Here is a 72,089-nt window from a genome sequence, read left to right on the forward strand (position 1 = left end):
AAGTATAGATGGTATTTTGTTATGTTTAGAGGCAATTTAGAATAAGTTGCCATATGCATTTGACACGTAAAGGCAAGATCAACTTTTCATGTACTGACCTTGTTCATAGGTCAATGTCATATTCAGAGTTATTCGTCACATACTGTGACAGCTCTTGTGGGTTTTTTTAAAAACCTGTTTTGATAATGTTAAAAAGCCGATAAATTAAGGTAGTAATTTCGTACTCGAGACATTTCTACCATCCACTTTTTGGAATTGTAATTATATTGCCCAATGCTATTTAGATGGCACTTAGATGTTTTTGTTATACAAAACTTCTGACAGCGATCTTTATCCGATCATCATTCCTTCAATATGCAATAAATAGCGGATCATTTGATACGAGATTCGCCATCTGATAGTATCCCGTTGTAACTGGAAAGTGATACAGGGTATCGTGTTTTAGCCAAAGGTCAAGGTCGTGTGACCGTAAGCTTAAAATACAGTTTCCTATAAACGCCTTGGCCTAGAGACTTCGAACATGGTAGACGTTTGAAGCCAGTTATGCTGAGATCAAGGGTGACCTCGAGCTGAAAATCTGATTTCTTTCAATAACTGAAGAATGCTTGTGTCCAGGTACCTCAGACTTGGTATGCTAGTATGATGTATCTGCTTCCTTTTACTCAAGTTTCAACAAAATTCCCTTTGCATCAAAATAAGTATTGTTTTAATAGGAATGTATCATATAATATTACGGCCACTAGAAAGGTATTAGGAGGAATATTGAATCTCAAAGTAATATTACAAATATAATATAGTGACTTTATTGTTCAATTTTAAGTAATTCGCGGAAGTTTTACATTTTTCAGAGATTTGGAATAATGATTACCACTAGTTATAAGACACTATATTACAATGATAATTGAGGAAATCTTATTCAGAGAGCGGAGCTCTTTGAATCAATTAAACGTTCTGCGTTTCAGGCTAAATTATCAGTATGAAAATGAACGCCCGAGTGTTTGTTCCATTGCGCTAAAAATACCGTAGTACTCCCTTTTCCAGTAACGTTCCCCAGCAAAATACTGGAAAACTAAGTAAACGTACCTGCACGATTGACCGCATAAATATAGACTTGATCATATTATTGATCACAGAACTTCTTAAAAGAAATGCTTGGTATTTGCTTAGATTTCTTATTTCGACTATATTTTGCGATTGCATTAATTCATCTAATTTGTACATACTTGGGTTTCTAACATAGATTGTTATTATGAACTTCCTTCTGACATTGATACACACAGGGCATAGTATGACAAAGTGGTATTCGTCTTCTATATCGTTAGAGTTAAAAAAATAATACAATTACGATCAGCCCTTTCAATTCTATTACGGCCATATCATCCTGTTTCAATATGTAATGTATGTGACGACAATCTTAACTTAGACAAAGCCATTCTTAATTTATTTGGTAAAACATCTAGATAAAATTCAATTCCAAAGTGTTCCTTAAGGTATTTATAAGTACATAGGGTATTACTGTTGTATTACTGTTGTTAGCATTTTCAAACCATGATTGTTTAAATACACCGAGCACTCTATTTTTAAACACAACATGAAAACTTCAAATGAACAGAGTTTGGGTTTAACAAAACAGAAGTTTATTTCGACCTATGCAACAAAGCATCTCGTCAAACAAATATATACAATTAAACAAAATATTCATGCGTGTGATCATCGTTACAAGGTAGCCAATACCAATAACAATTCAAGATAGCTCAAGAAATATGGAGAATGTTAACGTATAACAATATTGATAATAATAGGTATAAGAAGCTGTTTATCTAGTTATTTAGATACATTATGGAAATGCAGATGATTAGTGGTCACGACAGTGATTGTACGGTTACAACTTAAACAATATCATTGATAAATAAACAATATCATTGTATAGCTTGTTAAATCAAAAATGAGAACCGCTCAGTATGTCATTATTTTTACATATAAAGCATTTTTACAACGATTTTGCCTCGCTGCACTCTAAATCAAACCAAGTCTGAAAATTTATGAGCGGCTGAATAATCATTTCTGGAATTGAACCTTAAAATCAAACTTCAAACTTATGATCCGTTTTGTAAATCCTATAATCGTAGCACTTTGGAGACTCATTTACGGTACTATTCCAAGATTGCTTGTATTGATGATTTAGCAAATTTTCACAAGTTAACCAATATACCTTTGTACCGTAAAAGTACTGGTTTTGCCAGTCCACATTCATCAAAAATATTCTTAACATTGTCTATCCACAGATAATGCCTATTATTTCTTATTGACTCATTATATAGGGTTGTTAATGTTTCAAGTTTCAAAGTTTATTGGCAGATCGGCATAAAATAGCCGATTTGGCCATTAACAACATAAATACTGCAAAATCATAAATCACCTATAAAGAGTAAAGATTAATACACATTATGTATACAACAATAAACAATTATATTTGTTAAGTACACCAGCACTGTTATACTAATTTGAACCTACCGAATGAAAAGGAGCGACGTCAAACAAATAATCCAACCGAAAGATGTCTTCAACCCTAGCACCTGGGTATGCGAACACTGAGAACTCACTTTTACTAAGGTAGTCACTAAGATACTTAGTCTGAGAGTGTCCTACCAAAAGAGGCATTTTTACGTAGGTAATATAACACAGGTAAATGGTACAAAAGAATAATAGCTATATTGATATGGTTTGATTGAATTATAGATAGAATATGTATGCCACGAGTGGTGGTGTTAGTAGTTTATACTCCGGGTCTCGGCGTGAGCACATTGAAGGGTCCCACAGTGGCAGTTCAACCACCGCACACATATCCTGGGCGGTGAACCAGTACTAGGTGCCTTCACTTCTGCAAGGAACTGACAACTTTTGTACATGCCAGGGGCAGTGGTACAGTGCGAATGGTCGTAGAAAGGATTTCATAACCAATCACAACAGAAGTGACCTGGTTCGCCCGGGAATCGAACCCGGGTTGTCCGATTAAGAGTCCAACGCTCTACCGACTTAGCTAACCGGGCGGACTATATGCCACGAAGAAAAATAAGTGTCTTTTATATAGCAAAACGTGGCTTCATAACGTGCGGTTTGTGTACTTGTCAATTTGACACAATTAACAACGGCAAGACAGGCTTTAGGTGTGTCATCTTTTTGGCAAATAAACAGGTACATTTCAGTGACATATAGGGGACACTGCGACCTGACGATTCTAGGTGGAGCGCAGGTGTCACGTTGATAATTTCAATAAAAAATTAAGTAATTAACCAAAGGGCCATTTTCTTCGCACCTATGTTTGTAGCGGTAAAGTGCAATTCAGCGATGGATTTGCATTGAATTTATCGTGTTAAGAAAATACAAAACACTTGTAGATACATTGGAATTATAACATAGGGCCATATTCGTCATACCTGTTTCACTTCACAGTACATAGCGCGCTATTCAGGATGAATTTAAGAAATTTTATCCTTACTTATCACTCTAGGAAATTAATTATAAAAACATTTTCTACAAGCTGGTTCTTTATACCTTTCAACTATACCAAAAAAATATTAACATTTATAACATACTAAATTATTTAAAACCTAGGACCGTGTTATTCATACCAGCGCCTCTGTGGGAAATTACGCGATTTCAGACCATGACTTTACATGATATTAGTATAACTTTATACGCACACGATTACAATTCAAAAACATTTTCTGAAAGGTGGTTGTTTCTCTTTTACAATAATACCAAAATTTATTTAATTGATAAAGAATTAAATTATCTAAATCATAGGGCCGTGTTTTTCATACCTGTGCCACTGTGCGAAATTACGCGATTTTCAATGACGACCTTTAGACCATTTTAGCATAATTTACCACGTTAGAAATTAAAAACCAAAAACATTTTCTGAAAGGTGGTTGTTTCTTCTTTACAACGATGCCAAGTTTTATTAAATGAATTAAGAATTAAAAAAAAATAGACCCTAGGGCCGTGTTTTCCATACCTGAGCTCCTGTGCGATATTACGCGATTTTCAACGATGACTTTTAGATGACATTAGCATGCGTTTTTACGCTTATAATTAAAAACCAAAAAAACATCTTCTGAAAGGTGGTTGTTTCTTCTTTACAACGATATCAAATTTCATGAAATTAATTAAGAATTAAAAAAGTTAGACCCTAGGGCCGTGTTTTTCATACATTCGCCACTGTGCGATATAACGCGATTTTCAACGACAAATTTAAGACAATATTCGCATAACTTACCACGTAAGAAATTAAAAACCATAACATTTTCTGAAAGCTGGTTGTTTCTTCTTTCCAACAATACCAAACTTTATGAAATTGGTAAAGAATTAAAAAAGTTAGACCCTAGGGCCGTGTTTTTCTTACCTATACCTTTGTAGAGACCTTATAGGGCCGGATTTTATACTCTTCCCATGAATTGGTCAAAACGGGCTTAACTCTGTATTAAGCGTGTCCGAGTACTTATTTATTTACATGAACGATAAGCCTGTCCGCTTACAATACAATGTGCAATAACTCAAAATACACTGCACCAGAGTTATGGTGTCTGTTCACAGCACTTCTCTTTAATGAGTGGCCCTTTATATACACGTTAAAACCGGTATTCTTGTCGAGAGAAACAGTATACGACGAAAATGCTTCAAAATGCGAATTATCACAAGCGCTAGCCAGACATTGGCTCATAGATGCAGTGGCCCTTTATATACACGTTAAAACCGGTATTCTTGTCGAGAGAAACAGTATACGACGAAAATGCTTCAAAATGCGAATTATCACAAGCGCTAGCCAGACATTGTTCTGTCAAAATGCCGTGGTACCCAGCTCCCCTTCATCGATTAGCGAAAGCGGCCGAAGGGCGGGAACCACCGGAACACTCGACGCTTTTCCGATGGTTCCCTTCCTTCGGCCGCTTTCGCTTATCGATTAAGGCGAACCGGGTACTACGTCACATTCAAGAAATAATGCTTCATTCTTCTTAGAACTATTTAAAAAGACCGATTTGACTATAACATTAACTGGATCACTGCGCGTATATCCATGACAACCACGTGCTATCACATATCTATACGCAATTATTTTCACTAAGCAAAAAGGAGTTCCAGCAAAAAATACATTTTTACTTAATTTTGTTTAACTGAGAAAAAGCATCTACCATAGCCGCTCGTATAAGATAGGTTCATCCCGACCCTCGCGCAGGGTGTTTTGCGAAAACGAGGTAAACCTCGTTTCCGCAAAACACCCTACGCGGGTAGGAATGAACCCCTCTTACACTCTCGGCCATGGAAGATACTTATATGTCATAAAAACAAACTGCTACTGCATAACCAGAAATAATTCGATGCAACGGTTTAGAAATATATGCAACGGTGGTATTCATATTGAGTGCCTTATGCAACGGTGTTGGAAAATACGCAACGGTTGACGAATACTGTTCAACAGAATGCGAGCAACATGTAAAGAGTGGACGAATATTGTGTCTGCTGAAGTTTCCAAATATTATTTGGTTAAAATTAGTACATTATATGGTTCAATTCATAATTAAAAGATACAAAAGGGATCAACAAATATTAAAGTACATGCTTTCTCCGTAAAAGTTATTATCCTCATCATCAATTGCCATGCTCGTTATTTTTTGTTAAACATGTTTGTTAAAGATAAATAAAATCAAAAATGATAACAATGTTGTTGGCAGCGACAAACACAATTATGTATATTAATTCTTTTACAGCTTGACATCATATTAAAGACGCATTCAAATGGCGCAAATGTCTCCCTGGTCCCCCAGCAATTTTATTACTTTCCTAAGCATCTTTTGGGTCGAATGACATTTTTAGAATAAAACAACTTTTTATCAGGAACGGAGAGCCGTGTTCCGTTATAACACTTTTGTTCATAACACAATGCTAACTACGGAGGGATTGGCCTGATTGCTAAGAACTTTGATAAAGCTAACAACGTTGCTAGTGTAATCGTTGTTAATTTGCAACGGTAAGTTCCATCTGGTACACCCACTTGCCATATCTTTCTGGTGGTTTACGGACTCGGGTGGAAACTGTTTGAAAGTCAATTGTCATGACAAACGAAGATGGAATGAAATAACCGCATATTTGTTTTTCAAAAGCCAATTTTATTCGCGCGACAAAACAGCCAAAAACCTCAAAAAAAAAATAAAGGCTATGATTATTGTTACTGCAAAAGTTCAAATCTCCAAATATCCGAAATGAAACTAGATATGTAAATTGGAAGAAACAAAATTAAAGTAGATCTCGTTAAGTATAAAAAATATCTGATATTAAAAATATGCAAATTTTGTCTAGCCCGTCATAGGTAAAGTTTGCCAAGCCTGCAGCGCACATTTTTTGTCGAAATAGTCCTCACATACTTGAACATTCGAGCGGTTTCTGTTGTTTCTGCTGCGCTTAGCCCTCTTTGGTGCAAATAAGTTGTAATTACGTAATGGAACGCAGCTCTGGTGGTCAGTCTACCTCGGGATCTCGACCATATCTCTGGCCCGGTACTTGTTTAGCAAATATGTTTCTAAGAACGCCCATTCTTCTAACGACATGAACTCATTAATACGACGAATACGTTCTTATATCGATAATTCAGTGCATATTTGGTTTAAACAATAGTAATTCAAAATCACAGTTTTAGCACAAACATTAGTTTTGTGCATGGGTAACATAAACGTGAAAAAGAAACGTGATATATGCAAAAAACAATATACAGAATAGAGAAGAAAGCTTTAAAGCTTTTGACTATTTCTCGTTTCTGTTATTTCGTAAACTGCTTATATTCCTTTGTCGAATATGGTGATATACTTCTTGGAGCATCGTCCTTTTTGTTTGAAGAATGGCTTCCTTTGATCCAAACCTTATTATTCAAAGAGACAATGGCCTGCTATTTGGTAACTTGTCAAATTAATGAATTTTGTAAGCATGATATAGTGGATTGGTGAAAAAGAAAAAAATGTATCCTCAATTTACCCACATTAACAATGAGAACTGATGTTCGATGAAATTATTACGGTGCATATGCAGTCTTGCGTGAGCAACACTAGATTTGCGATCGCCGTCATATTAAAATTCGTGTAGTGTAGTTCTATTCTTGTTGAGGTTATGCGTGGAAGAAGACAACGATGAGAAGAACGAACATCTTCTGATAGAGCAGTCCTAGAAGATATAGTAGATGGCAAGGTCGATAGTAAATATAACCAGCATGCAATATTCCGAAGTTTAGTAAAGTGTTAGATTGTGCGAGTTTGTACCTCAAGCTCGGGAAGGAATAAGTGTTGAAAGATACGTAGGTGTAAGAGAATGAACCACCTTGTTGAATAACGTTAGTTTGTTTCCGCCTTCTTTCTTTAAGAGGTTCAAGTCCCGTTTCTGTGTATAAGTTTGGTTAGGAACAAGTCGTGTTGCTCCGGAGATAATTCGTGCCGTCTCTTGTTGTGCTGTCTCTAGGTCGCCTTCGTAAATTTAAGTAAGGTTATCCTAGACAACGTCTGCATTAAGGTAAAAAAATATTGTGTAAAGTACTTTTAGAGATTTACGATCTACAACGTCTTTAAAGGATCGCATTAATTAGATACTCTGGATGGCTTTCTTTTGACGGTTTGGAAATAATCATAAAATGAGCAGCTTACTAGAAAGTGTGACACCCATATACTTGTGAGTTTGAACTTCTGCCTTTTGAATGTTAGTCATGAAACTAAGTGGATACAACGGTTTATTTGTTTTTACGAAAAAAATAAATGACTCAGTTGTGGCTGGGTTAAATTAAAAAGCCAATTTTAAGCACACATGTGGAATCTTTCCATTTAAGCATTAAGCTTAACAATCTTTAACATTATATCAAGTGTTATCCGCAAAATCACAAATGGGTAATTAGAATCGGAATCCGATTTAAGTAAAAGTGGCTTGTTACGTACCAAACCTTTCCGACTGACGTACATCATAAGGATGTTTTCAATTCTTCTTCTATTTGTTTAATATATGCAGGCGACAGTGGGAAATATATAATTGAGGAATTATTTTAGTGACAATGAACAATAAAATTCGGTTGCATGACTCATTTAATCATTTTGCAATATTATTTTACACACGTGCAATACATACATAAATAATAAACATTCTCCAAAAACTATACACTCACAATGTTTCATGACGTATAAGATAATACATTCCAAAATGTTCTACCAGTAAAACAAGTATTTATCTGTAAACTAAATAGAATCGAATATCAATGTCTTCTTTCTGCTCTCCCTCGGAATACCCTTAAGCCTTTTCATGCATGCACGGCCATTTCTCATCAGTCGCGAAATCTTTTTCACACGTGTCACAACCTCTTTGATGTGGCTGGACCTAATATAAACCTTTAAAACATAATTGTTGCTTCACGCTTTTTAAAGCTAAAGCATTTGGCTAAAGATACATTTTTTTCCAATTAGAATCAGTACTTTTATTTTTTCCTTTACAGAATGTACACCAGTTCTAGCCAATCTGTTATATTGGGAATATTTTGCCCGGTGGGTTTAAACAAAGTAGTCACACTTCTTTGTCAACTCTGCCGCTGTTCTTGAGTGCTGTGATTCCTCATTGTAGGCGTCATTTATCTTGATCCACAAATTCTTCATTGTTTCGGTTATTCCTGAAAAAAATTAAATTATAATTATGTACTTGCATGTACATGACGTTTAATGTTGGTAGTGCTACATGTACACAAATGTTTCATTAGTGTTAACCTGAATTTCATAAACCATGTTATTTAATCTTAAGCCAATCTTAAGCCAATGCTGCATGTACAAGTGTACACAAAGCACGTGTACATTTTATAGATAAACACGTGCATTCTCAATATAGCTAAATAACAAAGGTTTTCTTACTTGAAGTGTACTTATGTATCTGCAACTGGTGGTTGGTTTTGAATGGGTCGAAAGCTGACACTTCCCCAAAACTCTTGTTAATAAAACGCAATCTCGCTGCGTAAAATTAGAACTGCGTGGTTTGGAATCTGCCATGGTGTTTTAGCTATGCTGTCTACAACGTTCACGCCCTTGACTTCCGATACTATATTAAGAACTTGGAAACTACCGAACGTTCAATAAATAGATATATTCAGCCAGCCGTGCTTGATAACCGATATTAGGGCAACCTTACAATTAATCATAATAAATCTTGAGAATAAGTTATTCTTACGAAAGGTTAAGTTAAGGATCTAATCAAATATTGAAGTTAAATGGAATAAATTCGAATAAGTCATTTAAGAAGGCCTTTTTCATATTATGGTTATATTTTTTCAATCTTTGAAAAACTTATTTAGCAAATGCGCACATACACATACGCCTGAAAAGAACACACGATTATTACCTTGACAACTCATCGACATTGTTCATTTGCGTTATGAACATTGTATATTGGCGTTCAATTTTTTAATAATGTTTTATTCGAAAAACCAAATTTTCAAATTCGCGCAAACGACTGAAGTGTGCACAAAATAATGACCTTGACCAAGCAATCGACATTGTGCATGAATGAATATGTATTATAATCGGTCGTGTGTAGCCGCTCTACTTTTATTTAATGCTCAATTATGCCATGGATAATAAATCACTAGTAAAACTAACAGTCAACCTATTTTGTTTCCACTATAAAGGTTTATACTTTGATTCCCAATTTATTTTACTGAGGTATAATATTTATTTGATTTGTTCGCAATACGTTTCTCATTATTGAATTTGTGGCATAAATTATATTTTGATTACCTGTTTGTTAGTCACAGTGACTGTAAATAAACAACACTTGTATAAGTCAAAAATGATGTTAAACCTGCTTGAAGAGGTATTTTGTTGAACTCCTTGTTTTCTATTTATTTTGTTTTATCGAAGTTTGAAAATGGAAGTATTATGTGTCAATAATTTGAAATACAAAGTAATTTCAATACTGCCGTTACATAATGGTAAGTCTACGAACACTTAGAGTTTAAATTGTTGCATTGATCACTTCGAGCTCTTTCCTGCACTCATACCTAATACAATGTATACGTTTAAGCTACTGATATACAAAATGTGATGGTGTAACACAAACGTCTAATTGAATACTGAATGTTAGATTTACTAGTCCGAAGGCACGATGTACTAGTCAAAACGCAAGATTTACAAGTCAGATTGCAAGATGTACAAGTCAGAATGCAGGATGTACAAATCAGAACGTAGATGTTCAAGTCAGAACACAAGATGTACAAGTCAGAATGCAAGATCTGAAGTCAGAACGCAGAAAGCTTTATTAAATATATTTAGAAATAGAAATTATTACAGTAAGAGTCAGCAGATAGAGCTATTTGACTGACATTATACCTTATAAGAAAAAAACAACAACACGAAATTACGAGCATGTGAGTATAATTGTAATTCATTTTAGCATGTTTTTTCTGAATATTTTCTTTCGTCGATGTTTAAGCTTAATCCAAGCTCCATCAATATGTTATCTTTTTTAAATTAAAGATGTATTATAAGATATAGAACAATAAAATAGAGCTCAAATGGTATATTTCAGGGTAGCATCAAGAAAGGTATGCGGTAGGTCCTTTATATTGCAATATTAGAAGCTTCAAGTTTTTTTTTCATACTACTGTGTTAGATTATTAGTTAAAAATATTAACATTTTTCAATTACTTAAAAAACCTTTCCAGTGATGACATCAGTATAAATATATGACTTTCAATTTTTCTAAAACATAATATTTTGAAGTCAGCTGAAATCAGTCAGCGTTAAATCATTGTTGTTTAATTTAAAATGTGTCAAACTGCTGAAAGCTTTCAATACATTTAATGTCACCGGATCTTCTTTGTCAAAAACGGGCATGCAATAATGGTATCACAATACGATCGAGTTGGTTGATAAGCCAATATAAATGGAACAAAATACCATGGGCCGAATATTTAAGTGAACGTGAGCGGGTATACATATAATACTAGATCCGTTTTCGTGCCTATAATGACCTGGTTATGTTAAATAAATATTTGGCGTTTTGCAATCGCATTGCCATGTGTTCATGTTATTGTAACAACGATGAAAGGTAAATGTTCAAGTTAACAATAAATGTTCTGTTATGTTCTTTTATCTTCTACTATTAGACAGTTAAAATAAAACCCCGCAGCTATTTGTATAAAACTTGGATAAGTTTTTCAAAGGTAGTATTTACGGAATTTGGCACAAATACATCATTTGATTAGTTAACAGTGATTATAGTATAAATACTGACCAATCAATAAACATTTCGGCCGACTTTGACCAGTTTGCAACAATTGGTGCTCAAACACTCAAGTCTGTTGAAAAGACTGTGTGTTATCGGTCATTTTTCACGAAGTATTTTGTCTACCCAGGTATTTCCGAAGTAAGTACATCTCATGTCAAACAATTCAGAATTATGTGTACCCATGATTTGGATAAACCTATATATCGCTATTTTATTGCCCTCAATATAAAGTCATATACACATACAACTATTCTGCTACTTTACAAACTAAGTCTGATAATTGGCCTTTATATTTCTTTCATTTAATATGTAAACTTTTAAGTGTTTTATATACTCTTGTAAAATATAGCTTCTGCGTTTTAACCTTAAGTCATAAATCTATGCCTCACGTTAGGCAAGTTACGCGAGTTTTCATTTCAAATTTGCATTTTAATGTGAACAGCATCCTGTATAAGTTTTTACCTCGACTATTCGAACAATAAGGAGAGCTATACTACTCACCCTAGCGTCGGCGTCACCCCTTGGTTAAGGTTTTCCATGTAAGTAACTTTGTCATTATCTTAGCAAGTACATCATTTATTGCATTGAAACTTTGGATTGGTATTCTCAACTCTCTAACCTACTAAATTAATGAAGTTAGATAACACTTATTTGAATATAATGCAAAAATATATGTAAATTCTCCAAAACCCATTGGGACCAAAGGGAGAAATTAATTACGGTAAAGTAATAGCGCACGGTAAACATTTTTTTACGTATGAACATTTGAATTCCAAAATTAATTCACAAAATTCACAGCACCCCAGAACAGCGGCAGAACTAACAAAGAAGTGGGACAACCTTGTTCAAACCCACCCGGCAAAGTATTCCAAATATAAGAGAGAATTGGGTAGAACTGGTATATATTCTTTAAATAAAAATATAACAGTTTACTGATTTTAATTGGTATGAAATGTTTATTTAGCCAAATGCTTTTGCTTTAAAAAAACGTAAAGCAACAATTATTTTTTCAAAGTTTATAACCGAAATAATTACACACATATGTAGGTGCAGCGAACACTTCTGTGAATATTCAAAATTAGATTAATCTTTTGGTACAAGCGATTATTATGTAAATATAGTTACAAGCTAAATAATTGCATATAATCAGTTTAATGGAGTTGTTACACCATTATTATTCAGGTTCTGGAACAAATCCTGTGAAACTGTCTGAGGTGAAAGAACGAGTTATGGCAGTTGTTGGGAAAAATTCACCCAACATTGTAGGCTTAGGCAGTGGGCTGGACAGTACTATACTTCAAATGCAAAGGTATTTCACTTCCTACATGTAAACCAATTCTTTTATCTACAGACTGTTGAATTAAAATTGTAAAATTGAATTGAATGAATTGTATTTAAAACACTTGTATCACATTTAAATTGCTTTCAGTTCGAATTGCAGTGCAGTGGAGACACCTTCCCAGCCTTCGTATACCATTGAGTAAGAAAAATAATTGTATACATAATTATGACATATGAATTTCATTAAATACCTTCTTTAATTACAAACATAAGTCAAACATTATTACACCAAAGGCTTTCTCTGAGTGTAAATATGTTCTTATTTCTTAATGTCAGACTGTACGAGGAGCCACTACAGCCGGTACAGGATATTTCCACAAGTGACATTGTCAACTGTTCTGAAAGTAGTAGCAGCAACAACACTAACAACAACGGCTACAGTCACTCCAGCACCTGCATGGAAATCATGGCACTGAAAAAGAGGAAACTCCAGCTTGAAGTCCAGCTTTTGGAAAAAGACTTAAAACTGATCATTGATGTTAATCAAAATATGTTATTTTAATGAAGCTACATAGTGGCATTTATTGGTGAAATTGTGTTTAATTTTGTTTAAATTTTCATAAATTGGCATTTGTTGGTGATATTTGTATAATTTTGTTAAAGTTTTCATAATAAAATATTTTGATGTCAATATGTGTGTTAAATAGTCCTCCTTTAGTACTACTAATTGTCTAAGTAAACTTTTAATTTGGCCTTAAATTTTTTGAACAAGTTTTGACCATTTCTGATTTACAGAATGGCTTCATAATGGTTCAACTTTCCTAAATTAAGCTTACTGGATTTAATTGAAATATATGCATTATACTTTGGCCAATACTTCTTGTAGTTTAAACATAGATTGGATATAAACAGATGAGAAACTGATCATGATTGTTTGCTAAAATATTAGTCATTAAATAATGTAGTATACATTTAAATATTTAAAAGATTAAATTCATATATATGCAGGGTTCGCACAGGACTTGAAAAGTTCTTGAATTTGATTTCTTCCTTGAAAAGTACTTGAATTTAATGTTTCCTTGAAAAACACCCCAAAAGGTACTTGAATTTAGCGTTTTGTCCTGGAATTCTGCAAATCTATCCTTGAAAATACAAAAACATTGTAAAATGTATAAATAATACATTTTTTGAAAATGTTATTGACAATATTTAACTTTTTTCCGTACAATCGCGATTGTCGGCAGGCCTCCACACCCCGAGATAAATTTATTGACCGGACACTGGTATCCGACTATTAAACTTTTAGTGACGTCACCAACAATGGCTGCGCCCATATGGAATCCATATTATTTGTGATCATGCTTTAAAATGGGTAAGAAATGCTCGTTTCAGCAATGTTGGCTTAGAAAGTACAATTGGATAAAATCGACAAGGGACCCACACAAAGCTTTGTGCCGTGTTTGTATGAAAGAAATCGATTTAACATCGATGGGGGAAAGTGCATTGACCTCGCACGCCAAAAGTAAAAAAACCCATCTCAAATCTGTGGCAGTTGCGTCCTCGCTACAAATGCATGGTTTTGCATTCGTGAAACAGGATGGTCCTATAACCCCTCGCATTGATGTGAAGACGGAAAATTGTGAATGTGACTAACAATAATGTGTTGAAGATTCCTCCACCACCCACTCTGTCATCCCAGTCCAACTCTACGTCCATTGATAAGTACATGAGTGGGAAAGAGACAAAAAAGCAGAAATATACTGGACGATGCACACCATTTGTAATCACCAATCTTACAACTCAAACACAGGCATTGAAAAGGTGTTTAGGGTTATGTTCCCAGACAGTGACATTGCAAAAATATTCACATGAGGAGAGAGAAAGACTGCATACCTCTCTGTGTTTGGAATTGCCCCATATTTTCAGCAGGATTTAATATCAAGTATCAGTGGTCCTTATTCAGTGATGTTCGACGAAAGTTTGAACCGGAAAGACCAATCAAAGCAAATGGATGTTCTTGTACGATACTGATGTGATCAGGAAGTTGTTACTCGTTACCTCACGTCGGAATTTCTTGGTAAGAATATAATACAAACACATACAATAAATTTTGACCTGTTAATGTTAAAAAAATTAAACTTATTTTTTTGCTATGCATATTAAATAGCTTTAAAGCTAGTGTTGTCTGTTAACTATATGCGACGTTAAATAAAGCCTCTATATCAAGTATGTCATAATAAAGTTTAATTAAGTTAAGATGGTTTAATATTTGTTTTTGAATTTCCTAGGGCATGCAACAGCTGTAGACATGTTGGAGCATTTCTCGCATGCTGTGCTGAGCAGTGGTTTGAAGCCTGCTGACATGGTTCAGATATCAATGGATGGTCCAGCCGTAAACTGGAAGTTTTATGATCTGATCAAGGAGAAGCTGTCTAACGATTATGACACTAAGGTTCTGAATGTTGGATCCTGTGGTCTTCATACAGTCCACAACAGCTTAAAGAGTGGAGCAGGGGCATCTGGTATGTATAACTTTAAAAGTTAAAAATTAACAAGTAAAATGGATTATGAATTTGTTTTTTATTGAAAGTCCTTTTTTATAATTAATAATGGTTTTAGTATTTTTTAATGCTGGTATTATAATTAAAAGATTGAAATCTTGAAATTTGTATCTTACCATACTTTGATTCAGTTAAAAATAATTTCAGGATGGGGAGTAGATGATGAACCCAGTAGCCTGTACTACCTCTTCAAGCATACACCTGCCCGACGACAAGATTACATGCAGGTGTGATAGTCCTAATTCATTTTTAATGAAGAATGAGCTATGCATCACAGGCCTTGAATGAAATTTGTTTTTGTGATAATGAATTTTAGTATGATGCTTGAAAGCCTGGTTCAAAAAGGTACCAATTAAGTTTCCGGATTGTGACACAAATCATTCAACTTAATAAAAATGTGACTAACCAATTTTTAAACAATGGTATTTTAACAATAAATGAATAAATAAACAAGAGCTGTCACAGTATGTGACGAATGCCCCCGAATGTGACATTGACCTACGAACAAGGTCAGTACATGAAAAGTTGATCTTGCCTTTAACGTCTCAAGTTATGGCAAGTTATTTAAATTGCCTCTGAACATAACAAAAAATACCACCCATACTTGACAACCTACACTGTTATGTCCTTATATTCAGAATTCCCTTATGAATAAAAACTTAGTGTATCTTTCACCTTAAAGGTAGGGACATGGGTCTTGCACACGACACGTCAACTTCGTATGTGGAACACATTTAGCAAGTTATTTTAAAATCTGTCCATACAAGAGAAAGTTACAGCCCGGACACGACAACCTATACCCTATGTCCTTGTATGCAGCACTCCATTGTGAATAAACACTAAGTGTGACCTTGACCTTTGAGGTAGGGACACGGGTCTTGCGCGCGACACGTTGTCATGGTATGTGGAACACATTTGGCAAGTTATTTTAAAATCTGTCCATACAAGGGAAAGTTACAGCCCGGACACGACAACCTATACTCTATGTCCTTATATGCAGCACTCCATTGTGAAGAAACACTAAGCGTGACCTTGACCTTTGAGGTAGGGACACGGGTCTTGCACGCGACACGTTGTCATGGTATGTGGAACACATTTGGCAAGTTATTTTAAAATCTGTCCATACAAGGGAAAGTTACAGCCCGGACACGACAGCCTATACTCTATGTCCTTATATGCAGCACTCCATTGTGAATAAACACTAAGCGTGACCTTGACCTTTAAGGTAGGGACACGGGTCTTGCAGGCGACACGTCGTCTTGGTATGTGGAACACATGTAGCAAGTTATTTTAAAATCTGTCCATACAAGGGAAAGTTACAGCCCGGACACGACAACCTATACTCTATGTCCTTATATGCAGCACTCCATTGTGAATAAACACTAAGTGTGACCTTGACCTTTGGGGTAGGGATACGGGTCTTGCACGTGACACGTCGTCTTGGTATGTGGTACACATGTGGCAAGTTGTTTTAAAATATGTCCATACAAGAGAAAGTTACAGCCCGCCCGGACACGACAAGCTATACTCTATGTCCTTATATGCAGCACTCCATTGTGAATAAACACTAAGTGTGACCTTGACCTTTGAGGTAGAGACACGAGTCTTGCACGCCACACGTCATCTTGGTATGTGGAACACATGTGGCAAGTTATTGTAAAGTCTGTCCATACAAGAGAAAGTTACAGAGCCGGCCGGCCGGACCGACGGACGGTGCGATTTTAATATGCCCACCTTCGGGGGCATAAAAACAATTAAGGTAATTTTTAATAAAACATCTTTATTACAGATAGCTGCATAATATTTAACACAACCATTGTGCAGTCCAATATTATTTTCAGATCCACTTCTTTAAGACAATTGCTAAGCAACTTGAACCATTCCTTGAAGAATTCCAGTCATCATCACCAATGGTGTGCTTCATGGCTTCATCCCTAGAGAAAACCTTTGTCAGCTTGTTCAGGAGGTTTATCAAGCCAGAGGCACTAGAAGGTCTTGTGGATTCAAGTGTGTGCAAGCTTGACCCAGATAACAAGAGTAACCATCTAACATACTCCCAAGTAGATATTGGATTTTGTGCTGAAAAGGCCTTAAAAGAGGTCAAGGGAAAAGTGTCTGAGAGGCAAGTCATGGTGTACAGAAATAGTTGCAAGGACTTTCTTGTGAAAACAACTAAGAAGATGATTTGAAAATGTCCTTTGAAGTACTCACTTGTAAGTCATCTTTCGTCACTTGATCCAAGGCGGGATCTAGTTCTGTGCAAGAAAAATGTCGGGTTCGATTCAAAAAGATGCTTGGTGTCCTAAACACAGCCAAAAAGGTAAAAGATGATGACATTGACAGTACATATGAGGAATACTGCTTGCTTCTTGGAAATATCCTACTACTGGGTAGCAAGAAGCTTCTGAAGTTCTCACCAAAGAATGGCAGAGTAGACACCTTTCTGATGGAAGTGCTGGATGATCAGATGTACTCCAAGTTGAGAGCTATGGTGAAAATCGTACTTGTAATCTGTCATGGACAGGCTGATGTAGAAACAAGGAGGTTGAGATTGAAAATCTCAAAAAGTCATCCTTAGTTGCTCAGAGGGTGATATGTGATTATGTCAATCATGTTGGAGGTGTACTGAATGTTAACATCACAGACAAGATGTTGGCCTCTGCGTCATCTGCCAATATTTAGAAGAACAGAGAGAGAAAACGCTGGCAAGTGAAAAACTAGCTAAGAGAAAACTTGACTTGGATGCACTGAGTGAAATAAAAAAGAAAAAAGGAAGACTGGAACAGGATGCTGAAATACTTGAACAGAAAAGCAAGAAGTTGCTAGAAAAGGCAGAGATGACTAAGAAAATAGAGTTTGTAACTCAAGTCAATGCCTTAAGAAAGGGATGTAAAGAGAAAAGGGGGCAAATTAAAGAACTTGAATGTGAAATTCAAAAGAGAAAAAATCCAATGAATTAAACTCTTCTAGTCTCATACCATGTCTAGTCTTTAGCTTGTTATATGTACAGTCTTGCTTCAAGCAATGTTTAACAATTAACAGTTACATATATGTAGTGTCATAAAGATCTCATAATGCACTTTTGACAAAAACGAATTTGTTTTATTGAAATATTTTGGTGTAAAAGATTAAGTTTGCTTATAATAAATGAATATTAAAATGTGTTTTTACTGATTTATACACATTTGTGCATTTTAAATGATTTCCAGAGCTATTTCATACCAAATGAGTCCTTGAAAAACAATATTTTTCCTTGAAATTCCTGGTAAAGTCCTTGAATTTTTAGATGAAATTTCTGTATGAACCATGTATATGTATATTTTAACTTTCAAAGGAAGGTATGCATGAGTGCCACAGAGGAAACAAAGTTCACACAACGAAAAAGTTCTTAACCTTTCAGTAGATATTAATACCTGCTGTGTAAAGTGTGTACCAAATTGTATATTTTACAGGGTGTTAAAAATTACCAAGGTGTTTGCATTCCAATGACGCAGTCAATGACATAATCAAGGCAAGGCTTTTAAAATGACTAGGTTATTTCAACAACAGCAAAAACAAGAATCATTACTGAAATATGTTGCCGCAACATGATCCCTGAATCTATTCCCCACCACATTTGGAGGTTGCTGCACTCCCTGTGCCAGTTGATCATCTGCATCATCATCATCGACATCAGAATCATCATCGCCGTTAATAGGGATTGCTTTCTCTTTGCAGATGTTGTGCAGAACACAACATGCTACAATCACCCTGAAAGAATATATTGCAATGAGCTAGTCTTGTATATGGTTTTTTACTGCAGTATAGTTATATATGTTTAACATTTTTACAATGAAAATGAATGCATTATAATGTGTTCCCACCGACATAAGGAAAGTTGACGAAAGACAATGACAAGAAACTCATTAAAATGATCATTAATATATTATGGCAAAGAGTGACATATGCTTATATATATATTTCTAGTGTAATTAAATATAATGTACTTCAGGTAACTTGTTTTTCATCATTATGCTATCATCTTAACATTTAATAGGGCATTAACTTTTTGACAACTATCTCTTCATATGTTTGCAAGGCGGCCCTGGTTTGATTCCCAGGTTGGGTATATGTATGTTTGGTTTGTAGTCAACAAATAGGACAAGAAGGTTTTTTCATGCCCTGGTTTCACCTAAAAACTTACTTGCAAACATTTTGTAGCTCCAAATTTATTTCTCCATGGAAAACACCAAACCTTTTCTTGAGTTGTCCAATAGATCTCTCCACAAGAGCTCGTGTGATTTTGTGACTTCTGCAATATAAAAAATGTACACATCAAATCTATGACATAAGTTGCATCTATGTATCATTGTTCTTTTCATACACTTATCAATTGCGGAAATATTTCAGCTCACAAAATCTTAATATACAATCCTGTTGCCACATGCATTCAATATATTGGAAATAATGTATACTGAAAGTAAGAAGTACACTGAAGATATGATGTATAATTATAAACATACATTTATTCCAAGGAAGTTTCTATATGCTTGTCTTAATGTATCAACTAAAACAAAGAAAACACGCGAACATGGTATCCACAACTAAAATAACATTAAATGCATACATGAGGCTGAATTCACCATTCATTAGCTACTAAGCATATATTGCAAATTAGCATTAAAATCATATTTATAACCAATATGAACAATTCAGTAATGTGGATGCGAAGGTGGAATTTGTAGAACTGTATTCAGTTAACCCATAAACATTTTATTAAAATATTTGTTCGGCAAAAATATATGTGATTGTATTTATATCAAATAAACATCTTTCGATATAAACATGATGTTTTAAATAAATTGTTGTAGTGGGTTTAAGCAAGGATTGTAGGAAGTAGTTTTTACTAGAGTTATTAGATTGTAGAAAACAATAAGTAATTTGTTGCAAAATAGTTTCTTTTTGGGAACACATTTACCATAAAAAAAACAAAATGGGAGAAAACATAAGAATATCAATAAAACCTGTATCGATAAGTTGCACTATTTGAACAAATGAACTGAAATGCTTCATAAAAAGTGCTATTGAACGGACAAATCCTCTTGTATAAGTAACAGGTTGTGTCGTAAGCTGATATTAATTTCCTATATATTGATTACATTAGATTACTCATTATACAATATATGAATTGACGTCGTCTTTAAAAATTGTACCGAGACGTATGTCATACTTAAGGTAACCGATATTTAACTAGGTTAAATTGAGAAACAAGGTGGCTCCAACCTTTTTTTGTAAAAACTAAAAGGGTGTTACGTGTGGACCAGTACAATGTAAAATAAATATGAATTCATTAATATTAAAACAGTGTTTTTGGGCCTCATATCATGTCGAATTTCAGTTAATTAAAAAGTCTTAGAAGAAAAAAACCGTTAAGAACATCAGCACAAAAATCGTTTTTGGTGTTTTTGCTATTATAGTTATCATCGATCCGATATCAGACTTTGGTATACACTCCAATTAATTGAATCATCACAAGCTCATTGTTGGATCGTATATCTTAACCATTTAGTAATACTCCATAGTTAATAAACAGGTGGCACAGTATAACACACTGCTTATTTTAGTTTAATAAGTTTATCTAATTATTATATCTTAAAAAATATACCACATCATACATTGGTGATAAAGTTCTTCTAAAGTATTCAGTTCTTTTATTTTCACTGCTATTTATTTAACCGGTCAAACATTATGTTTTAAACACTGTATTATGTGAAGTAAGAACGACATTAAATCTAGAAAAGTTGAAGAAGAAGAAGAAGATTTATTCATAGCATAAATAATACAAAATACACATTTGAAATAGGCCAACATGACCCTTGATCAAATCAAATTAATACACCAAATTGTGATTGCGAACAGGTACATATAAATGTATATTCATTAAATAATAATTTTATCTACAACTTACAAATGATACTATTTATAATTCATAATACATTCAGTAAATACATGTGATAAATTATTTATATAATGGAAATAAATTTTGCTAAGCGAGCTATCCTCGGATTCATTATTACCTATGCCCGGGTTTTACCGCATACCGGAAAAGTACAAGCGTTATCAAAATAATGCGTTACCACATGTCTTGAGAATTATTGTAAAATTGGAATAAACTACAGTGTGTCATTCATAAAAAACTGTTGGAAATAGTTGTTTGAGTGATATTTCATATTCCGAGGATAACTATAAGTGGAGAAAGTAAAAACTAAGTTGGATATATTGGATTTATCTTAACGCAAGAGACAGGGTCTACATGTATATACATCAGTTTTGTCCAGTGTAAAAGTCGGCGCAATGAAGGTAATGGAATTATTTCTTTAAATTCAAGGATATCTTATAAATTTTTAAGTTAATCATGAAAATGAAATCTTATTAATAGAAGTATTTTAATTAGCACTTACGAAAACAATAATTTAAGTTATGCTGAGGGATGACATGTCTATAATATATTTGTTGCTGGATTTAACTTAAACTGTTAAAACAAATTATAATATTTGGTGAAAATTTAAAACAAGATAAATAATTTAATTAAATATGCAATGTTATGTATTTATTGATTAATTTCAGATATAGATGCATGTTTCGCCTGTCTTAAAAATAAGCCCGTAAGTATATTTTAAATACAATTACATGTATATACAAATATAAGTAAAATGATAGCATATTTATACAGGAGCAGAGACAGATAACCTTCTCAATTCAAAGGCATTGTATGTAAACACAGCAAGATTTCTAAGTAGCCTCGCATTATTTGATTTTAACAAATCAATACATTTAAACATACTTGGTCTAGACACATAATATTTCTTAATATATTTCGAACGTATATCATCATATAGTTTACATTCTAAGATGAAATGAAATTCATCTTCTAAAGTATTGCATTCATTACAAAGTCTCTCATTTCTAGGGGTATTTGACCATCTGCCGGTCTCAACATTTAATCTGTGTGATGACATTAACAAACGTGTGAGAGCAATTCTATATTTCTTAACATTTACATAATTCAGATATGCACTATACTCAAAATTAGCAAAAACCTTGTAGAATGAAGCTCTGGATGAGTTTTCAATTCTACTATACCAGTTCTGTATAAAAGTGTCTTTAACTCGTTGCTTAAACACACTGATAAACATATTATTGTTTGGAACACCTTGAGCTAGCCAGACATCATGAAATCCGAAATTACACAACATATTATGCAACATAGATACCCAATTGATACATCTAGGATTAGTTTCATGGTCACGTAACATTACATTATACATAACTCTAATATATTTTCTATCATCACATTGCAATATTTCTAACCAATACTTAACTATGAATGTCATTCTTTGTGAGAAGAGATCTACTCTTCCCAACTCCCCATATACAAAATCATTTTGGGTAGAGACTTTCACACCTAAAATACTTTTACAAAACTTAGTATGAATTCTCTCAATAGCACTGGCTTGTGAAAAGCCCCATACTTCACAACTATAGAACAATATTGGTTTAACTAACTTGTCAAATAGATCTATAACATGGTCAACTGACAAGTTTGCAAATTTTAATAAGTGTCTTCTTAATTTGTAGATAGCCTTCTGCGCTTGACCAGAGAGAGTCTTCTGACATTCTACCCACGATCCTCCTGAGGTCAAAACCACTCCGAGGTAACAATATTTTGGCACGATCTCAATCTCGTCAGTTCCATAATAAAAATGTAAATTTTGTGGTAGCCTTCCACCTTTCTTGAAAATAACTATTTTAGTCTTGTCTTTGTTCACCGTTAGTTTCCACTTTAAACAATATTCATGCAAAATGTTCAAATTTTGCTGCATTTCTTCACTTGAGCTAGCAAAAATAACTATATCGTCCGCATACATTAGCAGAAAAAGTTTTAGTGAGGACACATCTATACCATTGGCACCATTTAGAAACGGTTCATCTTCTTAGATTTACTAGATGCAGTCCCATCATGAGAGATGTTGTTCGAATATTTCCCAAATAATGGTTCACTGACAGACTCGATGTAAGTGCAGAGTTGGTTGACACACATGTCTATCTCTTCACCTGACGTAGATGCTTCAATATTATACACAAGGTTATTAAGTTTATTTTGCGTATCATTGTTATTTAAAGCGTTAATGTAACATTCTCTATTCCTATCATCCCATTTGTAATGAAAGCTATCTTTGTTTGCATTTGTAGCACTATTTGCATTGGTGACATTAGGTATGGGTTCTGCTGATATATTTCCATGTAAAGCGAATTCAATTAAGCAGTGATCCGATAACAAATTTGGACCATATGTAATAAAAGACGTGAACTGTCTTAGAAGATTTTGACTAACAATACAATAGTCAACCAAACTTGAACCGTTGTGACCAATATATGTACAAGAGCCTTTGTCATCGCATACTCGACCATTTGCAACTCTTAGTCCACTTTGTTTTAGAAAGTCTATTAACAGTGTTTCATTTGCATTAGCGCTATTATCCATTGATTTTCTGGGCAAAACTTCATCAACATTATAGTCATCCGGTAAAATGTCAATATTAACCAATGAGTCAGTGTCATGTATAACATAATCCGGTAATGAACCAATTCTTGCATTTAAATCGCCTAGGATCATAAACGAGCATTGCATATCATAAACGTCCTGTATTTTGATGATGTCATCTAATATTGTGTCATAGACATTCACTTCCGTTAAAACTTGACGACTTGAGTTGCTTGGGACAATATAGCATAAGCATAGAAATAAGTCACTGGCTAAATTGAAATGAGTTCCCTTAAGTTTCAACCAAATGTGGGTATCGTCGTGCTTTTGTATGAATAAATTATCATGTACAAGCTTGTCTCTAACATATATTATTATTCCTCCGGAGTTACGCGTTGCGCCTTTTAATCTCTCGTTTCTGCTTAAAGCAATATGCGTAAAGCCATCTTTGGTAAAATCATAATGATCAGCACCCCATGTTTCAGTAAAACATATTATGTCATTGTTACTAAATATTTCATTTATTTCATCACTGTTTAACTTATTTTGCGATTTTGATATTAGACCTTGCACATTTAGTAATGCAAAATTGACCTTAGATATATTGTTGATGTTGCATTCACTTTGTTCATGCTAATTGCCAGACACTCCGTTTGTTTCAGGTCGACCTCCACCCTGGTTGGTAGACGTCGTAGCAGCCTGCGACGTTTTCCTTGGTGGCCGTGTACTGGCTGAGCGGACTCTCTGAGGGTTTCCAGTCCAATATGCTCGCGCACGGGTTCTACCACGTTGGGTCGATTTACCAGCTACTTTAGAACTAGCGTTACTCGCGGACTGTGTTGGCTGTGAGCTGCTATTCGTGCCGGCGACTTGTTGAGGCTGTGATAGTTGTGAGGCATTACCCTGGGAGCGGGTACTACCAGCTTGTTTCCAGTCGAAGAAGACCGGCGATAGTTCCTCGTGGAGCCGTATTCGCTGACGATTTCGGTGCGACGGGCTGGTCTGTAGACGCGTGCGTGTACACCGGTCTACTTAGCAATCGGCTCCACCCCGGAAATTCACCTCTAACCACTTCACCATTGACTACTACCGCCGCCGGATACTTTAGCTGAACTCTAACTGAACGATTCTCCGCTCGCAGCCTCTTAAACGTGGGCCACACACGTTTTCTTGCCTGTCTGACTTCGTCTGGATAATCCCGGTCGATTGCATAGCGACTACCAGCAAGATATTTTGTATTTTTCATCACAGTGTCAACCTCATAGCCATATCTAAACGTGACTACGATCGGACGTCTTAGTGGGCCATTGGAGTTACGCCGATTAATATTACCCAAACGTTCGGTATTATCAATGTAAAAGTCATTAGCATTCAGATTCATGTTTGTGTACATGAAATCATTGATCACCTCATAATTGTCTTTGCATGGAACTTCATCAAGACCATAGATGAGAAGATTTCTCTTACGCTCACGTGTTTCTAAATCAATGACTTTGTAGGTTAATGACAACATTTTATCATCTTGGTCATCTAGTCTTTTATTACAATCACTGGCTGATTTTGTCAAATCATTTATACTGTTTTGGTTTTGTTCAACAACATCAAGTTTTGAGAATAAAGCAATAAGTTTATCATCTGTGTTCATGTTTTCGAAAGAAGATAGATCTACCGTGCCAGTTGAATGTCTTTTTCTCTTTTTCTTTGCCGCCTCCACTTTTTTCCATTGTTCGGAACCGGGTGGGGGAGGTGCTCCCGCGCCAAACATATCCTCGTTTTCCATCTCCTGAAGTTAACTTCCACAAAACCTTGCATAACAAAGTTGGGGATTACCACTCAAAATGAGCAAAACCAAAGGTACGTTGTTGTCTTATGTTCAACTATATCAAATATAAAAGTTCTTTGTTGGTTGTAGCAACAAAGATGCTGTGCACTTTTAAGGAACAAGAACATTTCAACAAAGCTACTTTGTTGGTGCCCGCTCCAAGAAAGGTACTTTTAGCAACAACAAGAACACTTTAACAAAGCTACTTTGCATTTTTAAGGAACAAGAACATTTCAACAAAGCTTCTTTGTTGATGTGCGCACCAACAAAGCTTCTTTGCAATTGTTAGGGACAAGCACGACCACGTTAAAACCACTTTCATGTACTTGTTTGACTTTTTCATCCCTTGAGTATTTCATTTATATCTTCTTTATTCACTGTTGTCGTGTGAATTCAAATAAGTAAAATATGGTAACACTAGACGTACAAATACAAATAAAAATGGAATGATAAATTAAAACGAAGACTTCAAATTGGTTGTCACAAACAAACTTATACGGCAGCGTATAGTGCTTTCTATCAACTACGTCTTTGTATTTGAAATGATGTAAATCAAGTTCATAATGCCATAATAAGAAGATTTATGCATTCACTCGATTAGCAATTACCTTATTTTAGGCTCTCTTCGACAGTTTATGGTATTTCTTATTGTGGATATTATTTTAGCAAAATACCCATTAGTACTCATAATAGTAATAAAACATATATAGAAACATAGTCATCGTGCAAAAATCGAGCTAACGGTGTTCGACAGTGTCAATATTATCCATAATTAAATAATTTGTTTTTACCTTTTCAATAAGTATTGATAATAATTTATTTCATTAAACTAACATTGATTTAACAATACATATATTCAATGTAACATGTGATGGTCACATAAGTACCGATGTTAATTCAGAACTAATGGGTAATAAACTACTTATAAGCGCACATGTTGGGCATATAAATTGTCAACAACATATGGTTATCTAGGGGAATGTGACCATTCAGAACAATTAGTAAGTACGTAAAATGTGAGTATAGGACTTTTGAAACTTCATTGTAAACATTTGTGTAAAGAATAGCTATTTTTATACAGAATATCTCATAAGCGTAGGTTAGTTAATGTGTCTGCCAAAATATATTCTTTGATGAATTGTGTTAATAACAGTATTGACCTATATTTTGAGTATTTATACTGATTCGTTTTGTGTATTAGCGATTCCGGAGCCATGAGTCCGGGGAGGCAGGAAGTATTAGAATCACATATTATATAGCTAGAGTTTTGGGTAAAGACATAGAAAACGTAATATTGTATATAGAATTATATAGAGGATATTTGTTTATTTCAGTGTAAGATCGTATTTTATTTCACGAGTGTCATAGAAAAACATATTTTCACGAGTGGCGAAGCCACGAGTGAAAATGTAGTTTTTTTATGATCACGAGTGAAATTAAATACGATCTTACACTGAAATAAACAAATTTTCTGTTTCTTTTATGCTTATTTTCGGAGTTTTATTTGTTTTTTTATTTATTTCTGAATTACCCCCTTTTTTGAAAAGGGTGGGCTTTATGCCGCTATCCGTGGGGCGCCCCTCATGCATAACTATAGCTGTCAACTTTTCTACTTTCGGTTTGCTGAGAAATAGTTCTCTGCTATTCATTCTTATAGCTTAATATTCGCTCGTATTTTTTATTGCAAAGCTTTATGAACAGTAAAAAATGAAGTATTATAAGTGCACAAATGTTTTAAAAAATAATGAAAACACTTTATTTTAACCAAATTACTACGCCGCTATTTATGGAATGAAAATTTGGAAGGTCAAATGTGTTAGCAAAACAAATGTGGATACTCATTGGATTTTAACCATTCTTCTTAGTTTAAGACTGCATATACACGTGTTATTATAGTAAGTTAATATTCAGTCATCTTACAGACCAGTCTGTTTCGCTTTAAAATATTTGTTTTCCAGAAGAGTAAATGCCACACTAGTTTGTTGACACATTTTGAGATGTGGGTGGGGTAAAAAATATCGGATCTATCTGTAAATTGTTGTGTGAATTCTCCAGGAAGCTCATTTTACGTACTACAACGGTTAACAGTTCAAAATACATTTGAACGATGCTATAAAAATTTATTTATGTTCGAACAGTTGTTTTTGTCTGTAATTTGTTTGGAATGAAAGCAAATGTTCGAACATTCAGCTTCAAAGATCAGTAAAATGTTTGATAAACGGGATAACCGGTAATAAACGGTAAGTTGTTAGTTTCCAATTATATATTTATTTAAATTTATAAAATATTTCTTTATTTTTTTAACATTTTTGACATAATTTACTGAAGACCAGTGTTCTGTTTTGACCAAGGCAAGTACATGTAATAACAAAGGATTTTAAAAGTAGTTCTGAAAATTGATATTTTCACTCCTTATTTTGCAGTGAAAATATCAAATTGATATTTTCACTGTTGTTATTTCACTGTTTAAACCCCATATTTCATCGTAAAGCATGAAAGAAATTATTATATTGAGAAGGAACATTTGAACAATTGTTGGTTTAATGAGTTAGGGTTCAACTGGATAGACTCTTAAGTGATCTGGAGAGTTCCGATGCATTACAAAAGTAGAGTCTCAATTTTGTTTATCATTCGTTTATCATTTTCATAAGAATCCTACTCAAAAATTCTAGCATTGTCTGAGACAGTCTTTTGCAAGCCTGGAACGATTCAACATGAGGCGGCAAGAATTTGATCACTCACATTGTGACCATCAACAATCTACATAATGAAGACCCAAAATAAATTAACGTCTTTAATGATTAGTTGTCAAAACACATACAGTTTTATAAATCCCCGGACCTTTTGCGTTCACAGAAATATCGTTTGTATCCGTAATTGTTGTAAGGGCATAGCAAATAGCCCATACTGGAAGTGTGGGGACATAACAGATAAAAATGGTGGGGTGAACGCGAAAAGGGTTTGTCTGCTTTTTTGATTTAATGTGAGTTATAATGCATTCGCATTCATTCCTCGATACGGCTTCTATTTTAATTTTTCCTCCCTAGATCGATACATGACAAAGTCGTGGATACAACAAGCCATAGAACCATTTATTATATCATCTTTAAACGTTCAGAATTAGTTTTACGACAAAATTGTTGTTGTTAATAGTTTGCCCATACGCAGGAACCATCGCCCAGATATAGGCTGCATATTTTCATAGATATATGACACTAATTCTATTCAATTCGTTGTCTCATGGCCAGTATATCAGTTGTTTATTAACCAATCTACGTGTATACCAGCACAGTTGTAAGTTATGTAAAACTGGTATTGTACATGCATATCCGTCATAAAAAACATTGTACTGCTTTGGTTTTATATACATCACAATTAAAAAAAAATCATATATTGCAATAAACTGGCAAACATTTTTACCTGATTTATTTATCCATAAGTATTATGTTTTAAATAATGGTATTGATTTTTTACCATATGCAGGGCCATGGAACCTCTGGATAAACCTCGAAACCCTCGATCTCCAAATTCTCTTGAACGTGATATTGAGAGTAAACCCGCATTGAGCGACAGCCGCGCGGACGGGTAAGTTTTATCATAGGTGAAGCACCTAGTCCTTTTGGAATCCTTGATTGTGTTGTATGTGTATGTTTGGTGAAATCAGGCATCTCAACCCCAAACAATTCTATAACAGCCGTTTAAGCACTAACATATAGTTTAGTAACTATACTCAACAAATAATGTTCTTGTTTTCTTGTACATGTATCATAAGACATAGACAAAAGTAGTGAAACAGTGATTTTTAAACAGTTTATGTTTTGCATTTCAAGTACGTGTTTATTATTCATTTGGTAAACTTTTACCAGACAATTAAGGACGACATGTATTAAAATCATAGTTCTTATGCTTATATATCTACACGAATGATATCAAGGTATTTCGATCTGTCCACTTAGCGTGCTTGACGAACGAATGTCAAAACCAGTTTTTGGTTTATGACCTTGTTTAACGTTTACTCAAATAATCGGCAAACACAACATTCGCGGTCTTTGTATGACGTATATGTGCCACTTTTATACCAGCACAGTTGTACTTTATGTAAAATTGTTACTGTACATGCAAATCCGCCATGAAAACATTGTACTGCTAAGGTTTAATTTACATCACAATTCCGAAAAATCATATATTGCAATCAACTGGCTAACATTCTTACCTGATGTATTTACCCATTAACATTTTGTTTTAAATTCATGATTTTGATTTTTTTACCATATGCAGGGCTATGGAACCTCTGGATGAGCCTCGAAGCGTCCCGCCTCCAGATTCTCTTGAGCGATATATTGAGGGTAAACCCGCACTGAGCAACAGACGCCCGGAAGGGTAAGTTTTATCATAGGTGAAGCACTTAGTCATTTTAGAATCCATGACTGTGTTGTATGTGAAGTTTGGTGAAATCAGGCATTCCAACTCCAAACAATTATGTAACAACCGTTTAAGCACATAAAGTTAAGTAACAATACAAATAATGTTCTTGTTTTCTAGTTTTAAATGACCTTGTTTAACGTTTACTCAAATAATCAAAACGCAACATTCATGATTTATTTATGACGTATATTTGCCATCGGGATATGTCATACCGTATTATACAATTAAACCAACATGGTGTACGTGTTTAAGAGCCCCTTCTTGTTGTAGTTAATTATAAAATATGACATTTCCACGATGTTTACAATGTATGAGTAAATAAAATAGTTTGTACATAACTATCGACGAACCTTCTTTTTAGATACTAAATTGGACCTCGTTTTTAATATATTCGTTCACATTTATTCCATACAATTGAACAATCAATCAGTCAGCATAACATAACGTTTTTGAACACAACATAACACAATGTCACGTACCGGAACGGTTATATGAAATAGCCAAAATCAATATAATGCAATTATCATAAAAAACTGGCCATCTACGGTCAAGGTAAATGTCTACGTTACTAAAAATAGAAGAATGGTTGAAACTGAATAACTTAAGTCAGGGTTCACATTATCAAATGTGAATATGATAGGGGCCGATTAAAGGCCATCAGGCAATGCGCATGGTCCTTCTCCGAATAACTGCCCTAAGCAGGCATCTTTTTATTTATAAGTGGACCATGGACGGATTTTCCTAAAGAAGAACAGGTCTCCAACTACCTCGAGTTCCCCAGTTACTGGATCCGCCACTGTCAGGGCATACCTAGCCATACGCCAGTACGCCCCTTCGTATAAATCAGTATTAGCTCGCAGATATTACAAGAGCATAGAACCTAAATCTATAATAAAACTAAAAAGCTGTGATAGTGAACATGCATGTATGCAGAGGGTTGTTTTTACGTAATTTCAAAGACTGCTTGCGTCCAAAATGCTCCCCTGTTATAATATTCTTGAAAATAGGACACCGCTGCGGCTTCCTCACTATCCTGCATTTGAGAATGACTAATCTCTGACTTTGAAAAATAGGCATAAATAATCAAGTATAGGATTTCAAGAACATGAACGAATAGAGATAAAGGTAGCCTTTTTTCCATATATGAGAAAAAAAAACGTGCGATTCTTTTGCTCCGAAAGGGCAAGGGCCGCTTCACCTAAATGTGATAAAGTCCGGATTCCAGAATGTTGCGTGTGGGTGGGATATTCACGGACGGATCGAAGAATCGACAATATAGGGGGCGTAACTTAGGGGCGCAATCTTTACAAGTTTACAATGTATTGAGTAAATAAAACATCTTGTAAATATAGATATACTCCAGACATATTAAAGCGACGACCTATTGATGATAAATGCTACACATTTCAATCATGATGCTGGATATTAATTGTTACTCAGAGGTAAATGAACGGCCATTGAATGGGCGAGCACATTACAAACATGTGTGATAAATTCACCAATGTTCGCCATAATGTCGCTATCTGGAAAAAAATCATGCAACTAATACCCATTCATTCAGATGAAACCACATTCTAGTAAGTTTTAATGAGTCCCTTTTATTTTTGATTAAATATTACAACTTTTCAATAATTTATACTCCTACTCAGAAATATTTGCGTATTATGATTGAACACAAATCGTAAAAAAAAAAACATTTTCTTTTAAAACCAATGATTGTCGCAGAACAGCAATTTAAAGTAATTTATTGATGACATTGTTTTATGAACAGACAGATTATTGGCAAATATACCATAACATACCTAGTTCTAAACGGAATAGTAATAGAACGAAGAGGGGCGGCAAACAAGAGGGTTCACATTATCAAATGTGAATATGATAGGGGCCGATTAAAGGCCATCAGGCAATGCGCATGGTCCTTCTCCGAATAACTGCCCTAAGCAGGCATCTTTTTATTTATAAGTGGACCATGGACGGATTTTCCTAAAGAAGAACAGGTCTCCAACTACCTCGAGTTCCCCAGTTACTGGATCCGCCACTGTCAGGGCATACCTAGCCATGCGCCAGTACGCCCCTTCGTATAAATCAGTATTAGCTCGCAGATATTACAAGAGCATAGAACCTAAATCTATAATAAAACTAAAAAGCTGTGATAGTGAACATGCATGTATGCAGAGGGTTGTTTTTACGTAATTTCAAAGACTGCTTGCGTCCAAAATGCTCCCCTGTTATAATATTCTTGAAAATAGGACACCGCTGCGGCTTCCTCACTATCCTGCATTTGAGAATGACTAATCTCTGACTTTGAAAAATAGGCATAAATAATCAAGTATAGGATTTCAAGAACATGAACGAATAGAGATAAAGGTAGCCTTTTTTCCATATATGAGAAAAAAAAAACGTGCGATTCTTTTGCTCCGAAAGGGCAAGGGCCGCTTCACCTAAATGTGATAAAGTCCGGATTCCAGAATGTTGCGTGTGGGTGGGATATTCACGGACGGATCGAAGAATCGACAATATAGGGGGCGTAACTTAGGGGCGCAATCTTTACAAGTTTACAATGTATTGAGTAAATAAAACATCTTGTAAATATAAATATACTCCAGACATATTAAAGCGACGACCTATTGATGATAAATGCTACACATTTCAATCATGATGCTGGATATTAATTGTTACTCAGAGGTAAATGAACGGCCATTGAATGGGCGAGCACATTACAAACATGTGTGATAAATTCACCAATGTTCGCCATAATGTCGCTATCTGGAAAAAAATCATGCAACTAATACCCATTCATTCAGATGAAACCACATTCTAGTAAGTTTTAATGAGTCCCTTTTATTTTTGATTAAATATTACAACTTTTCAATACTTTATACTCCTACTCAGGAATATTTGCGTATTATGATTGAACACAAATCGTAAAAAAAAAAACATTTTCTTTTAAAACCAATGATTGTCGCAGAACAGCAACTTAAAGTAATTTATTGATGACATTGTTTTATGAACAGACAGATTATTGGCAATATAACATACCTAGTTCTAAACGGAATAGTAATAGAACGAAGAGGGGCGGCAAACATAGGATTTGTTGGGCTTTGATACAGAACACGTGGATAACCAGCTAAAAGGCTTTTACCGAAAAACATATTAATTAACAAAATAATGTGATTTTTTTTGTGAATTTCAACGTAGTGTTTAAGACAATTATTTTGATATTTAAAAAAAACAACAGCAGCATTTGTTAAAAAGAAAGCGTTTGGTCTTATGTATTTGGAGCTCATAAAAGTTTGTTAGCTTATTATAAATAATTCAATTAAAAGCATCGAAGAATGACAAAAATAGCGTAATGTTCTTTATTACAGTATTGAGGTAAAGGATTTAGTGTTTATGCATTTATGTGCATAACATTTATATGACTATATGACTGCCTTACATTAAAATGAATCTAAAATTATTTTAAATAAATCAGTTCCAGTTTTTGATTGACAAATGAAATTGCATTGTCTTGTGCTTGCATGTACATGTTCTTATACACAGTGAAATGTGTTTTGTACCTTTTTTCAGTGATCTTCTTGAACATCCAATTATGATGCTGGCCATAGAAAAAAAGACCCAACGCTGAATATATTTTAGGTAAACCAATTTGTATTATGACTGATAAGGGAATTATCAGGCTCGTTTAACAATAGGTTATAGAATGTTTAACACTACTACTTCACTGCAGAACTTGTGGACATATTTCATATTTATTAACTTTCATAAGTATGTATTTTTATGGTACAAATTTATAGGCTCAGCCTCCGCTCTTTGGTTCAAGCTCCTTAAATTTTGGCTCGATCTTTACCTTCTAAAAAGTATTAATAATCTTATTCCGGTAAACAAACTATCTTATTTATTACCGACAAAATAAAAGCACTCGATAATACTTGGTTTATCTTAAATGAGAGCTTCTTTAGTGAAATTTAGCTCCGAATTGATGAAAATGATCTGCTCTCGTCGTAAACATTCATGTGTTTGATAGGAAAATTCTTCTTATTTCTCCATAGACAGTATGTTAACAAAGTAACCGACATATATGTGAAAAATAAACTTATTTGTATACCACTGTATACCACCACCAGAGTTCTCGTATAAGCCCTCGTAATCGTGATAAGTAGTAAAATAACTTAGTGGAGTCATACTTACCTTTCGTACTGATGTCCGCTCTTTGTCTCTAGCTCGGAAATACTTTAGGCTCTTTTTTGTACACAGCTCCTAGAAGGGCTAGAGCCACTGTTTCGGCCTGTGAAAATGCCTTAAATTAATTTAGCGGTTTTTCATTTTTGAATTTTTTAATATTTATCATGTAGTTTGTGTAAAATATTTTAAAAAAGACAGCATATTTCTACTTAAAAAATGGTGTTCGATTTTCTCCCAAAATCTTAATGGTGGCAATTTTCGAATAAGCAAAGCTTAACAAATACAATTTCTAACGGGAATGCCATTTTCCCATTGAATTCTATTGGATAAGTTCATCTAAAATACTAAATAAAATATCAGTATTATATTATTTGTATTACCACCGAACCGATCTCAATGGTATAAGAAATATTTGCTTGAAAATAAAAGTTTGCAAAAAATCCTGAATTGCAGGCACTAACTGACAGCTTACAATACGTTACATTTTATCTAGTGTAAGAACATTACACAATTCAATTTACCATAAATTTGAATATTATTGGCATTTCTCAACTTTATTTCCCCTAAACATTATTTCCCAGCAGCAACTGTTATACTGTAGAGATCTCAAACTGCTTTAATATCCAACTTCTGTGATCTGAAACTTCTGTAATCTCTAATTTGTGGCTATTATCTACTGAAATTGACTGTGAAACTCTCCAAAAGAAATAAAATCCTAAATTGAAAAGCAATATCGAAAAACCTAAATTCTAGATATTTTATTCTAATTTAATAATGATTAATCACCTAAAAGAGCTAAAAGATAAATTAGAAAAATAGTTTTTCCGTAGAAAGTTTGCATACTTTATATATTTCATCAACTATCATTCAGCATTTCATAATTCGTGGAATTTTGTGTAAACACACAGTGAAATTTCTCTACTTTTAAATTATTAAATATTGCGGAGCCCCTCTGTTGCAAGACATGTGACCTCAAGTATATGATAATTGTCCGAGATATTTCAAAGAAATTTAGAAGCACAATGGACATTTGACATGCAACAGCACGGCCCCGCCTTGTCTTAATCTCTTTAACACAAAACAATAATATTGCTATTAATTCGCCAATGATGAGAAGATCAACTAACATGAGTTAAATATATACATTTTGTGAAAAATACAGAGACAGGCCCTGTAGTCAGTAAATATAACAAATAGCGTATAAAATAAAAAAAGAATGCAAATAAGATTCTTTTTACAATAAAGTGTGTAAACTGTAGGAAATGGCCTTAAAAATATTTAATTTTGTTTGTGTTTGCAATTACACCAGTATGCACTTAATTCTAGATTCGATTTGGCAGATGGGGACTTCATATCAAAGTAATTTATGTAAAAAGTGTCGTCGTATGTAATAGATTATTATATATATATATATATATATATATATATATATATATATCTTAAAACCCATATATCGTTAGCCTGAATTTCATACATGGCTGTCAGAACAGTACACTTTCTTGTGTATTGATATACTGAGCCCATGACACATGAATCAATTTATTTGCACCATCATGTTTTGTCGGTGGAGACAGTGATGTTACTAAATGTAAATTGACGTAACATTACATAAATTGCTCAATTAAAATCAATAAAGTTTTATCATTTCGATTGTTCAATAAAAAATATACCACTTTCTTTCATGCTTTTCGATGAAATATGGAGTTTTATCAGTGAAATAACAACTGTGAAAATATCAATTTGATATTTGCACTGCAAAATAAGGAGTGAAAATATCAACTTTTAGAACGACTTTTAAAAACCATTGTAGTCACTTCCCCTTGATCAAAACAGAACAATTCACTTTGATAAAAAATATGATGGCAAATAGTTTCATAATGTTAAATAAAGATATATTTGGAAATTAACAACTTACCTTTAATTAGAAATATGGTTATCCCGTTTCAAACGTTTTCCTAATCTTGAAGCTGAATGTTCGAACATTTGCTTTCAAACAAAACAAATTACAGACGAAAACAACTCTTTATGATAAATAGAATGTTATATTATCGTTCAAATGTAATTTGAACTGTTTGTCGTTGCAATAGTAATACGAACTTCCTGGAAAATTCACACAACAATTTACATATATTGTTTTTACCCTACCACGCCTCAAAACTTGTGAACAAACTAGCGTTTTCCTTATCCATGCCTGGAAATCGACCTGTTTTCAAGCAAAACAGACAGGTCTCTGACAGTAAGATGATTGAATGTCCATGTATCATAGAACACACTCTTAAACTAAGAAAAATGGTTTATATCCAATGATTATCCGCAATTGGTTTGCTAACACATTCGACCATTCAAATTTTCATTCAATAAATGGCGGCGTAGTAGTTTGGTTATGTATTCATGCCCGCTTAAAATAAAAGTGTTTAAGGGTTTTGTTTGGCACATAGATGCATTAATAAAACTTTATTGATTACTGCTCATAAATCTTTGCACTAAAATCGAGCGAATAATTAACTGTAAAAAAGAATATCAAGAGAACTTGTTCTCAACAAACCGGGAATAGCAAATTAACAACTACGTTATCTGCTATTATAAATATAGAATTTGTGTGAGGGGCGTCCCACGGGCTACGGCGTTAAAATCACCCTCTTCAAAAAAGGGGGTTATATGCTCTATTTATTATATAGTTTTACTTTGAGATTTATATATTTCACTCAACATGTCATTGTCTTTGATGAAACCATTAGGATGTTCATGCTTAGCAATATTCCTTTTCCATGGTGAACACATTTTAAAGCAAAGTCCATCAAGTTCATTCGTTCTTTCAACTGCTATATATTTATAAAAACTCTTCAGTGTCAGCATAATTACACAGTTAAGCATTCAAACATTTATATTTAATTTTGCACTGAACGTGTAGTGCATTTATCGTGTATGAAACATGAATCATTTTGTGTTCTTCATTGTTTAAGTCAGAAACGTTTGTATTGCAAACATTTAAAAGGATTGTCTGAATATATTATTTACGATTTTAGTTTGTGTTTTTCATTTAAATTCCGGCAAATGGGTTCGTCTATGGTGGCAGCGATTTTAAATAAGCTACCGATGAGCCAAATTTACTTTCCTTCAGTGATAATTCAAGCTGATAGTCCTGAAAGGCTCATACCTAATTCTTTAGAGAAAGACACTCATGTTCTTTCAGGATTCTTGTCACATTTCGTCAAAATATTATTGATCTTATTGAATCTCCTACGTTCGGGAAACTAGCTATTAATGTTTATGCCATTAACTAGAAATCCGATCTCCAGGATGTAGGTAGTTAACGCCCAGTTTTCAAATTGAGCGTTGTAAGCAAAAAATAAAACAAATGATACATGCGACTGACGTCCTAACCTTATTATAGCCTTGTATTATCCTTACAAACATATCATGAACTAGGCTGTATCTTTCTTCATTCCTTCCGTCTCCTAGTCGACGATGGTAGAAAATTAGTGACTAATAACATATCGGTGACAGCGTTTCAGTATCAGCTGGTGTACTGCAAGTACCTATAATGTGTCTCCTGTATTTTCAACCTACATTTACATTGTTTGTGAGAAAAACGGGCCCTTTTAGTTAGTTTTTTTTTAATTGTCACAGCCTTATACTGTCATGTACGATCCGTTCCAGCTGCAAATAAACTTAACAACTAGATTGTTCAAATTCACGATTTGGCTGAAAATTGATAGTACCATTTAAACCAGCGAATAACGAATCACTTAACATTTTTTAAACAACAAACATACCTGTACAACTGCACGGCAGCGTAGTAAAATAACGCGTTCTTTCAACTATGTTGAAAATAAGATGTTATCCACTCTCTAAACTTTAAGAACTCCTGAATACATTATCTGCAAGTATCAGCTGTTATCCAGCTGTTATCCAATGTATTTCGTCCATAAGCAATTACCTTGTTGTAGGCTCCACATATGGCATTGTTATTGGGACCATTATCCGAGCAAAAATAAGGATGGTTGTCTTTATTTTAAAACGTGATTACACCATCACTTTATACATTCTTCTACCTAGTTCAACCGCTTTTTTAAATGTGAATGAACTTTTCCATACATCTGTTGCATAAAACCTCCCAAATTATTCATTTTACAAGAGCGTTCTAAATTATTGAAACGATGAGCATGATATGTATAAAGTCATACGTTTTAAAATTTTACCAGGGTAGCATTTAAAATATTACCGTGAACAACAGAGATGTTCTTGTTGAAGAGGTTTTTTTTTGAGAATCAAATTAGCATATACATTTGTTTTATTCAATTTTTAATAACACACAAATTATGTTGTTGTTGTTTTCAAATTATACTGTTATTCACAGAAAATCCCCTTAGTAACTAAAAAGGCAAAATATTTCGAAAGTCAGATGTGTTCAAAGTTTGCTGCAGTTTTTTGAAGAATACTTTAAACAACAAATCAAGAGTGTTGTTTCGGCGAATCAAACAACATTTTTGTTCAAAGACAAAAAAAGTTGCCAAAACGTTCAAGCTGTGAGAGTGCAGCTTAAATAACCCCCAAATTATTGTTATAACTATTCATTATTACTATTTAAGCAAAACTACATTCAAATGATGGAGATAGTCGTTGAACTCTTTATAGGTCAATGCGTATACATTTCAGTAGAAGTTCAATTGCAGCCAGGCAAAAAGGTTTTGACCAAAGTATGCCAGGTATATTTATTTATTTACAATATACGATCTAGAAAATGTTTTTAATTATGAAATACACCAATTTCAACAAGTATATTTACAATGTAGAAGGTACAGTGTACATATATTATTGCAATTCTTTTATATTAAAACGCTTCGCCAAAATTTTAATATTTTATCAAAACATCACTGACAAAAACAATTGGTTTCGGATTAATATAAAAAACATAGTTGTACTTTTGTTGTTATATTTCCCTCACCATTACAAAATATTTCCTTTAGTATCACTTTATCTATTACGCACGCACGCACGCACCCACGCACGCACCCACGCACGTACGCACGCATACAGACACACACGCACACACACACGCACACACACACACACACACATATGAATATACACACACATATGAATATATGTAAATATATACTCTTATAAATCTTGCCTTGTACAGTAGTAAAAGGTAGAATGACAATAATCCTTGTCACTTCTGTAAGCTCTGTTTAAGAATATTGAACAACCGGAAAAAAGGCTCGAATTATAATTTCTTAATTACAGGTTTAAATGTTTAATATCGTACAAAGTTCTTTTGGCACATATTGAAATAGTTATAATAATTATATGGAACATCTAATATATATGTGGTCGAACACTTTGAATTGCATATAGCTGTAACATTACTTATATTTATGTTGAAATTCGTTAAAAATGACATACTCTACTTGAGCATAACATTTGAATGAAATGGACGACTTAATATACCTTTTTGAGATCGTTACCATCTCCAATGGCCCGCAAAATGGTTTACAGCCCGGGTGCGTAGTACGAGGGTTATAAGCTATTTTTAGGGCCTTTGCATATGGTAAAGACCGAAAAAAGGTGTTTTATCTCTTTTATTGCATAAAATACACACCATGAATAACTTTTGTGTTAATAAAAGTAAAATAAAAATTGAATATCACGAAAATGAAATCACAGTTATTTCAAAATAATCTCCATAACAGGTCCTTGTGTGATGTCACACGCGATGTCATTGAAAAGGTTTTACATCAAGCTCGATAAGGGCCGCAACATTCCTCGACTGTTACATTTTTGTTTCGACGCCATTTTATTTACTGCTCATTTGGTTGGAAAGTGATTTTTTTTAGAAATTTAATGAATTACTTGGATTATTTACACACCTATCGGGTAATCGATTTATTACCGATATATTTCTACTTTATCATTTATATGTTTTGGTGATTAATTTAAACCAGAAAAAATGTTATAATGCTCTGGAAAAAATGTACAGCATCCTCAGAAAGTTCGGCATCATAGAAAAAATAATAATTGAAAACTCTTTTTTCATTGCAAACGACGTAATGAAATCATGTCCATATAAGTCGTTTGTTCTGAACAAAATCGAAATATATAACAAAAGTTGGAAGGAGTTAATTGTTTAAGACTTAATTTAGTACTTAAATGCAAAAATGAAAATCAAAGCAACTGCAGAGAGTACTATCTAGTCTAACACTCCTCAGCTTGCCAGGAAAATACAACTCAGAAAAAAGTATGTAAGTTAAATATGGTTTATTTCATTTCTTTAATATTTGTATGCTTTTGTGCAAAAGTTTGCAACGTTGACCGAATTTCGGTTAGAAACCAGGTCGCTCAGCGTCCATTGTGCCCTGATAGCGCTTATGTGAAACAAAAAGCAGGTCATTAACGGCACGTGAATTTACTGAATAATGCACGTTTCCTACCGATAACGCCCGGGTTTTTAGGTTTTAACACACCACCATAACGGACCGAAAACACACTTTTTATGCAATAATAATGGGTATTCGCCAAAATGACAGATACGAATTGGTAATGTTCAATATTGACTTTCATTTCATCAATGATCAGCCTAGCAAGATTAAAGTTTACCTTTTTAAACGCTTACTTTAGTCTATTGTTTTATTTCAGCTTAAATAAACAATTTAAGATATGTGTTGAATTACAGAAGCTGGAAAGGAAATTTCACTTTCTCCCGGTAGATGGCCTAGCATTGTACATCATTGTACACAAGCCAAGGAAATTTGGGTCCAGTATCACCAACTTTTACCTCAGTTTGGTCTTCGATTGAATGAGGATACATTTCGCATCGAGAAGGAATTTCTGTCAAATTTTAACAATGAATTTGTCAACTTTGCATTTGTCGGATTGACACCAACTAAACGTTCGTCGATTTCAAAAATGATTTTGAATATGATTTCGAATGATGCAAACCTTGCAACAATTTTCGACCACGCTGAAAGCAGATCCAGAGTTTTTGAGAACATTTGCTCTCGAAATCAGATTGCACCCCTGGTTATCATATCCAATGTTGATGCGGAAAAATCAGCATTTCTTTATGCCGAAAAATACAGATATGCAATCAAACCTGAAAGGGAGTGCGTTGTTGTTGTTGTATGCAAAAATAAGCAATGCAGTCATAACGAAAGAGACTTGAACCGATTAATCGCTTACACTTGTGAAAGGAAGGTGACAAAGATACAGAAGGATATTTCGATACTGCTTAAACGATGGACGTACAAGATACTGGCTCAAAGAATAAATGCAATGAAGATACTTTTTGATTCCATGAAAGATTGTCAATTGCCTACCTCTGAATGTATTCAGCAATTATGTGTCCATGGAATTGAGAAGGGTATACAGCTTGATCTTCTTACCATATTGGTATCATATAACATCATCGTGTACAGTACACTGACATACACAGGGCCGAACAAAGCTGTCCATATCTAAATTTGGTTGATTTGCTTGAAATCTGCATGACCTTTATTCAATGTTATAAATTTATATGGAAGTATATTAATGTGACAGTGTTATGTTTTGTTTAAGAAGATGGAGCAGTTCAACACATCGATGACCGAATACGTTCTGTACGAAAACTGAAAGAACTCTTAGAAGAAAGTCGAGAAACCATATACCCCTTGAGGATTTCCAAGGATTTGCTCCGGAATTGCGAAGACCAAATGAAAAGGTAAATACTTCGGCTTTGAATATTAGGGACGTATTAATAGATGATAAGTTTAAGTGACCTACGAACAACAAAACTGGTTGGAAGGACACATATTCCGGTTTATTCAGATAGGCAAAAAAGTAAAATGATTTGTATAGAATGCCCCCATTACAACACACCGTAAAATATGTTTTTAAGTTTGTAATTAGACTGTAATTGATGTTAATACAAACACATTTCAAAATGTTCTAAGGACGATTAGCCGTTTGTTATATATAAAACAATGTTTGACTTTTTGACATATCATTGCTGGAGATAATGGTATCATGTATTATCACAACATTTATCATTTAAATTCATATCATGTAATATGTTTTGAGAATTTTTAAATATATGAGGTTGTTACTTAACAGTAAAACAATATATTTGTATCATGTAAGTAATAAACCATTGCATTACCCTACGCAAATCACAGTTAAGTTGTATTATTATGATATACAATTATAAGTATATAAGTAGTGTTATTTCAAGCAAATACCTTCCCATTGACAATTTTAAAGAAATACAGTGTATCGAAAGTGCCTAAAGTTTTAAATAGGAAACATGTTTAGTCTTCCCACAAATCAACGCACTTCCTTCATGTTACGATAATGTTTCCCTTTAAAATGATGTTTTTGTTTAAGTTTAAGTATTTTATTTATTAAGTTCGTCCTTTTGAGGGTTTTGTTGGTCACCCAAATTTACATTGGATTAAGAAGAAGCTAAAATTTGTCTTGCTATTTAAAGTTACCTATAGACATTCGATCGCTTAGCCCAAAGCGGAATACGATACAGAATTGAATTCTTTTTCAAGTTCATATTTAGGAAAATGAATTTAAAACTATATGTTTGACCTTTTAGAACATTTATGTAAAAAAAATGAATGTCGGTGCTCGGGAACTGGGTATTCAACTGTACTATATAGGTTTTATTGCCCCTCTATTGTCCTTGTAATTAACGAAATTAGTAGTGTTTATGATAAAGAGAACCGTTACAATGCGTTCTTTATAAGTGAATGTTTAAATCGTTACTTCACAGACATGTGAACGAATACTGATCATAGTAATACATTAAAAAAGAAATTTTAAATATTTTACAGATGCTCAAACAAATTTCGAAATCTGATTATGTCATTGGATGTGGCGACAGATTCGGCACACTTCTGATATTGATTGACGAAGAGGTAGAAAACAGAGAAACAATTGAAAAGAAACTGATAGCAGAATTGAAGGTTTTCGAATTCGAAAACGGTGACGTTGAATTTAAATACGTGTCAAAAGGACTAAGATATTTTCTCAAATCAGGTGAAACCATTTTTGCTAACAATGACGAATCCTATGGAACTCTTGCTGGCTTTGCAATTCAAGACAAAGATGGTACGAATGGACAAGGCAACGTATTTGCCCTGTTTTCTCGACATGTAGCCGTATGCTGCTCAAACTCAAAGCTGAGGGTTCAAGATGAGGTAGTTGGTGAGGTATTGCAGTCTAATGATGGTTGTATTGATATCGCAGCTGCTAAGATTTACTCTCACCTTGTGGAAGCCTGTGGCAATAAGTTCGTAACTGAAGAAAACAAGGAGAAGACAAGTGTTACCTTTGATCCGTACGCAAAAGGCACCTCTTTACCGGGAACTTTAGTTCATCTTATTGGCGCTGCATCTGAAGAAATAGGACTTGGCAAGATAGCTGTTACAAAGTTTTACTCAGAGCAGGAACAGGGAATGAACACATTTTTGCTAGAAAATAGGATGAGCAATAAACATGTATTTTGTGAACCCGGTGACAGCGGCGCTATGATCCTGTCTTATTTACCAGATGATGACAAACTGCTAGCTATTGGGATGTTGATTGGTTCTTTTCAAAACAAGAAGGACGATAGGACAGATGAATTTGCAAATCCATTTCCACCAAACAGAAAGAAACATAGGGCACCATACGCTGAAGGTGAAACGTATTCAGCTTTTTATCTGAAGGATGGCTTGAATGAACTGAGCCAGATTCATGGCAAACAGTTCCGCTTATTGGGCGAAAACAAATGTGACGGGGCTTCTGCTATTGCCGCAAAATAATTGTGAATAATGCCATTAAAATTACAAAGAAAAATGACTAGGAAAACAACAACATGTTTTTCTCCAAATGATTATATCCAAAGCAATTGATAATCTATACTTGTAAAGAAAATATCGTTTAATTATTATGCAATCGTTGCGATGACGTTGATATATTGATCGGTGTTAAATGTGTAAAATAGTGAATAGTTTGTTTTCGCACCTGTGTTTTGTAAAAAGCTTATTTCCATTCATTTTTACTTAATTCTGGGACTTATAAACGATTGTACTTTTACAATATAACCTCTTTGTCGTTTTTTATGGAATCAATATCTGATTTGAATGTACTTGCACCCTGTATTATGAATTTGTTTAATCAATGCAAAGCAGGAATATCGTACAGCTGTTCTTCATACAACCGTGACGGGTCCATGGCCCCTTGTCGGATGTTGACATGTCAATCTCGGATACAGATCCCGGCTCGAACAAAAACATTATCTCTTCATCTTCGAAACTCATCTTTGATGTTATGAGCTTAAACTCCCGACGTTCTGTAGTATTTTTTTCGCAAGTCGCACAAAAAAAACAGTAGGGTCGGCGATATTTTCCAGGTAGGGTCGGGTGACCCGAACCACACAATTTATTTTTAGGCCTTATATTAGGTTGACATCAAATAAAAATAGTCGTCGATTCCCCTTATCTTTTATTTGAGTTCAGTAGCCAATCAAAACTGCAGAAACTAGTATTAGCCAACTTCAGTCTGTACTTGGGGCAATGTTTGGGTATATTGTCGACCATTATAAAGTATTAGTTTTATGATTGTTCCAGTATAGCGTGAAATACGTAAAAGTTAAAAAATAAATTAATTTGTGAAACGGTCTCAATTAAACTGAGACAGTTGCGATAAGCCTGGATCCATTGTGTACTTCAATCGATTACAATAATGTAGTTATTTTAACCTATTATAAAAATAAACAGTGCTTTAAATGGATTTTATTCATGAACGATGTAATAATAGAATGGGTCAATACATCGCTTAAACCCGTAGGTCTAGCTAAAGTTAAATTGCTTTTCATCGTAAGAAATGTTATTAACTTTTTGTGTCCAGGGAAACCAAGTGGAATTACCGTGATATTAATTAGAGAAGTTCCTGAAACATATATATCACATAATTGGATACACGCACTCATATAAAGGGTATGATTGATATAAATTAAACTGTTCAAAACGAGATTTTATTGATACAAAAAGTATATTGGCAACGGAAGAAAAAGATAATCACACAATAATTGCTTAAGAGATAACAAAGAAAACAAATTATATGTAATAGTTCAACAAACAAATTACACACTTTAAGTTGAAAGTCATGCGAGATATTGGCTGTTGAAGACTGTCCAGGTTTAACTTTATTCACTAGGACTTATGCAAATATCTTGACTACTACGGTCCTAAAACGACCAAGAATCAATTAGTTTTCAAGCAGCATCTATTTAAATTTATGACCTTATATTTCTATGGTTGTTATTTTAACCAACATGATCGACTACACCACTAAAACCCGAGTGAAACATCTGCATAAATTGTCTAGTAAGACAGTACCGTGTATTACCTAATGTCTGCAGGCTATTCCGTCTGGTAACTGGTCTTGTTAACGACAGAAATATTTTTAATGGTCAGATACCCAGATTTTGCTGAAAGAAACTCACACAAAAGAATGCCGTGATTGCATTGATGATTTGTCTGGTGTTATGCTTCATGTTTCCTGAATGTTCGCTGTTGGTTATGAGCTAATACCTGTAAGTGATAAAGTCACTGTCCTGAACTGTCCGTTCGCTTTTTACACTTTGAAAGGATTCGGTGAATTTTATTTGGTAAAATGGGGAGCACTTATACCGATGGTTCTTACCGTTTTTCAAATGTTGTTTATATATTGTAGTCTCTTGTTGACTCTAACTTATTATTACACTATTTGTTCGGAAAAGAAAATTACGCCGAACTCATCCCCAGAACATCATACGCAATGAGAATCAACAAACATCTTGATAGATGATAAAATCTTTGGCTAAGTTACAACTCCTTGTAAGTGGAATGTTCTTGTTCTATACCCCACCATTCACCGTATACGATTAGATACGTCATCACCACGTGCAAATGCATATGTGGACCTTTCCACCTTTGGCTAGGGTACAGGGCACTTCAAACATAAAGTGCCAAGAAGTGCCAAGAAATAAATAGCCCATTGTCAAATTTCTTGTGTATTCCTTACGTTTTCCTAACATACTATAATATTCCGATTCATCTCCCCAAGCCTAAGCGTTTGGAATATGTTTATTTAAACAAGTCGGCTTATCAAGACACAAATGTATTTTTTTTCTGTTCCAAAACACTGACAACAGTACGGCAGTTCGTGAACTTCTTGACTGCATCTCGTTATTGAATAATCTTAAAAGTCTCTATTTGGAAATAAAATACGCGAAGGTAAACGTATATGTCTTACATTTTTAGCGGTAACACCTGCAACAGCTTCATAGAATACTCAGGTATTGTACAAGAACGTGATGATGATGATATTATTGATATACTTGATTGTCTGAACACTCTCACTGAAACATTAGTGCATAATAAAACACATTTTCACATTAGTTTGGATAAGATGAATGCAAAACACGTTGTAAAGAAGTCATGATCGGTTACTGACCTCTTTTTATTCCTAAATGCTAACGTTGTTATTCATAATGGTGTTTTGGGGACCTGTTTGAGCATGAACCTTTCATGCCATGCTCTTTGATTGACAGTTCTCAACTATCTGATCTGTCTTCAAACCGGCGACCCTATATATTGTATTGTAATAATAATAATAATAATAATAATAATAATAATAATAATAATAATAATAACTTTATTTCATGAAGATAACCCATTAAGTAACATAAGTATCTTCTCTACAATGTGGTATTCAATAGATTCTACAACCGTATTAGTATACAATTCTCAAACAATAACAAACACGACGACATTCAAACACAACATATACTCAGTACAATGTTCAAAATTATAAAAGACAATAATAAATCGCATTTAAACAAACATTTTTAAAAGTCATTCATTAAAGTCGTTGTTTTGTTATAAGGTGTTTTTTGAATTGCGTTTTCATTGCAAATAATGACGATGATTCGCGAATAAAAAGCGGTATTGATTTCCATACAGATTTAGCAAAATAAGTAAATGACTTTTTACCATAGTAAGTCTTATAGCTATATAGCAATAACAGCATTTTGTATTGCTTGGCATCATGGTTTTCTTCACAAACTTGAACAAGTGGGCCAGTAAAGTACTCAGTTGATTTGGTTTCTCAAGCTTCTAGGTAACGAGCGTTAAAATGCGATAGATTTTATGAGAGATGGCGTACCCCGGGGTTCTATTCTTTGTAATGTCTTATTTGTTGTGTTCATTAACGAAATTCAATAGTTTATAATTATCATCTTTTTTCTGTTGATAAAATTTATTTTTCCTCCTTCGACTTTCCTTAACACTTTATAGTGATGTTAACTTGTTAGCACACAAATTGCTCTTTAAATTAAACCCATTTTAATCGGAGTTCAATTAGAATAATATGTAAAATAAATCAGGATTATGAATAAAAGTATGTTTTTATTTTTGTTTGGGATATAAATCATATGGCATAAGTTAAAGTTAGGAGACCAACAATCATCATGTACTATGTTGTCAACGACAGCGCTGAATAACCAGCTCGCAGTATCAACGCGTATAGTTCAAATGTTTCCGTTCGGTAGTAAACTAGGTTGTCAACGACAGCTCTCAATAGCCAGCTCGCGGTATCAGCGACTATAGTTCAAAGCTTCCGTACGGTAGTAGACTATGTTGTCAACAACAGCGTTCAATAGCCAGCTCAAGGTATCAGCGACTATGGTTGAAATGTTTCCGTACGGTTGTAAACTAGGTTGTCAACGACAGCGCTCAATAGCCAGCTCGTGGTATCAGCGACTAAAGTTGAAATGTTTCCGTACGGTAGTAAAATATGTTTTCAACGACAGCGCTAAATAGTCAGCTCGCGGTATCAGCGCCTATAATTGAAACGTTTACGTACGGCAGTAAACCATGTTGTCAACGACAGCGCTCAATAGCCAGCTCGCGGTATCACCGAGTATAGTTAAAATGTTGCCGTACGGCAGTAATCACGGTGGAGAACCCACGTGACTTATTTGGTAAAGTGCACGGCAACAAATGTCAACAAGTCTCGATTCAGGTAAGGTTTTTAAAGATAACTTTCTTAATATTTGGATAATTTTTGTGAAATAAAAACCATAAACCCCACAATTAAGAGCTCTATCCATGGTAATAAAGAACTTTCTCTAATATCCCAAAGTTTTCCTGAAAATCTTGACCAACTGATTTCTCAGAGTTGAAATCTAAGGCAAAGTACACGGCTTTTGACAAATCTATCGCTTTACTTCATGTTAGCCGTAAATAATTCATACAAACATCTTATTTTAAGCAAATTTTATGTATTTTATAGTTTTCAACGTGTATTGTTTAACTTTTAGTTATTTCAGAGGTAAAAATGAACTAAAACCAAATTGATAAAGTACACGGACATTTTAGGATGATAAAGTACACGGTCATTTTAGTTTATGTTTAAAAGTATAGTGCGGTTTACAAACTAATAGTTATATAAGCATTTTCTATTCGTGAAGTCAGAATGTATAATGTTTAGTTTTTATTCAAGTTGTATCAATAAATTTTGCATTATAACGCACACCTAAATAACTAAATATTTATAAATCATATTTAATGAGGAGTTGAAAGATAGTCTATGGGATAATTTAAGAGAAAGTCTGCCATTATAAGTTCGATTTCTTTTTACAGATCAATACAGAATCATACATTCATTTCTTCAAAAATCAGATAGTTTTACTTATAAATTATAATCTGGGCTGACGGCGAATAATACATCTCAGTAGTTAGCGGCCCGTTTGTGGTGATTATAAATTTCATGAATGTTCCTATTTTGATGTGATATAAAACAATAAAATAGGCACATCACAATTAGTTTATATATATTTCCACATTTAAAGCATATTGTTCATACCTTTCAGGTAACACTGAATCTTTTATTTGGTTCAGTTTGAACAAATATTATCTGATCTACATCAGTAAAACTGCGGTCGTTCGAACAATACAGACAGGAATTCATTGTAAAGATGGACGCTCGGAGTTAGATGGGAAACAGCAAGGAGGAATGAGAGCACACTATATTACCAACTTACAGGCTAGGACTAAGACTTGAACATCTAGATAAGAGCTGAGCATGGAACATTAGAATGTTCTAGACTAAAGGCTGAAATGTGATTACAAAATAATTGTGTTTCAAATCTTGCTGAATTATATAAGATACATGCAGTTAAGAGTTTATAGGACATCAATGGAAAAATGACAACAATGCATCTCTAAACCTTGTGAAAATGTTTTATGCTCAATCCGTTTTCATATTAATTTTACACAGCATTTTTTTCAGTACTGTAAGACAAACGAACATTTTGAAAGAGCACCATTTGGTAACAGTACCTTTTGCTATTTATCTTAATAAAATGTTAAACTCATCAAAACGTTATTTTAACTCGGTAACATACTGGAATGCACTTCTAACTAGACCATTGTGATCTTTCAATGTGTCCTGATTAGGTGTGTTTCGCCTTTACGTGCCTGCTGAGTCCAGATTTAAACTTGAATCCTGAGCGACACTGTAGACATTTGTGACGTGTCATTCCCCTGTGTCTAGTAGAAATCTGGTCACTGAGATTGGTCGTGTAACCCAATTTGAACCCACACACATCACAGGTTAGCTTCAATTGGCCGCTTTCGCGTCTTTCGTGTATCTTCAAGTCTTGCAAGAGCAGTTTTGCCACAATATTTGCAAACGTGCAACTTTGTCTCGCCGTGATTGCTGCACCTATAAAAAGACATGTACTGTCACAAGTTAGCGAGAAATGCTGGCAATGTCAGTACTTGAATATAATTTATAAAAAAACACTATATTGCTGCCACGCAATCAGTGTTTGATCGTGTAATCAGCATCATAAAACTAAACGAGCCTGTCCACTGAAACACGAACCACATTATAATGTGAAAAACGCAACCCCTAAAAAACGTTGAAAACACAGTCAGACGACGGCAAATCTTAACCTCTACACGAGGGGAGTCATAATAAAAGTAAAACTGTTAGTATATTCTTATTTCTCTGCGAAAAAATTAAGCAATTTACAAAAACTTCAAGCCCTTTATATGTCAATTGCGAATATACTGTTAAAATACGGGACTGAATTTTAGTGTTATAACACATGTTTCCATGATTTATGAAAATGAGCCCATCATTTAGGCGACTCCGTCGGTTTAACTGTTAAAACGCGTTCATTCTCCCATTGCCACTCCATTACAATGAGTCTTTTCAAACATGGAGCAATGTTCAATAATGAATTTGAAGAATAGAAATAATAAATAAATTTATAATAACTCGTTTTAACACCAGTCAGTGAAATAATGAATATATACACTGAAGGTTGTAAACGACCGTGTACTTTATCATCCTAAAATGACCGTGTACTTTATCAATTTGGTTTTAGTTCATTTTCGCCTTTGAAATAACTATAAGAAAATCAACAATACACGCTGAAAACTTTAAAATATATAAAATTTTATGAATTATTTACGGCTAATATGAAGTAAAGCGATAGATTTGTCAAAAGCCGTGTACTTTGCCTTAGATTTCAACTCTGAGAAATCAGTTGGTCAAGACTTTCAGGAAAACTTTGGGATATTAGAGAAAGTTCTTTATTACCATGGATAGAGCTCTTAATTGTGGGGTTTATGGTCTTTATTTCACAAAAATATCCAAATATTAAGAAAGTTATCTTTAAAACCTTACCTGAATCGACACTTGACATTTGTTGCCGTGCACTTTACCAAATAAGTTACGTGGGTTCTCTACCGTGAGTAATAGAATGGTTATGTCTATCATACTTTTTACCGGTCCGATAAAAATAATATGTAGACAAAAACAAAAAATAATCCCAAACATTGTACAATAAAATGGTTACTACATAGTTTTATATACATGTACAAACTATTATTTCACCATGGTATTAATATGTCTCGCTCTCGATAAGTCAATTACTGCAAAACTGAATTTGTCATCATATTTTAAGGTTCATGATGTCTAAAATACTAAGTCTTTGAGCAAAACTAGCCCAAAGATATACGAGATACATGACGTGATTTGATACCCGGTCACTCTTTTTGTTTTCATATTATTTGAAAGGACTGTCTGTTAAAAAAAAAACAATTTTGCAGACAAGCTTGTCTTACCACGAATGCTTTATTTCACTTCCGATTTTAGTTTACATATCAGTAATAAATGAGCAATGACCTTTTAAAGTACACAACAAGTAAATAAGGCTACCTGGCATCATGTAACTTAATTGTTAATTGTTTGATACAATGTAATGGTTAATTGTACAGCCGATGTCTTAACCGACTAGATCTGTAGATTGTTCAGACGTATCAATCCAACTTCGGCATGAAATCATAAAAGGACTTTGGATAGACGTCTCATTTCGATTGATATTCTAACGCTAGCCTTACACCATGAACAGAAATCAATCAGACGTCGAGTTTTATATCGCCTAAGTCGCGACAATAAATCAACGTCATTTTGACGTCGTCATATTAACGCCGTGTGCCTACTGAGTCTATTCCGATGACAAACAGATCTGAAATGAGTGTATTTAAAACACTTGGCTTTCCACTTTGCTCCTATTTCTTTAATTTGTTTTATAGTATTACATCATTATCCCTTCCATCATAATTATATAATTGCACTTGCCATATCACGACCTTTGAAAGTGCTATATGCTTTTGTTGTGAGTTTGTTTGTGTTCTGAAAATTGCCTGCCTTTAATGCTATTTTTATTATAAATATAAAGGTTTAGATACAGTATAGATATAGAAATATAACGCATGTTAAATCAAAGCTTCTAAGTAGTTTTCTCTCTACAAGGTTAGTTTATAAGCTGAATTTCGCTTTTAATCATCATTGTTTCAATATTATTTTTATTATGGCCATAAATGATTACTATCAGTTATGTTCATTGTGGCGTTGTTCGTTTATTGCAACTTCATTCAGCTATAAATAATGGATTGTACCAGAAGCATGTTCTTTATTATTCATGAATAGTCGCTAATACATTGAGTTGTTGAGTAAGCATTTTATATAACATATAGTAATCGACTTTCTTTTTTTCTTTATCCATGTAAACGTGTTTAATCATTTTCGTATTACCATTGCTATTGTTGATGCTACTGTTCACTTAATAGATGCATGTTTGAATACGTTTGTGTTTCTATTTGTAATATCTGTATGTCAATATTTTGTGTTAGAAATATTTATATGGATGAGAAATATTTGTGTAAATCCAAATAAATCAAATTTCTCTTTTGTTAATGACAAAACTATAAACTGTATTAATAATACACCTAAATTCACAAAACTGCGCTGAACGTATATAACGCTTATTTATTAATCTAAAATTGATTGATGAACCACATTCTTCGAACAGGCTACGGACATGCATTTACAAATATATACAGACTTTTCGCGAGTACCGGCTAAATACTATCCAACACCAAACACAACGTTTTCCATCACTAAAGTAACGAAGAATGGTCTATATTTCTTGACAATAAATATGCTAGCTTATATATCCTACAAAATAACAGAATTTAACCGTTGTGTTTTATCCATTCTGTACAGTATTAAAATCAAGTAAAACAGTAAGGTAACGGTTGCGAACTTAAATTTCGAGAGTAAATACTTGAACGCATTTTAAAAAAGTGATCTTTCTCAAGTCAAGTCGCTTATGCCCAAATAAACAAGATAGAAATTGTGGATCAATATGTAAGTAAATCAGTTACAGTTACGGCACACGTGTTTTAAGAATAATAAGTAACAGTAATGGACAGAAATATATCTAAACTAAATTCTGAAAGCCGATGTAGAAGTGTTTGTTTTTGTAAAGTTTTCAGTAGCCAATAGAATAAACAGTATCACCGAGGTTTGTTCAATAAAGGAATGAATTGCGGAGCTGATGTCATTATCGGGGTAATAACGCAATTGGGCTGGTCTAAGTATATGGAGTCCTTCGGACTCCACGCGTACTTTGACCAGCCCAATTACGTTCATATCCCCGGTAATGACATCAACCACGCAATTCAATCCTTATATTTACACCAATAGTTCATTATTTTATTCAAGAAACGTTAAAAAAATGCTTCATTTCATTTCGGATTACCTTTCAGTAATCCATTCTTACCAATTCTCTAAATAGGACTGATACCGGAAACATTTTTTTCAAATGACGTCACAATAACGCGGGAAAAGATCAACCACTTGAAATCACTTTTAAACGTAAAATTGAAATACTTTTGGCAACAAAAACGTTTAAAATATAATAACTTAGCACTTTCTAAAATGTTGATTTATATTTTACGGGACCTGCTGACACAATATAATGAATAACAAGATAAATAGTTTTCATGTATATTGTTATGCGATGAATTGAATTGCGATCCAAACATTACGATTGATGAACGCAATTGCCGAATGGCAGTTCATTTAAAAAATGGAAGTTGAGGTGTAAATATGTGTTATTGAATATAGATGGTGAATTACGCATTGAACGTTATGAGAAACACTATTATATAACTCAGATCTTAAAGCTGCACTCTCACAGATTGAACGGTTTGACAACTTTTTTTTTATTTTTTGTCTAAGAACGATCCAATTTTTGCGAAAATTCATGGAAATCAGTGATACAGGACTGCTGACAAAAAATAAGATCGCAGACTTGTATATTTAAATTCAAAATTTGATGTTTTATGCATTTTTCTTAAGCCGTTAGTAACGGTTTATTATATATTCCCACTTATTTACAATCAATTGCATTCACTTACAATGATGGTTTGAAGCCTTATTCTGGCCGCGCCCTCACTTAGGACTTTCCTGCTTTCTGTACAAAATTAAAATATCCATTGTTAATTGAAAATCACAGTTTTTGATAAATGAGGTATTTGAAAGGAATTAAGATATTAATTTAATTGTTTTAGCTATACATATTTTGAAAATGCTTTCACTTAATAGACTTCTTGACAGATCGGTGGAAAAACTAGGTTCTAACGAATAAATGTATATCATTTTTTGTGTATTATAATGTTATTAATTAGGTGATTTCATATTGGCCTAGTTATTTGTCCGAGGTTAGCTGTATTACAGCAAATACAGCTGACCGAGGACAAATAACTGGGCCAATATGAAATCACCTAATTAATAAGTATTTTATTATTTAACTATTACCGTTTTGGTTAAAAACATTCTTATAACTTACCTTTAGTTCACATAAAAGCCGTATTTATCCCTTATTCATTTATGGTGCCTGCTTTTCTAGACTTGACTTTGCTGATTTTAACATGCATCCTCATAGTGACATTGCACATACTTATGAAAAAAGCACTGTTCATTGTAAGGAAGCATGTCTTTTCGTCTTATTTTGTAAATGGTTTGCCAAAACGTCAAATGTTTTACCTTCGTCGTTCATTTTGTCGGCGTACAAAATCATAATAGTCGTAAAATCCACCAACGGGTTAAATACAACTGTTATATCAAACCGTATAAAGTTATTCAATCATTCAATAGGTTCAAGTATTCCATATAAAGTTATACGAAGCACAATTTTTTTAAAAAGTCAGTAAACGGAAAACAAAATGGCTACCTTTAAAAAGCAATTTCCAGCATAATTTACATATTAGTTTCGACAGTCAATGAAAATGGCCCATTTCTCAAATCCTATATTAGGCGAGTTTTGTAGCCAATCAGAACAGAGGAAACTCATATTAGGCGAGTTTTGTTGATATTGGACGAGTTTGGTCGATATTGAGCGAATTCTGGCATATATTGTCTTCAATTATCTGGTATTGATACCGCAGTTGTGTCTTCATCTCGTCAAATACGTAATAATTGATTAATAATAGCATATAATGACGTTGCTGATCTGAATTGTATAACTATATTTTAGCTTGTGCCAAAAGGAATCATTGGAAACACGACACTACTTACAAAAAATAACGGGACTTTTTCTCGTCAGCCCGGTATAGTAGGTTAATAACGGTTATACTTTCAGAACAGTACGTTGAATTTCAGTGTGGGTATTATTGATAAACTTACCATTGTAATTGGTATTTGCACGAGGGTTATTATTTGCCAAGCCAAAACTTAAAGATATCAATGCATCAATTAAACAACATTTCGCTTGGTTCTAAATTCGCGACACTACGAATTAGCAAAAGGTGGTGAATTATAAATTGTCCAAATATGTCAACTCTCGATATGTTCGCATGAAGAGCTGTTTTAAAACACAGAGAGAAGTTTCCTGATACATTTACAGCACATACTCGGAGAAACACCTTCATTTTCAAAATGCTATAAATGCATATTAAAATATCAACACGAAGGTGTGATTGATGGTTAATTGCATCGGCAGATATATTGAGTCACTCAGTCATTGCTGAATGTTCACCTGCAAATGTTTATATGTAGATTCGCCTTAAATTTAACGCAATTTATTTCAGGCAAAATGATGCCGTTATATTATTTCAATACTGGGAAGCAGTGTTTTTGCTTTTAAAGCTGCACTCTCACAGATTGAACGTTTTGACAACTTTTTTGTCTTGGAACCAGCCAGTTTTTTGTGAAAATGCATGAATTGTTGTTTAATGCACCTTACTAAACCGTTAATAACGGCTTAGTCATTAAACATTAATTTTCGAACGGAAATATGAATATCTGCGATCTGATCTTTTGTCAGCTATATTTTATCATTGGTTTGCAGATATTTCCTCAAAAATTTGCTCTTACCAAGACAAAAAATAAAAAAAGTTGAAAATACGGTATAACTGTGAGAGTGCAGTTTTAAAACGTTATTTGCAGCAGGCTGTATTTGTTTTTTATTTTCCTTTCCCGAGTTGGGTTGGAGTGGCTGAGGGTAGAAAAATAGCGCGAACGAAGTTACATGGCTATTTGATGTCATGGCAACAGCACAACAAATCACGATGATATATCTGTTACCCATTAAGATATAATCATTTTTATATAAGATTAACGCGCCATACCGCTAATTATCTGGGAAAGTGAAGCTTTAAAAGGAAAGATGGAGTTTACTTCGTTGCACTATCATAAACTATTACTAACTTCATTATATGCTTTGTAACTGTTAACAGGTAAATAACGATAGTACAAACAGGATATATGGAATCTATTTCGTTACATTAAGTAAGAATAGGGTTCGCACCACTATACTTTATTGAACTATGTCCAAACGCAGTTTCTATTAATATAAACAGTGTTGTACCTGCTAGCTCTATTTATAAACAGTCTCATTCCAAAACAAAACAACAGTTAAGAACAACCCGCGTGATTGAAGACTGTTCATTATAACTGGTTGTATTGTGTGAAGTATCAATCGACTAAACATCTGCATGTATCTTAACCTATAATAGATATCATGTCGTACTAACTAAGGAAAAGACGACGACAATAATACACATATCAATACTTTTGACAAAAAATAAATTTGGAAAATGTTGTTGTCGATGTAACCAAGTTGGATGTAACTATATATGGACTACATAATAGGCTTGTGTTATATATGAGTGTATTCGCGTTGTCAGAAAAAAAAACATATCTCAAGGTATGACATATGTTTGTAAGACAACTGTTTTAAATCATTACAATTATACTACATTTCATTTATTATAGATTATTTTTATACGTTAACCTTTTGCTGGATATAAAATAGACACGGTGCTTTAAATGGAAATTATGATTTTTATGAAAAATAATTAAATTCAATAAACTGTTGTTACCTTTAACCGCAGCAGAAACTATTTCTTGTTACCAAAGCAACCATATTACAATACTGTGATATGACAGTGAGAAGTTTCCTGATACATTTACAGCACATTCTGGGAGAAACACCTTCATTTTCAGAATGCTATAAATGCATATTAAAATATCAACACGAAGGTGTGATTGATGGATAATTGCATCGGCAGATATATTGAGTCACTCAGTCGTTGCTTAAGAGTCATCTACGGACACAAAGTGTATATAAACAATTCATAAGAAGTTTATACAATTCAAGATGGATAGATGTTCTTCGGACACCTTCCCTGAATGCCATGCGAGATATTGGCTGTGGAAAACTGTACCAGTTTTACTTCTTATCACTGGGACTTGTGGAAATATCGTCAACATTATGGTCCTTAAAAGGCCCAAAATCCGTAAGTTTTCGACCAGCATCTATTTAATATGTCTTTCGTTTTCTGACCTAACTTTTTTGTGGTCGTCTGTTTTTACCAACATGATCGACTACACAACTACAATCCGAGTGAAAAACCTGCATACGGTGTTTTGCAAGACAGTGCCATGGATAACCTACGTGACTGCAGGCTATTCCGTCTGGTTACTGGTCTTGTTAACGACGGAAAGACTGTTGATGGTCAGATGCCCAGTGTTCGCTAAAACGAAACTCACACAAAAGAATGCCGTGATTGCATCGATGATTTTGCTGATGTTATGCTTCTTGTTCCCTGCCTGGTACACTGTTGGTTATGAACTAAAGACTACAGTAGTTGATAATATCACTGTCCTGAATTGTTCGTTCGCCTCTGAAGGATTTGAAGAATTTTATTTGGTACAATGGCGAGCACTGATACTGATGGTTCTAACCGTTATACCGATGTTGTTAATTATTTGCGGAAATGTGACTATTATTGTTTCATTATTTGTTCGAAGAAGGAAACTACGTCGGACGTATCCTCAGAATGCCAGCTCAATACCGAATGAGAATGAACAATCATCACGACGTAGGATGAAATCCTTGACTAAGTTACTTCTATTCGTAAGCGGATTTTTTGTCTTAACTACCCTACCATTCACTGTATACGGTGTGCTAAGAAATCGCTTGGATACTTCATCACCAAGAGCAGTTGCAAGTAAGGACCTTTGGACTTCGGTGTTAGTCATGCTAGTGAACTGTAACTTCACTTTTAACTTTATCTTCTATTTCAATAGTAGTTCAATGTTTAAGCAAGAATGGAACGCTATGGTGAGGGAGATAATCCAATGTGTGCATGACATTTTGACCACAATAAACGACAGGACCAGAGCTGAGGGGACAGCACGATCGCTGAACGCGTTGCCAAATAACACCCAGGGCAGTTCACGTGACCAACATGACACATTGTTTTGAACACGTTTCAACGTATCGGGCCATTATAATTACAACGCATTGAACCCGGCGCCAAAATGACATTCTTTAAAACGAAGGCGCTAGCGAGTGCGCAATGTTCATATTACTATATAGCGTACGTTAAGTTCGGATAGATATTTTTATGTTCAACATTAGTCTTTTAGTCACCAGTACCTTAACATTTTCTTTTGATTTGCATGAATGTGTTTCTTGTCATATTATAACGTCTGGTAACATGTTTGATTGGTTCAATATATTTTTGTTATCATTATCAGTGTGCATAGTTTAATTTCGGCTAGAACAAACAAAGTGTTATTAAAATCATATTGATTCTTATGTAATATTTCTAGTGTTAAATGATGATCATAAAAACATTCCATGATTTATGGTTAATGCCATTTATTGTTCTACTAAACAGGTTTCGATTTTACTTATATCCTGCTTAACTGCGATTAAGATGCATGTGAAAAAATATAGTAGCAAAGTTTATGAGAACATTAGAATTAAACTCTTTTGGTCCATCAACAATTCTTAAGATGTAGTTAATGACTTTGAAGGTAGACGATATAAGGTCTCAAAGTTTAATACTATTGACTTTTCATCGCTTTTTACAATTGTTTCGCAGTATTAAGCTACACACAAATTGACTCCTCTTATTGAAAATCTTTTTCTAGGGAAGAAATACTTATATGCCAGTTATTGATAAAAAAAGCTTTGTTGACCAATGATCGCTCAAATAAATATATCAACTGGACTTGCACAAATGTCATTGCAGTATTAACTCTTGTACTGAATAATTATTTTCTTAAATTTTGTAATTGTTTATATCAGCAAACAATAGGCATTCAAATTAGTACTAACTATGCACCTTTACTTGCAGACCTCTTTTTATACTGCTATGAGTGAATATATGTTGAAAATATCTAAGTCTGGAGATCTTGCCCTTTGATAAATTCCATTACAGATATATTGACGATATTCTAAGTTTTGATCATTCGGTATTTATAGATAATACAAAAGCACTATACCCTTCACAATTCCAACATAATGAATCTAATACATTCATTTTTAAAGCATCCTATTTGGATCTGCAACTCGTAGTCAGGGGAGATAAATTGAATGTCAATTTTTATGATAAACGTGATGATTTTAATTTTAGAATAATAATTACACTTCTTGAAATGGAGATGTTACTAGTTCACCATCATATGGTGTTTTATTGCACATTTGATAAGATTCGCTAGAATATGTGCAGATATCAAAACTTTCAGCTCTCGCAGTACACTTATGGCGGTAGAACTTTAAAACTGGGTTTAAGATATCATAAATGAAGGAAAACTTTTTTTTATTTTTTAATGGTCGTTATAATATTATAACAAAGAACAAAAGAAGTCTTAAATCGCTGATTGATAATAGTATTGCTGATGCCCATTTTTATGGTGATGTTATAAAATTTCTTGGATTATCTTTAAACCGTGGATTTATATAACGGCAAAGTACTTGCCTTCTTGTTTTTGATGATGCATTCCTCATAAAAAAATAAAAGGTTGAATATGGCGTCCTTACATAACTAGACTGCATCGTATCTTTGAAAAGTTTTTGCATTAGGTGCTCTAACCGGCTAAAACATCTACATTTACACTTACCCTACCCCAAACCGCTGAAAAATGTGCAGCATTTGATGACAGTTGACCCCAAATCTAACACATGTTTACGACTGTTATTCCAGTAGCTGGAAAATCTCTGCGCAAAACTAATTTTAAGACAAACGATATACAATGGTGTGATTTTGGGATGATTGGTCAACCATTTTGTTTCTCTGTTTTTGGAAAGAGTTGTATGTCTAGAAATATAGTAGAATAAACATTACATACAAGCATTGTCTTACCTTGAATATTCAATTTCACTTCTAATTTTAGTTGACATGAAGAGTAAAAACAAAAATAAAGATATTGTTATTTAAGTGCTGTTGTTGTTTTCTGTCACTTACTTAATATATCAATAATCAGTCATCCATACCCTTTCAAAGCATAAAAAAGTTTATGGGTTTACCTGGTACCATTATTTAACATTACTGCTCATTGCTTAATAAAAGTTCATTTGTACAGCCGATACCTTTACTGACTTTATCTGATCTTGCGCATACACTACATTTATGGACATATCGTCGGGTACTATAAAATGTCCCCGTAGTTTTACAATAACTGGCTGTAAGACAAGTGACACAAAAATCCAATTATTTTCGGTAAATGTAAATGCCTCTACCAATTAAGGAATAAACTAGTTTCCGAGTTGGTTTAGTTTTTCCATAGTTTTTTTTAGTAGAGGTCAATCCCAGAACGAGGCTGTTTGTCCTATGGAAATACCCTCCATTAGCGTATAACGCCATTTGACCAGAAATCAATCTAAGTTCATAATGTATTACCTTCTGGTCTTTCTGAAATGAGGAATTTCAGAGGCTCATTTGGTGAAATTCAGGTTCCGCCGTGCGTAGTGGTTACGACAAAGAAGAACTAAAATGTCCCGGCTATTACTTTAGCGAATATTATAATAGTTTACTACAACTTTCAACAGATGTAGTTTGGTAATCGAATATTCGAATATTCGTTCGAAAGAATTGCCGAATATTCGAATATCAATTTTGCCATTCGTTTGCATCCCTAGTAAATACTGACTCAGGTAAACTGACATATAAATAACATAAAGTTTGTATGTTTGTACTATTCTGTTTCATTTTATTGTACTTGTAAGCACAAACTAAATGAATAGCTTATTTCATTGTTATCAAATCGAGACAAATATATAATTATGTATTGGAATACGTGAAATGATGAAAATAAATGCTTATTTCACAAGAGGCCGTTTGTAAAAAAATAAATGAACATACATCAAACAAAACAGTGTATGATTTAGGAATAATAACGTTGTTTTTAATAATTTGTTTAATTTTCTATAAATAACATACACACACACACGCACGCACGCACGCACGCACGCACGCACGCACACACGTGCACACACACAAACACACACACACTATATGAGTGTGTCCGTGTCCGAGTGCTTTTAACTTAGATTCCAAGTCAAATGCATGACTGTTCTAACTCTTAATTAAATGATATGGACGTTGGCTAGACATCTGATTTATATCGCTATCGCACCATGAAAGAACATAAGTAAGACGTGGGATTTTTGTCGCCGACGTCATGACGAGATTTCAACGTCATTTTAACGTCACATTGACTTGGTCTATTCCGATGGCGAATATTTCTGAAAGCGGTTTATTAAAAGGAATTGCAATTCTACCTTGGCTTCTTAGTTTTCTCGAAACTGTTTATTTATCAGTAATCCACTTTAACCCCTTTGATCATAGTTATTTGATAGCATTTGCTATCTCACAACATATAACTTATATCGCAAGATGCTTTTATTGTGAGTCTTTTCTCTTTTTATTAATATTGCCTTCACCGCTGACAAGTAAATTACGTTTTATATTCCGCGTTCTAGCGCTTAATGCATGCAACGCCACTTTACGTAAAGCGACTAATAACAACGCTACAATTGATTAGTGAACCACATTCTTCGAACGGGTAATTAAAATTTATGTTATTGCATACGTCACCATTTTGTACCGTCTTTGTATTTCATTTTCTATATCAAGAAAAGAATACATGTATGAAATATCGTGTGCCGCTCATACCTATTTATCAGTTGCCCTTCTTGACAATTTCCTAATTTGAGGTCTTGAATAGCCTGCACTTACTTGCACAGCGCAAACTATGAGCAATTGCGGTATCCAGATTTTAATCATTCCTGTCACAGTAGTTTTCATTGCATTTCTGATAATAACAGACATCGTTAGCTTGCTTGAGGAATAAGGTTTATAGTTTAGAAATGTAGTTCGATTAAATGAAACTTTAGATGTATAAACGAGGTCATTATAAGTATAACAAACAGTGACACCACACGGCTCATAACACAGTGTTTATGTTTTGGTTTATAATCCTCAATGAACTTTTCAATGCACACAAATGAATTCCCGTCGTTGAATACATTCAAAAATGTAGTTTCCCTATATATCACACAGTTGATGTTTATATTTTTAAACTACCATATGCCGTATGTCATAGTCCTTTTAAAACTTTTATTTGGATTTCAATTGCTTTGGGATTAAATTGAAGGAGTTTTGCTTGGGCAATGTTTTAAAGCAAATGAAATTGATCAATCAAAGAATCACTTAGTCAAGTCAAATCAAACTGTTTATTCACTTATAATTTTACGTCAAATGAGGCTATTTGTATAATACATACGTATACTACATTGCGGTAGTTTTCAAAAAATGCTGTGTGTGTGTGCGTGCGTGCGTGCCTGTGCGCGTAAGTGTGTGCCTATGCGTGCGTGTTTGTGTTCGTGCGTGCGTGCGGTGTGTGTGCGTGCGGTGTGTGTGTGTGTGTGTGCGTGCGTGCGTGCGTGCGTGGGCGCTACTCAGTAGAGAACCGGTGAGACATTCATTTGAAAAAGTAGTCTCCTTGTATACATTGCAAACCGACGTTATTATTCTACATAAAATCAACTTCTTGTACTAAGTACTAACTATTGTTCATACGATACAGCAGATTGAGGGCGAAAGAAAAGCAATATAAATGTAAGTAGTTGAAATGCTTAAAATATGGTTATTTGTGCGTATTTGATCGATTTCATTAATATATGCTTTCACGCGGTTCAATTGAATATGTTTAACTGCTTTTTGCAACTCTCACTTCCAAATAAAATGTCATCGCACATAGGGCTGGGACATAATTTCAACAATGTCATTTTTGAAAATATACATAATTTGTCGCCCTCTTTGAAACTAATCCCTGCAATTTGCTGTTTTAATACAATTTTCATGGATTTTTATTTAAAAAATGTTTATTTCATTCTTATGAATTTCCGTTTGTAAACACTTTTAGAAACTGTTTCACTAATAGCATAGCTTTTAGAGATCACTCGATAAAATGACGTTCTTAAATTAATTACAAAATTTATGCGAAAATCTACAGAAACAATCTCAGTAGAAAAATATTTAAACATAAACCCGGTTTAATGGCACTGGGTAAACGCCAAAGACATAGAACATAAAATCACAAACAAGAAACATGGAGGAACAGCACAAAACTCCACAAACAACACAGTGCATACATACTATATATAAAAAAATCTAGGTATGTTTATCAAGAATTGTTAGGTACCGCCTTGGAACGGTCAGTAAAATGTAAATTTACTGGGGGTTTAAACCAGTTTATGTGCACAAACCTCACTCTTATCCCAACAATCCTTAATACAGATAAAACGCAAAAGGTAAACCTTATCAAAGTATGCATTAACTTGAATGAATACTTCTTTCTTGACGAAATTATCTCGGTAATTGTGACTTTGTCACTTTATTGCGCGAAAGAATTGCTCGTGCTGTGCGGGGAACCCGAAAATACGGGGCAAAAACACTCGGCTTGGTGACAACTTACCCAGTTCACACGTACACAGAGAATCGAACACGGGTCGCCTTGGTGAGAAGCGACTGCAGGTTCGATTCCCGCCCTTGCCAAACTAGGTATGGCACCTAATGAGTTTAACAAGACTCACAATGGTGCCCTCGTATTCCAAAATTAGAGCACAACAATTGTAGGCTTAGCATAAGCGAGAACGGCATGTTTTTCACTGTTATCCCCTAAAACATATATATCAGCAAATGTGTCCTGGATTAAGGTGTGCCTATTCAATGACGAGCCAGCTTCAACGTCCATTTTGACCAACTGTATGTGCAATTCTAACGGGATGTATGACCTCCCGCAAAGCACAACGTCATTTATGCAGAAAAATACATGTTAATTATATCACTATATCGAATTTTAGCTTAATAGATATATCATGGAAATGCAACTGCTATTTCGGTAATACTATTTGAATAACAGTATATTAATTCACAATTTCATTTTAAACTTATGTCTATATATTAAGGATTTGACTGCAATATATACTTTATATTTTATCGAAAAGTATGAAATAAGTATAATAATGTATATTAAGCTATACGCCCTGTTAAACTAACTAAACGTACCGATATTGCATTCCGCCTCTTGGCCATAAAACAGTTATACCTATCAATACTGGCTTCTCCTACCTACTACTTTTAATATTTATATATTCTGCATGTTTTGAACTGTAAATTAAATTAACAGTTTAAACTGTTCCTCTCACGAACATCTCCAGCGGACCCTTATTATAGATATATGATCATTCTTACCCGAGTGTACTATACACTGCTTTATTATACAATGTAATGCCATTCAGGACAACTTCCCCTTTCTGCCCCAAGTTGAACATCACTCCTCTGCTAAACGCCGCCTTTAACGCCCGACATAGCAGTCCGCCTCCAGAGTCGCCATTCAAGCGTCCTGAAAACGTACCGCCTTTTATCGAGTTTCCCGGGGACGGGTGGTTCGCCTGCAAATAAGGAAGACAAACGTTTATTTGATTAAATGGATATAATCACTTAATAGTACAAGTACAAATACACTTTACTATAAATTGGACAAGAAAATTAATTGCAAGATAATATGGCACATCTTTTTTAATTCAAGCATACTTCAGAGTTTTGTTCTAATTGTTTGCTTTTTGGCACTTTATAATCCTTATTCTGGTCAACAAAGGCGGGTGGATAAAGGGATAATATGAATGGTTTAATAAAAATGACCTTACAATCAAAAGCATTTGCAATGAAATAGGTTTCTTGTACATTTGTATTTGGAATAAATTGCGATATTAACGGATTCAATTATTTTAAGAAAAAATGTATTACGTATCTGCATAGAGAATACATAGTTCTTATTAAATTATCGTATACAAAGCTAATGGAAGTATGCATCATACAGCTTTATATTGAAAGCATTTTTTTTAATATGGATTTATTCAACAATATGCATTTTACATAACAAAGTATGACATTACACAATACCAATTTACAAGCATGTTATAAGAATGCAGTTATGTTATTTACGAATAATAATTGAGATACTATGAATGTAAAACCAATTTAAACCAAAAAAAGACTGGGGAAAAAATGAAGGAAAAGAAAAAAATCACAAAGCATGCATGTTAATGATCTAATTGTTCAGTTCGATACATTGTTTTATTCATTTGTACAATCAACTTTTGAAAAAGTGTAGTTACAAAAACAAATTTCTTACAATTGCCCGATTACTTTTAAATTTATCTGAGATATTTGTATTTTTATAAATGTTCCATGCTAACTGAAGGCTATTTCTGAAACCAATTATTGTTGGAACACACTTTTTTCTTTTACATAAAAAACTAAATTTCTTATATTCTAATAAAAGTATATCAAATTTAAAGTTATTATTTCCAGAACCTAACAATACAAACATACTGTTTATGACAATACTTGAGTCATTTGTATTCAACTTTTGTAGCATATCCTGCAATACCGGCTGTATTTTATTGCAATCCCAAAATAGATGTAAAAGAGTTTTTTAACAGCATTCACAAAAGGAGCAATTATCATTTTCAACTAGCTTCATTTTATATAATAATGAGTTTGTTGGTAATATTCTATGAAGAACTATTAATTGTAACCATTGAATATAAGAATCCTTTGTACACTTAAATACACAGCTATAGACATTTTTCCAATTAATACAGACATTTTCATATTGTAACAGCCATTTGTGTTGACTTGTAGGAATTTCATAATTATCAATAAAGATTTTGTAAAGAAATCTGTTAACATTTTCTTTTGTCAAAATTGGGTTAATAAAAGTGTTCATACATGGGTTACTACATTCTAAAAAGTTAAAGACATTGAACATAAGATTACAATGCCTTATATAGGCCTTAATTGCAGAAGTCAATCCATTATAGTGTAAAAAGTTGATTTTTTTTATCAATTATTGCTTCAATTTTCAATAGGCTATACAGATTTCCATTGGCATCAAAAACATCTTTTGCACAACGAAATCCCTTATTGTATAGGGTATGAATAAATACATAGTTTCCATTAACAAAATTGTAGTTATAAAATAATGGCATATGCATAAATTGATTAACATTGTCTATGCAAAACCTATCTATATATAACATATATGCATTTATTACATCTTTCCAGAATGTGTTTGACATCTTTGACATATAATTTCACAAAATTTCTTACCACAATTCAACATTTTATTTACATCAAATAATACAGACATTAATTTGAAACATTTACTACTACCATTCAGTATACAATTTCTTATCCATTTTAATTTTAAGCTATAAATATAACTTGTAATATCAATCATATTAATAACACCTTCTGGAAAATCTTTTTTGAAAATGTTACTCTTAATTTTTGCTTTTCCATTCCACACAAACTCAAAAATAAATCGTTTAGCTCTTTAACAAAATCATTTGTTGGATGAGGTAAACTAATGAAAAGGTGTGTGAATATTGGTAGTAAAAGTGACTTAACTACCGTTAGCCTGCCAATTGGTGTAAGTTTCCTCTTTTTCCAATATGAGATACTGTTTTTAACATTTAACATTTTTTCATCAAAATTTATCTTACCCATTTGATTTAAATCAACATCAAAATGTAACCCAAGCAAGTTGAATCTAGTATCGCCCCATGATAATTTAAATTTTGTTTTATTTGTGATGAGTATTTCAGTGGTCCTATCCAAACTAATTTGGTCTTATCATAATTAACTTTGAGCCCTGAAATTGTGAAAAATGATACAACAAATCTACAACCTTTTTCACTGTATCCTCAGTACCATCTAACAGAAGAGATGTATCATCAGCAAATTGTGAGATCTTATACTCCTCACCATAAATTACAATACCCTTTACAGTTTGATTGTTTCTTATCATAATTGCCAGAATTTCTGAACATAAAATAAACAAATATGGAGAAATAGGGTCCCCTTGTCTACATCCTTTTCCTATCTTAAAAAACTCAGAAAGGTGTCCATTTAATTGGGTCGCCACTTCAGTATTATACATAAACATTCTTATCCATTTTTAAACATATCACCAAATTTGAACAGAGACAAAGTTTTTTCAATGAAATTAAAAGATATGGAATCAAACGCCTTTTCAAAATCAATCAGCATCACTAGGCCAGGAATTTTCTTATCATCACATGTTTTCATAATATCATACAACAATGTGTTTTCACTTATATTTCGACCTTTTATGAATCTTGTTTGATCTTTTGAAACTTAGGTATGTAAAAAACGTTTTTCAATCTGTTGGCTATACTTCCTGAAGCTATTTTGTAAATAACATTTAAGAGAGTAATAGGTCTGCAATTCTTCAAAAACTGTTTAGGCTTACCGTCTTTTGGTATACATACAATTGTTCCCAATTTGATATTTCTAGAAAATGAATTAGACAAAAAGGCATGATTAATTGCTCTTAAAATAAATTTTCCAATATCTTTCCAAAACATTTTATAAAAGTTTACTGTAAAACCATCACAGCCTGGACTTTCATCATTTTTCATTTGTTTGACAGTATCTGCAACCTCTTTATATGTTAAAAGACCCTCTAGAGAGTTTGACTGCTGATTGTTAAGTACATTATAGTTACAATTATAAGTTCAGTTTGTAAATCAAAGTCACATGACAAGTTTTCAAAATTTCCTCTTGTTCCAAAATATGAGAACCATCATCTTTTTCAATAAATGGTATATGCTTATCAGCAATAGTTCTTTTTTCTAAATTGCAAAAAAAAGTAGTAGCCTTTTCTCCATTTTCTACCCAATTTGCCCTAGACCTTGTTACATATTCCTTCAGTTTATTGTTTCTTAATTCACTAAGCTCTGTCTCTAAAATAAGTAGTTGATCTTTGTTAGTTTCTGAATGATTTTTTTGTAATTCTAAAATATCATGTAGCAACTTTTCCTCTAGCCTATTCCTCTATTCCTCTCCTTTGATTTATAACTATTATATGATATCGTTTTACCTCTAATTTCCATTAACATAGTTTCTAGAAATAATTCATCATTTATTACAAATTGAATTTCTGATCTGTCCATTTCTAATACAGCATTACAATCATATACTGGAACACAATATTGTAAAATAATCTCATCAATTTTTTTTAACACCGTCTAAATAATCAATTTGAGATAAAAGTGAGTTATTAAATTTCCAAAGGCCCTTGCCATGTTTAGCTTTTGAAAAACATAATTCTATAACAACAATTGAATGATCAGATTTGTAGCAAATATCTGTATCACACTTTCTAACATAATTCATCATATTATTTGTAATAAAAAAATCAAGCCTTCACGTGTTTAATCTTCTCCATGTAAACTATATGTTTTTGTCTCCCAGTGTAATTCTCTATAAGGATCTAACAAGCCTCTATCAGCGATAATGTTTAACAAGGTTTTTCGAGCTTTAGTATTGTTGTTTACCGATCTATGATTTTTGTAGTCTAATTCTGGATTAAGCACAAGATTATAATGTCCACAAATCATATACTTATCAATGTTATTAAATGTAGGACAGTCTTTATTTGGTGCATATATATTGGCTAACAGGAAGGGCACGTCATTGTACAATAATTCAAGGAGAAGAAAGTTTCCACAATTATCTTTCAATACATTTATTATTTTTACATAAAAGTAATTCTTGATAAAAATAGCTACTCCTCTAGCGTTAGATTTACCATTACTAAAAAAACAATCTTCGTTCCATTCTGAATATATCATTGTCTCAAGTTCATTTGTAAAATATGTTTCCTGAATACAGGCAATATCAACTTGTTTCTTGTTTGTAAAAAATATCAAGGCGTTTTTAGTATTGTTTAGCCCACGGCAGTTGTAGGAACACAATGATAAATTAGACATAAGTAAAGGTTGTGTCAGCTAATCAGTAATCTATAATAGTTGTAACTACACTTATATAATAATATAATCTTGACAAACATTATTACGTACAAAACACTAACTATACAATGCATGTTTAAATATTCAATCAAAGGAAGCATAAAGCCAAAACAAAAAAAGCAAAAATGAAAAACTAGTTTTCACTTTATACATGGAAAGTACAAATTCATGGTTACTCTAATTTCTACAATATTCAAAACTATCTATTTACATAAAGTAGTAACACTTCAATTTATATGGTTGGAATATATGACAAATATTCTCTCAATAACAGTAAAAGAGGATCAAATATTTGATCTATCTAGTAACCTAGTGTATAATAAGGGTCGATTATTTGACTATAATATGGCTGTCACAGACGGATAACATTGTCTTTACCTGTTGGGGTTGAGTAATATTAAGTTATTATTATTTTTTATCAAGAAAATAAAGAGAAAAAAAGAAGAAAAAAAAAGAAATAAGTATATATATATATAAATAACAACATTCTATGAAAAAATCTGGAATTGATGTTATTTTTACCATTGGTCTAACATATGTGACAAGTTAGTGCAAAATCAAGCGACACAGAGAACTTCTTACATAAGAGCAACCCCAACTGTCCTATAATAACAACTATGACATTTAAAGATCATTGTTTTCATTGTTGATTAACATAACACTTATATAGATCAAGAAGACTACACCAGAATAAAATATAAGTATTATAGGTTTAATAGGTGGGTCCTTTATCGATCCATATAATTTTATATGTTTTTAGAGATGAAAAGATCTGAATGAAATCAAGACAATATGGCTTCGAAATCAAATAACAAATATAAGTTGTGCAACATAGAAATAATATGAAGCAATAATTATATATAGCACACACTACTTCTGGTTTCGTCTCAGTCTGTAGTCTGCAATGTTCTCACTGATGGCATCATAAATTTTAAATTTCACTCGTTCTTTCTCGTGTGTCTGTCCAAAAACTGATCCATTAAAGAACCAATAGCAGTCTCTATCTGGTCGTTAAGATACAGTCTATTAATAAGGGCCGTGTTGAGGCGTGTGACATCGTCTGTAACCCGGTGCCCGGAGGTCATCAGCTCCTTCCGCTTTCTCATAACACGGGTCTTGACACTATTGTTAATGAAAGCGTATTATTTTTATGATAGACTCTTATCATAATTTCACTCAGTCTGTATTTAACTAAAGAGAAATGTGATTTTTTTTAAACCCGGTTATCTAAAATACTTCAACCAAAGCTACAAAATCTAACTACAGTCATTCAATACGATTGCTTCTGTGTAACTTCCTTTTGACTAAAACAGAAAATATAGCGAACACTATCTATAGAAATAGGGATTGTACTGTTCTACATTAACATGAATTGAATAAGAAAGTGATTATATGTGTTTTGTTATAGTCAAGCCTACGTACACGAACATGTATTTTGGTACATAAAACTGCAAACGAATATAGTCAAGACATCCGTTGTCAGTTTAATCTGATTTCAAATGCAACAAAGGAATTTACATTGATTGGTTGAAATAACTCATGTGTTCCTGTTTTAATCTTTATAAAGTTAGCATTTCAAAGATCTTGAAATATCAAATTTGTTATTCTTGCCTTGTGAATTTTTATGAATACACGCAAACATGCAATGTGTACGTATTATGACAAAATGTCTCAACTTATATGCAAGTAAAATAAATAGGTGAACACTTTTTGGAAACAAAAACATAAGCATGCATTGTATAAAGATTCATTTTTCTCCCACCTCAGATAAGTAGATCCAAAAATTTAACAATGCTAGAAATTCTTATCTTGCCAACGGGCAAAGATAAAACAAGGACCCATATGTGTGGCGGTGTTTTTATTTTAGCCACATTAGAGTTTTGGTCTTAACTTTATGAAAGACCACAAACACAATTTTTCACTGTGTCTTTCTTTATTTATACAGTTTTAACAATTTTAATTCCAATAACAATTCACAGTAAATGTCCTAAATAGTGAATAGTAAGTAATGAATTTATTTCCAGATGTTAACACTTTCTAACTATTATAATCCAACAATTTGTCATATATCCAATTTATAATTGATAGTCCGATGTTATAAACCTTTATAAATTCTTTTTATTTAACTCCTTTTAAATCACTTGTAACTCTTTTTAATTATAATTCCTTTTAATTCACTTTTTAACTCTTTTTTATTCTAACTTTTTTCAACTCTCTTCTAAACGCCCAACAAAGGCCTTTTATACTATTATTTACCGCCAAAACAAACATGAAGTGCACGAGTATTGTGAGTAGCACGAATTCCTGTGATATTCGTGCGACTCCGCCGGAGCAATGACACCGTTGAATAACACCGGTAGACTCATAGCGATTAGTTACAAGGTCAACGGTGCAAATGAAAAAATGTTATACTTAAACGATTAAACTGTAATATTGTAAAAAAAGCTTAAGGTAATACAAATTAAAGTTTAAACAAATGATAACCATATAACATCTGTTTAACATAAGAATCAATCTCAAAAGTATTGTATATTTAACTAACTCATATTAGAATAAAAGTATGTTATTTCGCGATGTTCGCGACAATATGGGACTCCTTTTTAATTGTCATCACATTGTAATTACCTCCCTTGTTAAAGACTGTCGTCTGTAGTATCATAGAAACCTTGTCTTGTGGCAATATTTAGAATACTAATTAATTATTTCCCGCTTCAAATGTCACCATTAAAAAGTTTTCACGCACCTTTCAAGAAATAATGCTTCACTCTCCTCAGAACTATTTTAAAAACCGATTTGACTATTTACATAATCTGAATCACTGCGCACATATCCATGACAACCACGAATTATCAAATGTCCCTACGCATTTTTTTCACTACGCACAAAAGGGTTCCAGCAAAAATACCTTTTTACGTAATT

General features: G+C 33.5%; 1 protein-coding gene and 1 long non-coding RNA gene across 5 annotated transcripts; both read left to right on the plus strand.

Moving 5' to 3' along the window:
- Positions 1-21,196: 21,196 nt before the first annotated feature.
- Positions 21,197-25,292, plus strand: LOC128224703 (uncharacterized). Of its 3 annotated transcripts, none has more exons than XR_008259522.1 (5): positions 21,197-21,476; positions 21,744-21,781; positions 22,755-22,831; positions 23,115-23,262; positions 24,324-25,292. It is a non-coding gene; the product is annotated as an uncharacterized LOC128224703 (long non-coding RNA). The 3 variants fall into 3 exon arrangements; XR_008259524.1 differs by having other exon boundaries at positions 23,115-23,190; XR_008259523.1 differs by lacking the exon at positions 23,115-23,262.
- A 13,423-nt stretch (positions 25,293-38,715) lies between these two features.
- On the plus strand, positions 38,716-44,461 carry LOC128224778 (uncharacterized). Of its 2 annotated transcripts, none has more exons than XM_052934825.1 (4): positions 38,716-38,802; positions 40,770-41,456; positions 41,651-41,792; positions 42,910-44,461. In XM_052934825.1, exon 4 carries the CDS (start codon positions 42,910-42,912, stop codon positions 43,879-43,881), a length of 972 nt encoding a protein of 323 aa, XP_052790785.1. In that variant the 5' UTR covers positions 38,716-38,802; positions 40,770-41,456; positions 41,651-41,792; the 3' UTR covers positions 43,882-44,461. The 2 variants fall into 2 exon arrangements, with proteins under 2 accessions (XP_052790785.1, XP_052790784.1); XM_052934824.1 differs by having other exon boundaries at positions 41,654-41,792.
- Positions 44,462-72,089: the final 27,628 nt, after the last annotated feature.

This window comes from Mya arenaria, chromosome 17 (assembly GCF_026914265.1).
Source record: "Mya arenaria isolate MELC-2E11 chromosome 17, ASM2691426v1".
In the NCBI taxonomy this organism is placed as follows: Eukaryota; Metazoa; Mollusca; class Bivalvia; order Myida; family Myidae; genus Mya; species Mya arenaria.

Excerpts from the sequence above, each read along its gene's own strand:
- LOC128224778 (XM_052934825.1), top strand. The coding sequence starts at position 42,910 with ATGCTCAAACAAATTTCGAAATCTGATTATGTCATTGGATGTGGCGAC.